Consider the following 72,089-nt stretch of genomic DNA (forward strand, 5'->3'; position numbering starts at 1 on the left):
ATTCAAGGTTATATGACATGAACCAGGCTTTACTTAAAGATTAAAGGGGTTATCCAGGAAAAAACTTTTTTATATCAACTGGCTCCAGAAAGTTAAACAGATTTGTAAATTACTTCTATTAAAAAAATCTTAATCCTTTCAGTACTTATGAGCTTCTGAAGTTAATGTTGTTCTTTTCTGTCTAAGTGCTCTCTGATGACACGTGTCTCGGGAAACGCACAGTTTAGAAGCAAATCCCCATAGCAAACCTCTTCTGAACTGGGTGTTTCTCGAGATGTGTGTCATCAGAGAGCACTTAGACAGAAAAGAACAACCTTAACTTCAGAAGCTCATAAGTACTGAAAGGATTAAGATTTTTTAATAGAAGCAATTTACAAATCTGTTTAACTTTCTGGAGCCAGTTGATATATAAAAAAAAGTTTTTTCCTGGATGACCCCTTTAACTGTTTTTAATTTTGTTGGTATTCGGGATCTTTAAATCATTGATGTATAAAGCAATTTCCTGAAGTGTGGTTGAACCAGTTCTCCCGGTCGGATCAGCAGTGCTCCACAATGGTGACCTTCTACTGCACTAGAGGATCAAGTTCTGAAAAAGTTAGTAATTAGAAGTCACTGACACTTTAGGAGAGAAAATGTCACCTATTGACATAGCAAACATAACAGCTCAGAGCTGGAATACTCCAGATTGTACTTATCCTGGTATAGGATAGGCATAGAGGCTTTCCAAAAAATAGGCATTAATGGGGTTATCCAGGAAAAAACTTTTTTTTTTTATATCAACTGGATCCAGAAAGTTAAACAGATTTGTATATTACTTCTATTAAAAAATCTTAATCCTTTCAATAATTATCACCTGCTGAAGTTGAGTTGTTCTTTTCTGTCTGGCAACAGTGCTCTCTGCTGACATCTCTGCTTGTCTCGAGAACTGCACAGAGTAGAAGAGGTTTGCTATGGGAATTTGCTTCTAAATGGGGGGCGTTTCCCGAGACCGGTGTCATCAGAGAGCACTTAGACAGAAAAGAACAACTCAACTTCGGCAGCTCATAAGTGCTGAAAGGATTAAGATTTATTAATAGAAGTAATTTACAAATCTGTTTAAAGGGGTTATTCAGGAAAAAAAACTTTTTATATATATATATCAACTGGCTCCAGAAAGTTAAACAGATTTGTAAATTACTTCTATTAAAAATCTTAATCCTTTCAGCACTTATGAGCTGCCGAAGTTGAGCTGTTCTTTTCTGTCTAAGTGCTCTCTGATGACATGTTTCTCAGGAACCGCCCAGTTTAGAAGCAAATCCCCATAGCAAACCTCTTCTAAACTGGGCGGTTCCCGAGACACGTATTATCAGAGAGCACTTAGACAGAAAAGAACAACCATAACTTCAGAAGCTCATAAGTACTGAAAGAATTAAGATTTTTTTAATAGAATTAATTTACAAATCTGTTTAACTTTCTGGAGCCAGTTGATATATATATATATATATATATATATATATATATATATATATATATATATTAAAGTTTTTTCCTGGATAACCCCTTTAATGTTGTGTACAATAATCAGCCATAATATTAAAGGGGTACTCCGCCCATAGACATCTTATCCCCTATCCAAAAGATAGGGGATAAGATGTCTGATCGCGGGGGTCCTCGTGAAATGCCCCCTCCATTCATGCCCCCTCCCATAGACATGAATGGAAGGGGCGTGATGTCACAAAGGGCAGGGGTGTGATGTCATGTCTTTAGTTCTGGGGGGGGGGGGGTGGTGGTGGAGGGGGGGTGTAGAAGATTATCACTGACATTTCTATAGATGTATTAGATGGAGAGTGAGAAGTCAGCTTTCTTGTTGATAAGTATAATGACATGTATAAGAAAATAGCAGGACTCGTGAGGTGTTCATGTTTGCTTAAAAATAAAATGGAAAATATGATTTTAAACATTTTTAAAACTATTTAAAAAAAAAAACCTGACAGGTGCCATGAATAACATTTATTATCTCACGACAATGGCGCCTGTCAAGCGGTGGAATATATTGATATATTGGCCAGTAAGTGAACAGTCAAACAGTAAAAATAGGCAAGTGTACGGAAAAAGCAGATCTTTTGGGGTTTCCCCACTATGTACCTGTGACAGAGGTATGGGTGCCTGAGGCTCAATGATGTGTATGGGAAATAAAGGCCGGCCTGTCTGCTCTGATCTCACTGAAGGAAATTGAAGTTGCTGAAAGAGTTCCTGCTGACAAGGATACAGATCCAAACCAATTTCCTCCAAAATAGGCAGAGTCAAAGAGGCGCTTGAAACCGAGGTGAGAGTAAAACTTCTACTTTATTCCCATAATGCAACGCGTTTCGCGGGGGTTCCGCTTCATCAGGCTTGCCTGATGAAGCGGAACCCCCGCGAAACGCGTTGCATTATCGGAATAAAGTAGAAGTTTTACTCTCACCTCGGTTTCAAGCGCCTCTTTGACTCTGCCTATTTTGGAGGAAATTGGTTTGGATCTGTATCTGTGAAAGGTGGAGCGGCTGCTGGAACTCTACACTGTATGCACTCTTATCCATGGTTGTACTTGGACGCAGTACAACCCGACTTGGTAAGTGCACATTCACATGCTGCGTCACCTGTACATCTTACGGTATCACACTAGGGAGCGCTTCCTGCTCTGTTTTTTTTTATTCCTGCTGACAATGATGGAAAGGAGTCAGATCACACGGGGCATCACAACTTGCTGTGTATAGTGCTGTGTAGATACAAACCAGTCCATGTTGACCCCTGTCCACTGCCAAAAGTTCCAACAATGTTGTCCAGTTAAAGGGGTATTTAAAAATGAACTGGTGCCAGAAAGTTAAACAGATTTGTAAATGCCTTCTATTAAAAAAATCTGTATCCTTCCAGTACTTGTTAGTAGCTGTATGCAACAGAGGAAATTCTTTGCTTTTTGAATTTCTTTTTTTTCTTGTCCACAGTGTTCTCTGCTGACACCTCTGTCCGTGTCAGGAACTGTCCAGAGCAGCATAGGTTTGCTATGAGGATTTTCTCCTGCTCTGGACAGTTCCTGATATGGGCATCAGGTGTCAGCAGAGAGCACTGTGGACAAGAAAAAAAAAAAAAAAAAAGAATTTCCTCTGTAGCATACAGCTGCTAAAAAAAGTACTGGAAAGTAATTTAACAGAAGCCATTTACAAATCTGTTTAACTTTCTGGCACCAGTTGATTTAAAAATAATAATGTTTTCCACCGGAGTACCCCTTTAAGGGAAAAAAAAACAGGCTATGTGGCACAATTCACTTATCAGGCAGTGATAATATCACAATGATCTTTTTATTGTAGAACAAAGCACTACGGGTTTCTGGGCATAGGAGCCCCTTCATCAGGTGTACTGGTGTTTATGATAATGGGAGCATGACCATCAGAACTGGACTATGGAAGGTGGCCTGGTCTGTCTGCATCGATTGGAGAAAGAAAAGGGTGAAAAAATATTATTGCTCTCAGAGAAAAAATATTGCAGTCTTGGCGTAATGATATGGTACCTTTTATTGGCTAACAGAAAGAATGCTTTGGGTTCTTCTTCTGGCATGGTACGACAGAATAAAAGAAACACACATTTATGTATGTACACAAGCAATCATAGGTTAATAAAAGTGTGTTTCTTTAGAAAATTTTTTAAAGGGGTACCCCACTGAAAACATTTTTTTTAAACATTTGGTGCCAGAAAGTTAAACAGATTTGTAAATGACTTCTAATTTAAAAATCTTAACCCTTTCAGTACTTATCAGCTGCTGTATGCTCCAGAGGAAGTTCTTTTCTTTTTGAATTTCCTTTCTGTCTGACCACAAGTGCTCTCTGCTGACACCTCTGTCCATTTCAGGAACTGTCCAGAGTAGGAGTAAATCCCCATAGCAAACCTATCTTGCTCTGGACAGTTCCTGACATGGGCAGTGGTGTCAGCAGAGAGCACTGTGGTCAGACAATTTAAAAGAAAAGAAAATAATTTCTTCTGTAGTATACAGCAGCTGATAAGTACTGGAAGGATTAAGATTTTTAAATTGAAATGATTTTACAAATCTGTTTACCTTTCTGGCACCAGTTGATTTAAAAAAAAAAAAAAATTATATAAATATATATATATATATATATATATATATATATATATATATATATATTTTTTTTTTTTTTTTTTTTTTTTTCTCCCCAGTGGAGTACCCCTTTAATGCATATACCTATTGGAGGAGATTCATCAATACTTGTGCAGAGGAAAAGTCGACAAGTTGCCCATAGCAACCAATCACATTATTTCTTTCATTTTTGAACAGGCCTGTGAAAAATGAAAGAAGCAATCTGATTGGTTGCTATGGGCAACTGGTCGACTTTTCCTTAGCACAGGATTTGATAAATCTCCTCAATTTTGCCCAAAATGAGTTAATCCAGAGGAAGGAAAAACCCCCTTATGGCTGATGCCAATTGCTCCATAACCAGGGGGGGGGAATTACTTTACAAATCCAAATATGGCATTAGAATCCATCCCTGGATCAGTGTTCTGTCCCTATAGATCCATAACATAACAACCAGATCAGCTGACAAACGAATGTCACTTGCCCTATTATACAAAGCAATGTCAACCTGGAGACGAATGTGTGGTGGCTGGGTGTGTGATGCAGGGCAGATGTTGTTACTCTAGGGGCAGATGGCATTAACCCCTTGTATTCGTGATGCCAGGGTGTGGTTTAGCAAAAAAATAAAACTGAAGGTATACCGCTGGATCATGGGCTGGGCACAGGGGCAATAAAGACTCTGATGCCAAGTTACAGACATTGGTAGCCTTACTGAGGGTAGACAGTTGGTAAAGTCTATACAGTTCAGCCAGGGCCCAATGAGGTTACCAGTGAAGCAGAGACCTTAAGGGCTTGCTGGGACTTGTAGTAGGACTGGACAATTGAATGCAGACCACGCTGACTTGACAGATGACAGGGACTGACTGGACTTGACTCATAAAGCTGTGACTTTATCTTACTTGACTTGATGGCGGCTGCAGGACTGGACTTTGAAGTCTCCAACACTCTGGACACACACACTAGACAAGACTGCACTGGACCTCAGCTTAGCAGAAGAGCAGAGCTCAAAGAGAGAGAGAGAAGATCCACCCAGGGGTTATATGGGGGAGACTAGCAGGGAGCCCATAGGTCACCCATAGGGATCACCTGGTCACTGGTACCTCCTGGGTAACAATCACATGACATATCACATGGAATAACTCTTAAAGCAACATTACATTTTATAACACTTTACATGGTAAAACATATTTACAATGGGGAAACAAGTGCAGGGGGCCTTGGGGACACTGAAGGAGGCTGCCTGACAGGACAGCAGGAGCACAGGGTAACAACTCCCATACTGGGCCACCACAAATGCAAGTGATGACAAGCTCTGTATAGCACTGTGGAATAAAAGAATTATAAATATATAACTAAAAAATATTATCTTTTAAGAGGAAACAAACTCTTTTAGCTCTATTTTTAATCCTATGCAGGTATCAGGTGGGAGCCGTTGGCATGCCACAACTTCAATCGGCTTGAACAGCCTTCAGGCAACATGAGCGGGTTGCAGAAAGTGCCCTTTTCACATAAAAATGCAGAATTTCTAGGTTTCTTAACCGGTTTTTATTTTTATACTGATTATACAATATTATTGCTTCTTTCTTTCCCTTACATCACATCAAAGACACAGGGGACTGATACCATAATTTTGGCAAATGGGGGATCCCTGAAACTTCCCATTTTGGCCATAGAGCTGTCCACCCTACTAGGAAATAAGCTCCTCCTGGTAGAGAATTATTTTCATACCCTTTTTCCTCATAGAATGGCCTATAAGGGTCTATTCACGTGGCAGAATTCTTCCTAAAATTAAAGCGCATAGACTTCTATGGGATAGCGGAATTCTGCAAGCGGAAATTCAGAAGTGTGAATGGGAGTGCGAAATCCCATAGAAGTCTATTGGGCTTTCATTTGAGGCGGAACTCCACAAGCATAAATTCTGCCGTGTGAATAGACCCTGAGTCTCCAGACAACTTTGGGTGCTCTCCTCACCAGCTCAGCCCCATAACAAAGACCAAGCCAAACAGCTCCCTGATGAGGGGCAACAATAGCTGTCTACAGGTCCACCTTTCCATACAGTTATAAAATGATGTATGTGAGAACATAACCACGGAGGGGATATTTAATAAATTATACAGATATGCCATGCTATTATATATGCCATGATTAAGGGAGCAATCAATCTGAAACATGTCAGATTGGGCTCCACAAATGTGCTAGTGTTTTGATACAATAAAAGTAGACCTTTTACTGCATCCAACATGTTGGATACCCCTCTTTTTCCGTATGATAAATTATTCAGATGTATACAATAAAATAGGCCAAGAGTAGAAATCTCATTTAGTAGGGTGGAGAACTTTAGGAAAGCAGCAAAAGATAAAATACAAAATCAGCTACTACTGGATGCATTAGTACTGCTTATCTCCTAGTACAATAGAAACCTCTATACAGTATGATTTCACCTGATGACATCATCAAGCATCCATACTGCACATTGTGGCAATGGGGAGTATGTGCCCCTTCTGAGTAGTGGTCCAGTTGTGATCGCACCCTATGCACAACTATGCCACTGCGCGTGCCCTTTGCGTGTGAACCTACATCACCAGAACCTACATCATCTAATAGGTGCATGTCATGACCGACTGGGGGACAGGGAAAGTGAGCCCTAAACTAACTCTAAAAACATTTTCCCTGCCCACTTGCCCATACACCCTAAGCGGTGAATCGACAACTTGGAGCCGGTCCCTCCCTGCGCTAAAGTGCAGTGGTGTAAAAACAAATGTGGTAGAAGGTGTGATGAGGGAAGATGGAATGGCCCTAGAGGCAGATGGCATTAACCCCTTGTGTTCGTAATGCCAGGGCGTGGTTTATCTTCAATACCACCCGAAGGTATACCACTGGATCCTGGGCTAGGCATGGGGCAATAATAACTCCGACGCCAAGTTACGGAACAACGGTAGCTTTACTGAGATAGACAGGTGGAATAGTCTATACAGCTTAGCCAGGAGGTGACCAGTGACTTCAGAGACCTTGGGGCTTGCTGGGACTTGCAGTGGACTGGGAAAACTTTGATGAAGGCTATGCTGACTGAAGACAGGTTGACTTTGACTGACTTGACTGAGACTGACTATACCACCTTTGGTGCTTACCAGGCACTGACTGGGACCTGGGGGTTGTGGACTTGTAGACTTGTGGCTGTGTGGTTGACTTGAGGCCTCCTCTGGACTCCAGACACACTCTTAGGACTTGACTGCACTGACCTTAGCAAATACTTAACTGGAAATCAAGAGAGCTAGTTAGCTCCTCCCAGGGCTTATATGGGAGAGACTAGGATACACCGACACCCGGTCATGGATAACTGTCTTTTACAGAGGCTGGTGTAGATGGTACAATACACGCAGTATTGAGCAGAGTGGAAAGGATGCAGTGTAACCCTTGGGAGCCCTGTTGCCTTGCTGCGACTTATGGTGCTTTTCAACCACTTATTATATAGACTTGAGACTTGTAGATTAAGAAATATCCCATGTGACTAAGGTCCAATTTCACTGACACCGCCAGGGTATGACTCGCCAACTCCTGGACAGGGAAAACTTGTAGAATGGCAGGGCTGACATGATTAAGAGCTTCCCTTTAGGCTTCCCTCTGGATCACCATACAATTCTTCTAACTCCTTTCCACACTGCACTGCACATAGACTCCGTTCTAGGCTGAACTGGGGCAACTCCTCCTCCCCTACACTACACATACACAACAATTTGGGGGTTCCCATTGGGAAACAGGGTTCACCTGATTACTCTGCATCTCCTTTTTAAAGGTACAGTACACACATAATACAAAAATACAGTGAAGACAGTAAATATAATAAAGTGCATGAACATAGTAAACAATATAACCGTGTGCTTAACACAGGAGCAGCAGGCATGCCCGAGGAGATCTGCAGCCCACAGCATTTGGTGCTGGGACACCACACACACAACTGGTGCTGCTTTTGCATGTCTATAGCATTAGTGCAAGAGATAAGCAGCTACCAGACTACTTTGGCGTCACTTATCTGTCTGGCTGGGCAGGTTCACATGGTGGGGAGGGATTTACTTACAGCAATCTCATGGTCATATTTGAATAGCTTTCCTGTAGAAGTGGTAGCTGCAAATAAAGTGAAGGAGTTTAAAGGGGTACTCCACCCCTAGACATCTTATCCCCTACCCAAAGGATAGGGGATACGATGTCTGATTGAGGGGGTCCCGCCGCTGGGGACCCCTACGATCTCCCTGCTGCACCTGGCGTTTGTTTAGAGTGTCGGGTGCAGCCCCGGAGGCTCATGACGTCACGGCCCGCTCAGGATGTCACGGCCATGCCCCCTCAATGTAGGTCCATGAGAGGGGGCGTGACAGCTGTCACGCTCCCCCCCCCCCCCCCATAGACTTACATTGAGGGGGCATGGCCGTAATGTCACAAGCGGGGCGTGGCTGTGACGTCAAGAGCCTCCACCCGCATCGTCAGTCATCCAGCACAGAGCAAAGTTTGCTCCGTCCACCGGATGTCTGGGGTGCCACAGCCGAGATGGCAGGGGTCCCCCGTGGCAGGACCATCGCGATCAGGCATCTTATCCCTTATCCATTGGGTAGAGGATAAGATGTCTAGGAATGGAGTACCCCTTTAAGCATGCATGGGATAGGCATAAGGCTATCCTTCATATAAGATAGGGATAGGCATAAGGCTTTCACATAAGATAAGACCATTGGGCAGACTAGATGGGCCAAATGGTTCTTATCTGCCGACACATTCTATGTTTCTTGAAGCTCAGAGTTTATCGGCCAACATATTGCCACCCGAGACATCCTGGAATGTTAGGTGTCACTCACTACCGTAGGGTTTCAAACCATAATAATTGGTATTGACAACAGTGATTTGTGTCACCGCATGAAACCGCAATGTCCTATATTTGTGGAGTGAAAGCAAGTTAAGTTCTTCCTGCATTGGTCATGTGTGATACAGTATCATTGTGTGCCACCCATAGCAGAGCAGCACCTGGGCTCACGTGTAGTGGGTGTGACGCCCTGACACAAACAGGAAGAGATACTGCACCGTGGAGCTGTCACTCTCTGCACTCAGGTCACTGACTAGAGAACCTTAGATCAGACCCTGGACTATACGCAGACTCTAGTCTTGGTTTCATTCTTACTCATCCTCATTGGGATCTATTTTCACTTTACTGTAATTCAACCCAAACTTCTGCTGCTGGTTCCTTTCGTTCCTTCACTTCCTCCTCCCTTGTCTTAACAACTTTGAGAGTATTAAGATCTTCATCGTCTCAAGACTCCTCGCAGTCCTATGCACTCCCTTCCTCGTTCTCTCTTCTTTATCTATAAGTCTTCTTCATCTTTGAGCTTCTTCTCCGACTTGTTCTGAACCTGGTCCCCATTCTTCTGCACCCTCTATACCCATGCATGCCTTACATGGAGGGCACAATGCCAGTCTGGACAAGAAGACGGTGGAGAGGCTCATACAGAAGCTGGACGGACTGTCGAAGCTCAGCGGGATCCCCCAATTGCAGAGGAGCCACCCTTACCTTCCGGACATTACTCGGGATACCAAGGAGCATTTGCGACAAATTCTAGACAAGACCTCTGACCTGAGTCACAACCAGTACCTGCAGGTGACGGTGCACAGTCTGCTCGGCAAGACGACGCAGTGCTCCGACATGGTCAACAGGCAAGGGGTGGCAGCCAGGTAAGTGCAACGGCGTGCTAGCAGAGCTGTATTCGTCATGTTTGTCATATATTAGGGTCTGCAGCATATGTACCTTATGGTTACTAAGTTAGGCTACGTGTGTGCCAAAAGAACCCAAAAAACGGAGCACACCAATGAACCCGATTGATTGGATTTGACCGTACAGAAAAAAAAATGATTTTATATACATATATATATATATATATATATATATATATATATGGGGTAAGTATTCTCCTTGCAGAGGAGCACAGCTTCCGGTGTAGAACGGATATTCAAAAAAGGCCGTTGGCACTCCGTGGGCTTTCTGGGTAAAGGAATATGCAAAGCAGCTCATCACACCACCTCCTCAGGTAGCATACCCTAAAATCAGTTCTGGCTCCAGTTACGAAGTCTCAGAAACTGACTGGGATTTATGCCAAATCATATATATATATATATATATATATATATATATATATATATATATATATACCGTATATATATATATATATATATATATATATATATATATTTATTATTTATTTAGTTTATTCAATTTTTATTTTGTGACAGATGCAGATGTAAACATAGCCTCGGGATAATGTTGCAGATACAAAATAAGAAAAAATAAATATACAGTATAAACTATCAAGACCAGTTTTTTTTTTTTTTTTTTCCAACCAGGGTGGCTCCAGCTGTTGCAAAACTACAACTCCCAAGCATGCCCGGACAGCCTTTGGCTGTCCGGGCATGCTGGGAGTTGTAGTTTTGCAACAGCTGGAGCCACCTTGGTTGGGAAACACTGGTCTAGGAAGTCATTGTAGATTGTTTTATTCATTGTTCACATACCGTCACGCTATAGTTTTACATTGTTGCACACGCTATCTTCTGTGTTGGGAGGTGTCACCATGGTTTAAGTGACATCTATTATGAAAGTAAGTTTTACTAAGTGTTTTCAGTAGGCCCCCATATTTCCCCAATATATAGTTGTAGGCCCCTATACTGCCCCATATATATAGTAGTAGGCCCCCATACTGTCTCCATATATAGTAGTAGGCCCCCATACTGTCTCCATATATAGTAGTAGGCCCCCATACTGTCTCCATATATAGTAGTAGGCCCCCATATTGTCTCCATATATAGTAGTAGGCCCCCATACTGTCTCCATATATAGTAGTAGGCCCCCATATTGTCTCCATATATAGTAGTAGGCCCCCATACTGTCTCCATATATAGTAGTAGGCCCCCATACTGTCTCCATATATAGTAGTAGGCCCCCATACTGTCTCCATATATAGTAGTAGGTCCCCATACTGTCTCCATATATTGTAGTAGGCCCCCATACTGCCTCCATATATAGTAGTAGGCCCCCATACTGTCTCCATATATAGTAGTAGGCCCCCATACTGTCTCCATATATAGTAGTAGGCCCCCATACTGTCTCCATATATTGTAGTAGGCCCCCATACTGCCTCCATATATAGTAGTAGGCCACCATATTTCCCCAATATATAGTTGTAGGCCCCATACTGCCTCATATACAGTTGCAGGCCACTATACTGCCCCCATATATGGTTGTAGGTCCCTTTAATAGCCCCATATATAGTTGTTGGCCCCATATGTAGTTATAGGCCCCCTCTGTGCCCCCATATAGTTATAGGCCCCTTTACTGTCCCCATATATACCTATAGACCCCCTCTGTGCTGCCATAAAATTATGGGCCTTATACTGTATCTATATATTCCTGTAGACCCCCTCTGTGCCCCCATATAGTTGTAGGCCTCTCTCCTCCATGCATCCAGATATAGAAGTAGGTAGACTGCCCCCACACACATACTGCCCCCAGTTACCCAGCCATACTGCCCGCTGCTTTGATGCTCCTCTGATCCGGGGCTGGGACCTAATGCTATGGCTAGGCCGTAGCAGTAGGTCCCCAGACGGCAGGAGCATCGTAGCGCTGAAGCTGACACAGGCGGCAGTTTAGTTACTGTCCCCTTGCCCACTCTAGGGTCCATGCCAGAGTCCAGGCTTGCGCTCTCCTGACGTCCCCTGACATCCCCCTGCTCCACTCCTCAGGGTACGTTGTCAGTCCATCTGGTCAGACTATGAATACCTAAGCTATACGGGACATGTAATGCTGACTCAGCACAGTCCAATATTGCTTTTAAAGGGGTACTCTGGTGGAAAACATTTTTTTTTATCAACTGATGGCAAAAAGTTAAACAGATTTGTAAATTACTTCTATTACAAAATCTTAATTCTTCCAGTACTTATCAGCTGCTGTATACTACAGAGGAAGTTCTTTTCTTTTTGGATTTCTTTTCTGTCACAACCACAGTGCTCTCTGCTGACACCTCTGTCCAGGAACAGTCAGGAACCAAAATAGGCAGAGATGTCAGCAGAGAGAACTGTGGTCATGACAAAAGAGAAATCCCAAAAGGAAAGAATTTCCTCTGTAGTATACAGCCCCTAATAAGTACTGAAAGGATTAAGCATTTTAATAGAAGTAAGAAATCTAATAGAAGTAACAAATTTAAGTTTACAAATCTATTTAGCTTTCTGGCATTAATTAATAAAATAAAAAAAGTTTTCCACCGGAGCACCCCTTTAAAGTAAAAGAAGGAGCAGAAAGATTCCACTGAGATAAACTACAGATGTAGCAGAGCTGACCTTGTCTTTTGTGCACCATGACATCTCAGTTGTGTTGCCGGCAATAGTATGCAAAACAGTAGGTTACTCAATGTGATATCATGATGAGGTGAGCAAAATGACGCGCTCCTCTCTGCTACACAGGTATCACTGTTTCTGTGCACATATGAATACTTTCATCACACTATTCAATTAAAGAAGCACTCCGGATTCTTTTTTGCCCATATCATGCACGCTCGCCATCACTAGTCATACAGCACCATTTGCTTTATTTCAGCATAGCTGGAATTACTCTAACTTGGTCATGTGATCGCCTTTCTCACCCTGGGTCAGCTGACTTTCTGTGAACTACAGGATGACATCATCACCTGTTAGATCCCTCCTGCTTACTCACAGACCCCTCCTTTCCCAGCTCTATCAGTATAGTGCTGCTCCTGCTGTTATCGGGATCAGGATATATATATATATATATATATATATATATATATATATATATATATTTTTTTTTTTTTTTTTATTATTATTTATATATATATATATATATATATATATATATATATATATACATATGAGCCACAAGGTGTGAAGGTGAGGTATATGGGGCAGATGTTATAGCCCAGGGGCAGATATTGTTAACCCCTACATGTTTGTGATGCCAGGGCGTGGTTTTCCCAGTAACCACCTGAACGATAGTACCGCTATCCCAAGGTTAGGCCGGGCAATAATAGTCTAAGACCAGGTTAGAGTTAAAGGGGTACTCCGGTGAAAACCTTTTTTCTTTTAAATCAACTGGCTCCGGAAAGTTAAACAGATTTTTATATTACTTCTGTTAAAAAATCTTAATCCTTCCTGTACTTATTAGCTGCTGAATACTACAGAGGAAATGATTTTCTTTTTGGAATGCTCTCTGATGACATCACGAGCACAGTGCTCTATGCTGACGTTATTATAATAATAAGTCTTTATTTATTTATTGTTGTCCTTAGTGGGATTTGAACCCAAGGCCCCAGCACTGCAAGGCAGCAGTGCTAACCACTAAGCCACCATGCTGCCCTTAGCATACATCTGCTATGCACGGTTGCTAAAATGGACAGAGATGTCAGCAGCGAGCACTGTGCACGTGATGTCATCAGTGTTCCAAAAAGAAAGGAATTTCCTCTGTAGCATTCAGCAGCTAATAAGTACTGGAAGGATTAAGATTTTTTTATAGAAGTAATTTACAAATATGTTTAACTTTCTGGCACCAGTTGATTTAAAAGAAAAAAGGTTTTCACCGGAGTACCCCTTTAACGGTTGCTTTTACTGAGGTAGACAGATGGAAATGGTCTTTGCAGCTAGGCCAGGATCCCAGAGAGGTGGCCAGTAACACAGAGGGACCTCGCAGCTTGCTGGGACTTGTAGTGACTTTGACAGACTTTAGGACAGCAACACTGACTATAATAGATTTGACTATAGACTTGGCTTGACTGTAGATAGTGAGAGCAGACATGGTTGACTTGACTTACTGACATGTGGCTCTAGGTAGGCTTGAGGCTGGTTAGCTGGTGCTCTCTGGGTAACAAACGCATCATGTGACTCAAAGGTCTTTTATACATAACACACATAACACTATATATAATATAGATTGCTATGGGGGAAACACTGCAGAAGGGCCCCTAGGACACAGAGGGACTCAACCTGACAGGGCTGTACGGGACTATATCCTGTACTGGGACATCACATATATGTCATAAACCTCGCAGCAAGTTACAGGAAAAACTTGTGTAAAATTCAGTAAAAATTCTACTTGCAAACACAGCCTAAAGACTTCACACGTTTGTAAAACATCTCAATTGTGATAATAGGTTATGCATCAAAACTGCACGTAGTGTGAACAAATATCAACCCATGTATACGTCTAATGCAGTGTTTTCCAACAAGGGTGCCTCCAGCTGTTGAAAAACTACAACTCCCAGCTTGTCCGGACAGCCTTTGGCTGTCCGGACATGCTGGGAGTTGTAGTTTCGCAACAGGTGGAAGAACCCTGGCTGGGAAACACTGGTATGAAGAGTTAATTATAAGACCAGGTGCAGTGATCAAATGCCACATCCAATCTCTCTGCACAGCCACCGGATTCATGGCAGCATTATCAAGTCATTTCAGGGATGGATTTGCATCCAATATGGCACGAATCTGATGCATGCCACATCAGCTAAAACAGGTGAGTACAAGGAATACACAAGAACCTCTACATTATTCTCTAATGATGACCTTTGCTGCACTATATAAGCTGGGAAAAAAAGAGTGCTTCTTAAAGTGATATTCTATGTAAAAAAAAAAATTCGATGAATATATTGTAATATTTAATATATATATATATATATATATATATATATATATATATATAAATATATATAAATATATATATAAAACCACAATATAATATAATATACCACACAACACCTATACTAGTTATCTGTTCATTGCACAGTGGTTAAAGGGGTACTCTGGTGGAAAACATTATTATTATTATTTTAAATCAACTGATGCCAAAAAGTTAAACAGATTTGTAAATTGCTTCTATTACAAAATCTTAATCCTTCCAGTACTCATTAGCTGCTGAATACTAGAGAGGAAATGATTTTCTTTTTGAATTTCCTTTCTGTCTGACCACAGTGCTCTCTGCTGACACCTTCTGTCCATTTTAGGAACTTTCCAGAGCAGCATATGTTTGCTATGGGGATTTTCTCCTGCTCTGGACAGTTCCTAACACGGACAGAGGTGTCAGCAGAGAGCAGAAAAGAAATAAAAAAAAATAAAAAATCCTCTGTAGTATACAGCAGCTGATAAGTACTGGAAGGATTAAGAATTTTGAATAGAAGTAATTTACAAATCTGTTTAACTTTTTGGCACCAGTTGATTAAAAAAATAAATAAAATGTTTTCCACCAGAGTACCCCTTTAAGTTTTGCATAATGTGCAATTTTTCCAGCCATGCAATTCGTAGAACAATGGGGGTTTTGCCAATTTTTTTTAAACACTTTTTTCCCCCGTTGACTTCAAAGCCTGAAATAGAGCAAATAGAGTGAATAGATTTTATGGCCTCTTGTTATTGCCTATAATAAACATAGGGTTAATGTACGTTATTTACATTGTAAACAACATTTACTACAATTAGTCACTGCGAATACAGTGTATATGAGGATGTATCCATTATAGGGCCCTTCATATATATAGGTGACTTTAGGATAGGCAGACAGTTTAGAAAATAAGGAAACATACCGGCTAAGGGAAACAATTTTACTTCCTTATACATTGTGCTGCGTATTACAATAGTAACATAGTAACAAGGTTTGTAAGGCTCTCGTTAGATCAGTGTTTTCCAAACAATGTGCCTCCAGCTGGTGCAAAACTACAACCCTCAGAATAATGTAGAGGTTCTTGTGTATGCCTTGTGCTCACCTGTTTTAGCTGATGCGGCAGGCTTCATATCGTATTCAAAGCCGTCACTAATGCTGCCTATATTCCCATGTATCCTCTTCCCATAAAGATAGATTTGGTGTGGTGTTTGATCACTGCACCTGATCTTAAAATAAGCTGCTGGTGCTTGAATGCAACCAGGAGAAAATATTAAACCAGCGTTTCCTTACCAGTATGCCAATAATTAGATTGGCGTATCCTCTTCCCATGAAGAGAGATTTGGTGTGGTGTTTGATCACTGCACCTGATCTTAAAATTATGAGTGTAACAAGAGGAAAATATTATACCAGGGGTTTTCTAACCAGTATGCCTCACGCTGTTGCAAAACTGCAACTCCCTGCATGCCCGGACAGCCTTTGGCTGTCCGGGCATGCTGGGAGTTGTAGTTTTGCAACAGCTGGAGGCACACTGGTTGGAAAGCACTGATCCATAAAGCCAGTGCAGGGAAGAAATTCCTTTTCGATTTCAAATCTGGCATCTGAATAAATCCCCTACTATTACTCTCCAGAAAAGACATCCAGGCCCTTTTTGATCTATTTTATTAAATTGATATTATTCCCACTACTATAGTCTCACTGCTCTTACAGTAAAGAACCCCCGTCTGTGCTGGTGTAGAAACCTTCTTTCCCCCCCAGATGTAGAGGATGCCCCCTTGTTATAGATACAGTCCTGGGTATAAATTGATCATGGGAGAGATCTCTGTACGGCCCCCTGTACATAGTTATTAGGTCACCCCCTAAGTCGTCCTTTTTCTTAAAGGGGTACTCCAGTGGACAAAAAACAATTTCAAATCAACTGGTGCAAGAAAGTTAAACAGATTTGTAAATTACTTCCAGTACTTATCAGCTGCTGTATACTACAGAGGAAGTTGTGTAGTTCTTTCCAGTCTGACCACAGTGTTGTCTGCTGCCATCTCTGTCCATGTCAGGAACTGTCCAGAGAAGAAGTAAATCCCCATAGCAAACCTCTCCTGCTCTCGACAATTCCTGACATGGACAGAGGTGTCAGTGGAAAGCCCTGTGGTCAGACTGGAAAGAACTACGCAACTTCCTCTGGAGCATACAGCAGCTGATAAGTACTGGAAGGATCAAGATTTTTGCATAGAAGTAATTTCCAAATCTGTATAATTTTCTAGCACCAGTTGATTTAAATTTTATTTCCCCCCCGGAGTACCCCTTTAAGGGAATAACCCTAATTCTGATAATCTTAATGGGTAGCAGAGGTAGCAGTCGCACTGGGGCCCTGGTACATAAGGGGGCCCCAAACAACATCTGCTCCATTAGAGATCAGTAATACAATTGGCATATGGGGCCCTGTTGCAGGATTTGCATCGGGGCCCAGAAGCTACAAGCTACGCCTCTGATGGTAGAAAAAAAAGGAGAGAGAAAAAAGGGGAAACAGATCGGCGCTTTAAAGGGGTACTCCCGAGGAAAACTTTTTTTTTAATCAACTGGTGCCAGAAAGTTAAACAGATTTGTAAATTAATTCTATTAAAAAATCTTTATCCTTCCAGTACTTATTAGCTGCTGAATACTACAGAGGAAATTATTTTCTTTTTGGAACACAGAGCTCTCTGCTTACATCATGACCACAGTGCTCTCTGCTGACACCTCTGTCCATTTTAAGAACTGTCCAGAGTAGGAGAAAATCCCCATAGAAAACATATGTCGCTCTGGACAGTTCCTAAAATGGACAGAGATGTCAGCAGAGAGCACTGTGCTCGTGATGTCAGCAGAGAGCACTGTGTTCCAAAAAGAAAATAATTTCCTCTGTAGTATTCAGGAGCTAATAAGTACTGGAAGGGTTAATATTTTTTAATAGAAGTAATTTACAAATCTGTCTAACTTCCTGCCACCAGTCGATTAAAAAAAAAAAAAAAAAAAAGCTCCCGGCGCCGGCTCCAGCATTCGGAACAGTTTATTCCAAACACTGAGCAGCGGAGTACCCCTTTAAGTGCTGTTACTAAAGTTAATTTAGCGAGTGGTAGGTGAAGTGGAAAATCACTCACCTGGTTGGGTTGCACTACAGGCGCAACACCTCCAGTCGCATATAGCAAATGTGAACTCTTGATCAGGGATACCCAAGGTGCGTCTGATGCTTAGGGTCCGCTGGCTGCCAGCCGGTTTTGTTAGATGAACCCCTCAGAATGGTGGCAAAATGATCTTTCTGCTGTTATTGAGCCCCTGAGAGCTTCAGCTATTTCTCAATATATCCATTTCAGGTGGCAGGACCAGAGCTTGGCTGTTTGCCAGTAGTACACACATAGTTACTTCCCCTCTTAGTTGCCAGTCCTATCACAGCACAAGACCTATTCCTCTCTGTTATGCCATGGCATAGCACTGGTGCAAGTGCACTGAACAGGATGCACTGTGCTGAAGAGAAACACAGTACACTACTTTAGATGGCATATGGGGGAGGCCGGGCTACTGATGCATTGGCTTGGCAAGGTTAGTAAAAGTTTATGCATGTAGGCTTGCTACATGTACAGGTCATATGTGGAATATTACAAATCTCTATACAAGTTAAATAAAAAAGTTAGTAAGACCCATTAACTTAGTGTGTTTGGACAATGACCGTCTATGGTGTATGGGAGCCAACTCTACCGGCTGCTGACGTAACCGGAAAATGTCTTCTGCAGTGCAGAGGGAAGGTCAACACGTTATCTGCGACCTGATCGGGGGGTGGCCACCATGTGGTGTCACGGTATTGGTCGCAGGATGGCAGGTGCCAGCTGTTCCTAATACAGTGAATGTTCAGTGTACATTATATAGAGCAGAATTTTTGGGGTTATTGGTGTAATCTGCTCCAAAACACCCAACAAAGAGACAGTTTTGTTTTTTTTTTTTGTTTTTTTTTACTTTAGTGGCTTCTAAAGACATTAAGAGCATTGTGTTTGTGTTTCTGCGCTCTGCATACTTTGTGGAGAGGTTTTGAAGAGCTTTCTATGTATACTCTATGACTAAGTGTCACTTGAGAGCAAACTCACACTTGAGTCCAAATTCCAATAAAACAGAAGAATTTGTGATTTAAAGGGGTACTCCGGTGGAAAACATATTTTTTTTTTAATCAACTGGTGCCAGAAAGTTAAACAGGTTTGTAAATTACTTCTATTACAAAATCTTTACCCTTCCAGTACGTTTGAACAATTGTATGCTACAGAGGAAATTCTTTTCTTTTTGAATTTTTTTGTCTTGTCCACAGTGCTCTCTGCTGACACCTAATGCCCATATCAGGAACTGTCCAGAGCAGGTGAGAATCCCCATAGGAAACCTATGCTGCTCTGGACAGTTCCTGACACGGACAGAGGTGTCAGCAGAGAGCACTGTGGACAAGACAAAAAAGAAATTCAAAAATAAATGAATTTCCTATGTAGCATACAGCTGCTAAAAAGTACTGGAAGGGTAAAGATTTTTTAATAGAAGTAATTTACAAATCTGTTTAAAGGGATTATCCAGGAAAAAACAATTTTTTATATATCAACTGGCTCCAAAAAGTTAAACAGATTTGTAAATTACTTCTATTAAAAAATCTTAATCCTTTCAGTACTTTCCTTTCAGTAGTTTCTGAAGTTAAGGTTGTTCTTTTTTATCTAAGTGCTCTCTGATGACACGTGTCTCGGGAACCGCCCAGTTTAGAAGAGGTTTGCTATGAGGATTTGCTTCTAAACTGGGCGGTTCCCGAGACACGTGTCATCAGAGAGCACTTAGACAGAAAAGAACAACCTTAACTTCAGAAGCTCATAAGTACTGAAAGGATTAAGATTTTTTAATAGAAGTAATTTACAAATCTGTTTAACTTTCTGGAGCCAGTTGATATATATAAAAAAGTTTTTCCCTGAAATACTCCTTTAACTTTCTGGCATCAATTCATAAAAAAAAAAAAAAAAGATTTCCACCAGAGTACCCCTTTAACTCTTTTGGGACTCCACAAAATGTGAACGGTCTGAAACCTTCTGAGGATCTAAGAGCAGTGACCTTGCATTGATGTATGTTAATATGTGGAGAAACTTTACATTCATTGGACAGAGATGAGCGGCGTTACATAGGCGCTGCTTATCTCTTCCTCTTGTTGCAGTCTGTCACCTTCGCCAGCCCGATTGATATTCAGTGCTCTTTCTTTAAAAAAGATGTTCTTCAGCAACTGCAGGTTACATTATACATTACTATACCCCAACCGGTGTGCCTCCAGCTGTTGCAAAACTCCATCTCCCAGCATGTCTGGACAGCCAAATGCTGTCCGGGCATGCTGGGAGTTGTAGTTTTGCAACAGCTGGAGGAACATTGGTCTGAAAACTCTGCTCTACATGACAGATGCTGCAGAGTCGCCATCATTCTCTAGGCAACAAATCTATTGGCGGTTTATTATTATATTTTCAGCAAATGTACTTCCATTTTGAATAAGCGGCGCCTGGAAGTTGCTTATACTTTTCGATAGGTCGACTTAGTACAAGGGTCAGTCATGTTAACATGAAAGTGAAAAAGCTGAAAAAATAAGGAAGTAAATGCTTTTCAAGTTTTGCATTGAATTTCACTTTAAAGAAGCACTCCGGTTATTTTTTTATTTTTTTTTAAGCTTTTATAGTGCAGCATAGACTATTATTGGAGAATAATGTAGAGGCTCTTGTGTATGCCTTGTGCTCACCTGTTTTAGCTGATGCAGCAGGCATTAGATTGGCTTCATATCGTATTCAAAGCCGTCACTAATGCTGCCTATATTCCCATGTATCCTCTTCCAATAAAAAGAGATTTGGTGTGGTGTTTGATCACTGCACCTGATCTTAAAATTAAGCTGCTGTTGCTGGAGTGTAGCCAGGGAAATTATTATACCAACGTTTCCGAAGGCTGTCCTGGCATGCTAGGAGTTGTAGTTTTGCAACAGCTGGAGGCATACTGGTTGGGAAACACTGATCTACATGAGCCTATTGCCTCTGAGGAGGATTAGGGATTTTCATATATGTCCTATCCCTTTTGAATACACTTCTGACTTTGGCTCAAAAACTGCAGTGGCAGTTTTTGAAAAACTGCCAGAAAAAAAAAATATATAAAACAAGTGGAAACTTAGCCTTATACTTCTCCTTCCAACTGGATCCACTTCTGACTTTGGCTCAAAAACTGCAGTGGCAGTTTTCCAAAAAAACACCAGAAAAAAACCTGTTTGGAAACATAGCCTTTTTTTTATTTATGTGGCACCTTCTCCTATCTGTGTTGTTTACTGCTTACTGTCCCTCACAGAGATCTTCACCTAACACATGCTATCTCTAAAAATTGATGCTGAAGCTATGTGCATAGGCTTTTATAGTGGCTTTGACATCACCTCTATACTGCCTCCTGATTGGCTAAAAAAAAAAAGCAATTTTAAGGGCATTACGGGCTACCCTGAGGTCATGTGATCCCTTCTCCTTTCTGCCATTTGGCTGATGTTATTTTAGCAGGTTCTGCCAAACCGAATTGTCCAAAGTTCTGACGGCCCTTGGGTTCCAGGGGTTCAGTTAGCTCTTCTTTAGAAACTGCAAATTAACCTATTAAATTGCAATAAAGGTTATTTTCCAGAAATATAAGGTATCGAGGATAGTTGAGGAGTGTCTGATCTCTTTTGGTCTCGCCAATGGGACCCCACTGAGTCCTTTGTCCCCCTATATGGTGCAGCGGTTGGGCGTACAGTATATACTGCACTCCATTCAAAGTCTATGGGACTAACAGAACTAGTTGAGCACTAAACTGGGCTATGTCCATCAGTCCCATAGACTTTGAATGGGGGGGGGATCCGAGACATCTTGTCTCTGTGGGAGTGCAGCCCCCAGCGATCAGACACTTATCAACTATCTTGTTGGGGACACCTGTTGTTTCTGGGAAAATCCTTTAAAGGACCATAAGCCCAGGGCACTCTATGTCCCACCGTATGGTGTCACAATATGGCTCTTTATCATGGAGATAGTCTTTCCAAGAAGTACAGCAATGATTGCAAAACGGCATTGGATCGCACATGGCAGTCTAACTTTACGAGCGCTAACCCGTCAAGATATCAATGTCCAGTAAAAGAATTTACAACTAGGATCAAGGAAAGGCACCAATAAAAAATTAAGTTTATGGCCGCCATTATGCTTAGTGCAGTGAGTCAAAACTTTCCCTGATTCCCTTGAATGGCAAACCTACCAGGAAAACTAGTCGTTTTACATAGGACTGCCGATAGATTTGTTTCCTAAAGACTGATAAAGGAAGGACTTATACTTCTCCTCCCTTATGGATCCACTTCTGACTTTGGCTCAAAAACTGCAGTGGCAGTTTTCCAAAAACTGCCAGAAAAAAAACAAGTGGAAACTTAGCCTAAGTCCTTCCTTTATATCTCCCATTCCTTCTGAATACACTTCTGGCTTTCGCTCAAAAACAGCAGTGGCAGTTTTTCAAAAAAAAATAAAACACCAGAAAAAAATAAAATAAAATCTGTGTGGAAACTTATCCTCATTGTAGTAATGCAGCAGAGAGCGTTCTGTATCTGTTTTGTGCAAAATCTGTATTAATTAGAAGTTAAGTGTGACAGATTATTTTATTTTAAGGTTCGCTCCCACACGGCGTATACGCAGCATATTTCACTCTGTGCAAAATTTAAGGCAAATTTTGAGTTTTGGAGGCGGAGCCGCGCGTCACAGTCACGCCGGCACACGGCCCCACCTCTAAAACTCACTACACGCATAGGGCTGCCGCCGGAAAGCCCTGTGTGTATAGTGAGCAAGGGATACGCAGCGTATTTCCCGCTTCTGCCGTAGATTTTGCGCAGCGTGAAATACGCTGCGTATACGCCGTGTGGGAACGCACCCTCATACTAAATGCGAAAAAGCCACATAGGGGGTTTTATGTCACTGCTATGCCCCAAACCGGGAAGCTTTTCTCAGAACTTGTAAGAAGTCACTGCTTCTTCACTTTCATGGCACAAGACATCTTATCCCCTATCCTTTGGACTAAGCTGCAATACCAGACACAGCCTGAAAACAAGGGTGGCACTGTTTTTAATTAACAAAACAGAGATGTTTTTCTGAACCCCTTTAAGGCTTCTGAATCAATTTCCACATCCGCATACATTAGTCCTTGATAGGTGAATCATCTTGACTTTCCAGCTTTTCCAGAGGCTGCTATAGTTGTCCGTACTACATTCCAAAAATTCCTCTTCAGTGCGATGACGTCGATCCTTCCCTATATGACTGTAGACATTATATATTATAATAGAAAAGCCTTAATCCAAGGGCTTCAAAGCATGTACAATGAGAAGCGGCCATGTCCCTGGGATGACGGAACGTACATTGACATACTGTGTGTGACCTCCCCTGAACTCTGACTAATGTAGGATACATGACATGACTAGTGTTGAGCGGCATAGGCCATATTCGAATTCGCGAATATTCGCGAATATATGGGCGAATATTCGTCATATTCGCGAATATTCGCATATTCGTAACATTCTCGTTTTATTTTCGCATATGCGAATATTCGCGTGCGCGAAAATTAACATATACGAAAATTTGCATATACAGAAATTAACACGAGCGAAAATGCGCATATGCGAATATTAGCATACCCGAATTTTCGCATATGCGAATTTTCGCCCGCCAGTCTCACACAGTAGTATTACAGCCTTCTTTACACCACACAAGCTGGAAGCAGAGAGGGATGATCACTGTGATGTGTACTGGGAAGAAAAAAAAACACGAATATTCGCAATTACGAATATATAGCGCTATATTTGCGAAATTCGCAAATTCGCGAATATGCGATATTCGCGAATAATATTCGAATTGCGAATATTCGCGAGCAACACTAGACATGACATAAAACAGGCAGGATACATTTATATTTAGACACTGAGGTATATGAATGGGTTATTCTGCATAGTATAGAAGGATATATGTGTCTACCTATTAGTACTTCGAATGTATATTGGCTCTTTAAAGGGGTACTCTGGAGGGGAAAAACATTTAGATCATCTGGTGCTAGAAAATCAGACAGATTTGTGAATTATTTTATTTAAATTCTTAATCCTTCCAGTACTTCATCAGCTGCTGTATGCTCCACAGGAAGTTGTGTAGTTCTTTCCAGTCTGACCACAGTGCTCTCTGCTGCCACTTTCTGTCCATGTCACGTATTGTCTAGAGCAGGAGAGGTTTGCGGCGGTGTTAGCGCGGACCCCGGGAACGGGTAATTATAAAACCGGGGATGGGGGAGGCAATGGGGCAGCGGCAGTGGTTAAACTCAGGACCGGCAGGGGAGAGAAGCGGGTGGTGGCGGCGGCGGTCTCTGGCCCCGAAAAAGCAGCTGCAGTTCATTGATTTAAAGCGCCCGCTTCTGTAGGGCTGGGGAGGGGGAAGAGTGGTGAAATAGCCGATAACTTATACCGGAATATCGTTATAAGTTATGGGCTATCGGCCGGAAAGTCCACAGCTTATCCGTATCGGCCCTAAAAAATCAATATTGGTCGATCCCTACTTGCTGCTACTATAAATGGTGCGGAAAATATGCAGCAAATCCTCCAAATGTGACCACGCGCATGGGTCAGCAGCAATTTTGTATTATGACACCTTTAGCTACTTTCTGATATATTTATGTTTCCGTCCTTCCCCACTTCAATATCTCTGAACGCAGTGAAAAACGAGTGAAAGAAGAAACATTTATTTATTTATTTATTTATATAATTCATGCACTGGAATTGTGCCCTAGCTTCATACAGCTGAAGTTTGGTACAATGTGTCGGTTCAGTTTAGGCTGGTGTCTTCCAACCAGGATGCTTCCAGCTGTTGCACAGCTACAACCCCCAGTATGCCCGGGCAGCCGAAGGCTGCCCGGGCATGCTGGGAGTTGTAGCTTTGCAACAGCTGGAGGCACCCTGGTTGGGAAACACTGGTCTCGGCTGTTGGATAAAAACTTTGCATGGCACTGTGTATGAAAATGGACCCCCCCTTAGTGCCCATTCACAGGCAGAATTCTCTGCTGCAGTAGACTTCTGTGAGTGTTATAGTACTGCTCCGTATAAAACTGTTTGCAGGCTATCGTCTTTAGAAGTGGCTTCCTTCTGGTATGACCAATTTTATGCAGTATGTGGCATATGGTTTGAGCACTGACAGACTAACCCCCACCCCTTCAACCTCTGCAGCAAGTCTGGCAGCACTCATAAGTCTATTTTCCAAAGACAACCTCTGAATATGACGTTGAGCACGTGCACTCAACTTCTTTGGTTGACCATGGCGAGGCCTGTTCTGAGTGGAACCTGTCCTGTGAAATCTCTGGATAGTCTTGCCTATTCCTCATAAGAGTAGCAGCTCACCCACTTAGCCTCCAATGTGACTCGGACAGGACCGGACCTTCGTCCCACGGAATCTACACCAAAGAAAGGAGATGTCCAGCGCAATCTTGACGCAATAGGGGCTTTATTTAACAATCAAGCAAACATGGACAGTGCACGGGTGACGCCTTTCGGCCACAGTTTGCCGGCTTAGTCATGACTAAGGCTGTAAAATGTGGCCGAAACGCGTCAACTGTGCACCTGACTGCCTGATTGTTAAATAAAGACACCAGTCTTGGCAATCTCCTTATAGCCTAGGCCATCTTGAGAAAGGCTTCGGTCCCGAAACGCAGTGTTGGGGTGGTGTCCCCTCAGGTCCCTGTGGAGCACTTCATAAGTATACTTTGATTTCTGTTTGATTTTTTGTCCTTGTAGTCCTTTTGGACACTATTTGACCTTCTGTGCATTTGTACTTTTTATTATGTTTATGCATATTTTGCTACATTAGCTCCCTAAGTGAACTGAGGGGTCACCCTTGCTTTTTTTGTCCCCCATCTTTGGGTGAGAGTCCTCAGCTTTTATGTATTTGTGTATTTTCTTTAATAACGTATATTTTGTATATAATTTTTCTTCAAATGGCTCCAATTTTTTCTTTCGTGCTTTACCATATGCTTATTGGAGCTTTCTAGCAATTTCTATTTGATAGGTGTCACTAGCCTTGAGGATTTTTTATTCCATCATTATCTTCTTTTGGTATTGGACTACACCTATTTTTGTTAATGTCTGTATTATTCTATATGACTAAGGCGGCAAACTGTGGCCGAAACGCGTCAACTGTGCACCTGACTGCCTGATTGTTAAAGGGGTATTCCAGAAATAATTATATATATATATATATATATATATATATATATATATATATATATATCAACTGGCTCCAGAAAGTTAAACAGATTTGTAATTTACTTCTATTAAAAAATCTTAATCCTTTCAGTACTTATGAGCTTCTGAAGTTAAGGTTGTTCTTTTCTGTCTAAGTCCTCTCTGATGACACCTGTCTCGGGAAACGCCCAGTTTAGAAGAAGTTTGCAATGGGGATTTGCTTCTAAACTGGGCGTTTCCCGAGACACGTGTCATCAGAGAGCACTTAGACAGAAAAGAACAACCTTAACTTCAGAAGCTCATAAGTACTGAAAGGATTAAGATTTTTTAATAGAAGTAATTTACAAATCTGTGTAACTTTCTGGAGCCAGTTGATGTATGAAAAGAAAGTTTTTTTTCCTGGATAACCCCTTTAGATAAAGACGCAGTCTTGGCAATCTCCTTATAGCCTAGGCCATCTTTATGTAGAGCAAAAATTTTGTTTTCAGATTCTCAGAGAGTTCTTTGTCCTCAGGTGCCATGTTTAACTTCCAGTGACCAGTATTAGAGAGAGCGACAATGCAGCTGCATTGTGTATTATACCGGTAGCTTGGTAGATATGTGGTAATATGTAACACCGAGAACTCCGGGTCATAAGGCTGTATACTGGGCACCCTAATGTGCAAACAAGGACAGGACTAGAGATGAGCGAATTTACAGTAAATTCGATTCGTCACGAACTTCTCGGCTTGGCGGTTGCTGACTTTTCCTGCGTAAATTAGTTCAGCTTTCAGGTGCTCCGGTGGGCTGGAAAAGGTAGATACAGTCCTAGGAAAGAGTCTCCTAGGACTGTATCCACCTTTTCCAGCCCACGGGAGCACCGGAAAGCTGAACTAATTTATGCAGGAAAAGTCATCAACTGCTGAGCCGAGAAGTTCGTGACAAATCGAATTTACTGTAAGTTCGCTCATCTCTAGACAGGACCTTCTTGATTTATGCTGAAAATTCTTAATTTTTTCTTTTTTAGGAGGAACCTCACTAAGTTGTCACTAATCTTCAGTCACATTCTCTGTGAGCTCCGAGCCTTGTTCCCTGGAGGACGCTTTCAAGGAAATTCCTACCGGATCACAAAGCTTGAGGCATCTAAATTCTGGGGACAAACATTTGGAACAAGGTAAACCATGTTATACAAAACCATTTAAAAAAAACCTTTGCAAACCTTGAGGGCTATGTTTACATACAATTTAATTGGTCGTCTATTTTTTTAGTCGTTCAAAAGTGAAAATGACCTACACAAATTGGTTAAAAATTCGGATGATTTTTTTAATGTTTTACTGCCGATTCCTTTTATATATTTCTTTTCTTTTGCTTTCTGGATAAAAAAAAAAGTCCTAAAATAAAGAACATGCGAAATACATTGACGGCCATTTAAATTACGGCTGCTATGTTACCAATGTGTGCACTAATGGCCTTTGGCTGTCCGGGCGTTCTGGGAGTTATATTTTTGCAACAGCTGAAGACGCTCTGGTTGGGAAGCACTGGCATAGATGAATACTGTAACATACAAAGTGACATTCACTATATAGCATACTATGTTGTGTTGAAAAATTATTTCTCACACATACAATATATATATATATATCTTTTACAGGTGTCTCGTGAGATGGGAGGAGTTTAGGGCGGGGCTTAATTCCGTGCACCCCATTGGAGACGGTCCACTGGAGTCAGCTCTTCGTAGTACGATGGACCTTACGTGCAACGATTACATTTCAGTGTTTGAGTTCGACATCTTCTCCCGTCTATTTCAGGTAAAGTACAACCAACACCCTACTCATTTCTGATTTTCTTTGTAGCCAGTTAGAAAGTGTAAATATGTTCAATCTGTCAAAATGGGATGCCAATGTATGTGTGTGTATATGTATATATATATATATATATATATATATATATATATATATACACACACACGTACTGCCATAAGCCTCATTGACTTTAGTGGCCTAAATGTAAATAACTAGTATAATATATCTGGGACTCTGGGACCTTTGAATAGTGGTTGCGCGCGGCCTGCGACTTTTTCACACTCGCTGCGCCGTCTCCCCTGCCCAGGGAGCGCGATCAGCTTACTGTTCTCTACTACTGTCTGTTTGTACTAATATGACACCTTGTGCGACTTTTCTATATATTAATGTGACACTTCGTGCAACTTTTTTGCGACTTTTTGTCTTATGTTACTATGACTACATGGGTCATGCTCGGCGTGCCAGGCACGGTGTTACATCATCAATGGGCGTCCTCTCATGCATATAGCTGACGCCTGCGTGCGGTCAGCTAGACAGCAGTGAAACGAGTCCTGTTTACACTTAGCATATGCAATAAATGACATTTGCACTCAATTCATGGCGAGTGCTGGGATCTTGACTTGTCTACCATGCTCTGGTCCGTCCACTTGCACCACCAACAATTTACGGGCCGACCCTCTACCTATATCCAGGATACTATACAGATCAGAATACACTGGTGCAGGATCACACAAGACTGAATACAGGCATACACCAGGCATAGGGAGAAAGCAAGAGAAGCAATGGATCAAGACCAATACCGAGGTGGAACACAAACCACTAATAGGTCTAAATACAATTCAAGATTCTATACAGATCAGGATATACAAATACTGGATTACACAGGACTGAACATAATAAAACACTTGGAAAAGGAGCAAAGCAAAAGAAGCAATGGATCAGGACCCAAACTATGGCAGAGCACGAAATAATAGGACAAACAGGATTGAGCCAAATGCTAAACAAATGGGTTAAAACTACAAAGCCAAAGTAACAAGTCTGAATTGGCACAGACAGGACTTAAAGGGGTTATCCAGAAATAGAAAAAACAGAGCTGCTTTATATCAAAAGCAGCTTCCCGTCTGTCTCTAGGTTGGGTGTGGTTCTGCAGTTCAGTTCCATTGAAGTGAATGGAGCCAAGTTGTAATACCACACCCAACCTGGAGACAGACGTGGAGCTGTTTTTTCAAAGAAATTAGCTGTGGTATTCTATTCCTGGATAACCTCTTTAAAACCAAACAGAACTGAATCAGGACAAAACTGAAATCAAAAGCCAGAGCAAGAAGGCCAAGGAGAAATCAAGTACCCCTCCTCAGCTGCTGCTTGGCCCGGGCCCGTAACTCCGCACTGATCAGAGCACAGAATGTGAAGGCTGGCCAGGTAATATCGTTACATTAATGTTTTGCCAAGATGTACAACAAATTCTGATAGTGCCCACTGTTAGTGGCATTTTACGAGATCTCCGGTGAAGATTAATGTATCCCATATCCACAGGATAGGATGTAAGTAGCTGATCACAGGGAGCCCAGGACAGGACCCCGGCTCTCTCTGTGAGCAGTGCGTGTTGTCTACCGCTAGATGGCACGCGCTCCATTCATTTTTACAGGATCGCCGATGATGTCCGAGTGCCTTTACTGGGGTCTTTTCGGCGCTCCCATATAAATGAATGGAGCATATGCTCCGCACTGAGCGCCGGGTCCTGTCCGGAAGATCACAGGGGTCCCAGTGTTTGGACCCCCTTGCGAACAGCTGCTTATCCCCTATCCTGTAGATAGAGGATAAGTACATTTTTACCAGAGTTCTCCATTAAAATCATTGGAGCATGTGCCAATACACACATGTATACAGCAGCATCCTATTTTGACAAGTTGCCAACGTATAAGTAGAACGTACTGCAGAATTGTCATGTGAACAAATCCTAATAATAACTGAAATCCGCTGATTGTTTTATCTATATGTCTTTTTTTTGGCTTTGGTCTACTTTTTGGCTTTGTTATTTTCGTGGCCCAAATATGCTCCCCGACCATGCCTCTAAACTTAGCTTCCTTTTTTTTCCATTGTCCCCTAGCCATGGGAATCCTTACTCCAGAACTGGATGCTGCTGGCAGTCACTCACCCTGGGTACATGGCATTCCTAACTTACGATGAAGTCAAGGACCTTCTACGGGGTCACATTCACAGGCCGGGCAGGTGAGGCGCTCTTGGCTCCTGAGAGTTTTCATTGTTGCTGCAAAAATTGCGAAACATCAAAGACTGAGACGCTTTAGATTTTATTTAGAATTTAAAGGGGTACTCCCCTGGAAAACATTTTTTTTTTTAAATCAACTGGTGCCAGAAAGTAGAACAGGTTTGTAAATTACTTCTATTTAAAAATCTTAATCCTTCTAGTACTTATCAGCTTCTATTTGCTCCACAGGAAGTTCTTTTCTTTTTGAATTTCCTTTCTGTCTGACCACAGTGTTCTCTGCTGACATCTCTGTTCATTTTAGGAACTGTCCCGAGTATGAGCAAATCCCCATAGCAAACCTCTCCTGCTCCAGACAGTTCCTAAAATGGACAGAGGTGTCAGCAGAGAGCACTGTGGTCAGACTGAAAAGGAAATTCAAAAAAGAAAAGAACTTCCTGTGGAGCAAATAGAAGCTGATAAGTACTAGAAGGATTAAGATTTTTAGATAGAAGTAATTTACAAACCTGTTTAACTTTCTGGCACCATTTGATTTAAAAAAAAATAAAAAAATTTCCAGGGGGGTACCCCTTTAATAGATATTTTTGAGGAGATACACCATTTGCATTTTTTGCACATACATTTTGCGCACAAAAATTCACACTTTACCTTTGGGTTTTAGAGTGTAAAAACTGTGCCTGGTCAGAGGAGTGTACAGATACAAATCATTTTGTGCCATTTATAAAAACAAATTGCATAAAATAAATCATTCGAAAAACCCATGCCCCTAAGAGGTTAAAATAATTCTCAGAACAGAGCGCAAAAATAACATGAGCTAATACATATGATAAATTCTGCGCAAACTGTTTAGACTTTCATTTAGATGATTTTCCGCTAAATATTCATACTTTTCCCGTGATAGATCTCTACCAATGTGCCTGTTTTCTGTAGAATTTTGCGCTATTTTTTTCTGTCTTTGAAGCTGTTTCCACAGTTTTTTTTTAAAAGTTTTTTTTCACCTGGTGACCAGAAATGGCACAAAAACCTGCCCTGTTATTTTATATTCCGAAGATGCAGTTGTCATGGTGTTTTTTCAAAAATTGTGGGTTTTAGTTTTGGCATTTTTTTCTTTGGCATTTTTTTCCAAGTGACTCATTACTATTTAAGAAATGGGGTAAAAAAAAAAAAAAAAAAAGGAAACGCCAAAAAATGCCACAAATGCAGAACTATGTTTTAATGGTTAAAAAAAAAGGGGTACTCCACTGCTCAGCGTTTGGAACAAACTGTTCCGAACGCTGGAGTCGGCATCGGGAGCTAGTGACGTCATAGCCCCGCCCCCTCATGATGTCACTCCCCGCCCCCTCAATGCAAGTCTATGGGAGGGGGCGTGATACGCCCCCTCCCATAGACTTGCATTGAGGGGGTGAGGCGTGGCGTCATGAGGGGGCGGGGCTATGATATAATGAGCTCCTGGCGCCGTCTCCAGGGTTCGGAACAATTTGTTCCAAACGCAGAGCAGTGGAGTACTCCTTTAAAGTTAATAGGGATTTATAAAATGCCAAACCCACCGGGTGTTTTTTCACTCAGCTTTGGTGTTTTTCTGTGTTTTTTTGGGCTCATTGCAGCATGCTGAGACTAGGGTTTTTTTTCCGTGTTTTTTTCCACCGGAGTACTACTTTAAAATCTGTCATCAGTGTCACCTGTACTGACCTGTCGGTACAGATAGGTAGGGCAGGTGACACTGATGATAATCATACTTACCTGGTCCAGTTCCGTGCTGCGGTTTTCCCGCTATCTTCCTCCATATTTTTCGTTCTGGGGCTGACTTGGAGCATGGGTCCCACGCAGAGAAGTTGCAGCAGCGACGTCAGGAAGCTCCGCCCATGCTCCAAGTCGGCCACAGAACGAAAACAACGGAGGAAGATAGCGGGAAAACCGGAGCACGGAACTGGACCAGGTAAGTATGATTATCATCAGTGTCACCTGCCCTACCTATCTGTACCGACAGGTCAGTGCAGGTGACACTGATGACAGATTTAAAAGGGGTTCTCCGGTGCCAGAAAGTTAAACAGATCTGTAAATCAATTCTATTAAATCTTAATCCTTGCAGTACTTATTAGCTGCTGAATACTACAGAGGAAATTATTTTCTTTTTGGAACGCAGAACGCAGAGCTCTCTGCTGACATCACAAGCACAGTGCTCTCTGCTGACATCCCCACAATACCCATCATTATATTGTATTTCACTGACCAGCCTGATCAGCAATTATCAATTATTATTATTTATTTTATCTTTTTTTAAATCAACTGGTGCTGGAAAGTTAAACAAATTTGTAAATGACTTCTATTTAAAAATCTTAATCCTTCCAGTACTTATCAGTTGATGTATGGTCCACAGGAAGTTCTTTTCATTTTGAATTTTCCTTCTGCCTGACCACAGTGCTCTCTGCTGACACCTCTGTCCATTTTTGGAACTGTCCAGAGTAGGAAAAAAATCCCCTGCTGTTCTGGACAGTTCCTAAAATGGACAGAGATGTCAGCAGAGAGCACTGTGCTCGTGATGTTAGCAGTGATCTCTGTCTTCCAAAAAAAAAAAAAAAAAAAAAATAAGTTCTTCAGCAGCTAATAAGTACTGGAAGGATTAAGATTTTTTAATAGTAAAAGTAATTTACAAATCTGTTTAACTTTCTTGCACCAGTTGATTTAAAAAAAATTTTAAAAAGTTTTCCGCTGGAGTACCCCTTTATATATTCCTTTTTTATTTTTTTTTATCATATTACAAAAGGTCTTTCATTTTCATCAGTAACAAAATATAAAATGTTTTTGGATCTGACAGTCCCCATTGAAAGCTTAAACACGTGAGCAGCCTTCATAGTAGGTCATGAGATTGTTGCACAACAGTTTCGCAACTCAAGTCTCAGGTAAACTTCCGAGCTCTGAATACCATCCAAGTCATGCAAAATAGTTTGGAAATATTTCCATAGGAAGTAATATCATGTGCTACATGTAAATCACCCTATAAATAACCAACTAAAAAGTTCCCCCAATACGTGACAGATCCACGCAAATTCAGATTAGACATAACAAAAAAAAAAAAAGCAAAGAGAAAGCGTAAAAGAGTACAACTGATGGAAACTGATAACATGGAGACTGGCAGTAATAAGTAACCACAATGTAAGGTGCCTATATCAGGAATAGTGTTGAGCGGCATAGGCCATATTCGAATTCGCGAATATTCGCGAATATATGGACGAATATTCGTCATATATTCGCGAATATTTGCATATTCGTAATATTCTCGTTTTGTTTTCGCATATGCGAAACTTCGCGTATGCGAAAGTTAACATACAAAATTAGCATACGCGAAAATTCGCATATGTGAAAATTCGCATATGCTAATTTTCGCATATGCTAATTTTCGCACGCCAGTCTCACACAGTAGTATTAGAGCCTTCTTTACACCACACAAGCTGGAAGCAGAGAGGGGTGATCACTGTCATGTGTACTGTGAAAAAAAAAAACAAAAAAAAAAAGAATATTCGTAATTACGAATATATAGCGCTATGTTCGCGAAATTCGCGAATTCGCGAATATGCGATATTCGCGAATAATATTCGAATTGCGAATATTCATGAGCAACACTAAGATTCAGGAATACGTTACCTTCCCGTCATTATCATCAATAGGTATAAAGTGCATAGTGAAAGGAATAACAAATGATATACAAAACAAGGGAACGAAAATATCACCCAAATAGCAGCAAGATATAAAAATACAATAGTCATTACCTAGTGGACTCTAAGGATAGGCCAGCCTCCACCACCCGACGTTTCGCACACAGGCTTCTTCCGGGGCGTGACGCCCCGGAAGAAGCCTGTGAGCGAAACGTCGGGTGTTGAAGGCTGGCCTATCCTTAGAATCCGCATTGTGATGAGGACTTTAATAATTTTCTCATTTCCGGTCTCTATAAGAAGTACTTCATGGACACTTTTTTTTAAAGTTATTTCCATTGTTGGTCTCTCGGTTTCAAAAAAATTCTATATACTGTATAATGACATGGCTATAAGTCAAAAAAAAAATTCTCCTGACCTCCCTTCCAGTTCCCCTGGTAAACTTTTTTTTTTTTTAAATCAACTGGTGCAAGAAAGTTAAACAGACTTCTATTTAAAAATCTTAATCCTTCCAGTACTTATCAGCTGTTGTATGTTCCACAGCTGTCCGGGCGTGCTGGGAGTTGTAGTTTTGCAACAGCTGGAGGCACCCTAATTGGAAAACACTGGGTTATATATTAAAGGGATGCATGCAGAATGATCATTCACGCATGGTTGCATTCAGTATTACAGCTCACCTCCATAGACGCAGCCTGATGAAGAAATATATATTAATAATTTTCTAAAGCCGTAGCTGTTGTACATGGTCATAACCAATGGCCTATTTTCTCACTAAATTATAAACATCCCGAACCACAGATTTAATTACTTGCCAGTGACCGCACTTAAGGTCACGTTTCACGGGTATAAAGGAAGCATTGTACCTCCCCACTCTATATTAGGGTAGTGATACTCATACAAAACTAAGGGTTGTGGTAAAATGACGACATAAAGGGAAGCCGTCCACCGCATGACATGTGCCGCCCTGGGTGAGGCTTTCGTGGCTTTGGCTGGACCGGCTGTGATGTAATACTGAAACCAAAAAAAAAAAGAAAAAATGATTGTCCTGAAAAACATGGCCGCCTTCTTCCAGAAACAGAACACATGTCCACAGGTTATGTGTGATATTGTTATTTAAAGGGGTACTCCACTGGAAAACATTTATTTATTTATTCAAATCAACTGGTGCCAGAACACATTTGTAAATTACTTCTATGTAAAAATCCCAAAAGTCGGACCCCTACTGATCATACACCGAAGGCCGTTACTATGTAAGGTTAAAGGGGTACTAGGGTTAAAACAGTTTTTTTTTTTTTTTTAAATAGTTAACTGGTACTAGAAAGTTAAATTGATTTTTAATTACTTCTATTAAAAAAAAAAAAAATCTTAACCCTTCCGGTACTTATCAGCTGCTGTATGCTCCAGAGGAAGTTCTTCTCTTTTTGAATTTCTTTACAGTCTGTCCACAGTGCTCTCTGCTGCTGACACCTCTGTCCATGTCAGGTCCGGTGAAAACGTTTTTATTTTTTATTTTTTTTATTTTTTATAATTAACTGGTACCAGAAAGTTAAACCGATTTTTAAATGACTTCTATGTAAAAATCGTAATCCTTCCAGTACTTATCAGCTGCCGTATGATCCACGGAAAGTACTTTTCTTTTTTAATTTCCTTTGTGTCTGGCCACAGTGCTCTCTGCTGACACCTCTGTCCATTTTAGGAACTGTCCAGAGTAGGAAGCAAATCCCCATAGCAAACCTTTCCTGTTCTGGACAGTTCCTGACACGGACAGAGGTGTCAGCAGAGAGCACTGTGGTCAGACAGAAAAGAAATTCAAAAAGAAAAGAACTTCCTGTGGAGCATACAGCAACTGATGAGTACTGAAAGGATTAAGATTTTTTTTAATAGAAGTCATTTACAAATCTGTTTAACTTTCTGGCACCAGTTGATTTAAATAAATAGAAAAATGTTTTCCAGTGGAGTACCCCTTTAAAGGACAACTGCAACGGTATGACACTTATCCCCCGCGATCTCCCTAATGGGGTGCCGCCATTAGCGCTCATGGTGAGCGCTAAGGCGCGTAGCGTCGACCTAGATGTCGACGGTGATGCCCCATCTCCTCCCCGTCCCAATACAGTTCTATGGGGGAGGCACGAACGCTGCCTCCCCGCCTCTCCCATAGAGATGTATGGAGGAGGCGTACCGGCCACAACCTCATGCTGCGGCCTGCACGCACCCCTGCACGGGACAGCCGCGGCCCCGTACAGGAGATCACAGGGGGTCCCAGTGGTTGGACCCCCCGCGATCAAACACTTATCCCCTATCCTGTGGATAGGGGATGAGTGTTAATCACGCTGCAGATGTCCTTTAACCCCATTTAAGTCAATGGATTTTTGCTGCTCTTCCACACACAACTTCGGTGTGGCGCATTGAGAAGACGTCCGCCATGTTTCTGTAGTCCTGTACAGCCGCTTCATTTCAGGAAGTAAAGGGTGGCCATTTATAGGTAATAAAGCAGCTGCTACCTTTTCCTTTTGCTGTCGTGTTATCATTATAATAAACCTATTGTCGCGTCCTGGCTGACCCCCATCTCTGCGCAATAAATCAATCACCAAGTAGCAAAGTTCAGGATGTAATTCCCAGACGCTTGGACTTTATACTGCTATATCTTTTATTTTCTGTTTAACCTTATTTTTAAGGTTGCGTTTAGTCAGACGACTATTATTAGCAAAGATGGGAACGTGACACTGCAGATATTTTGCAGATGCACCTTAATAACACTGCCAGCGAAGATCCGTCATGATAGCGCCAGTCACATTGTCCCCATAAGGCCATGTTCGCATGACGGAATTTCCAAGCAGAATCAGGTGGGAAAAGTCAGCTTGAAAATTCACTGATTTCACTGGGATTCTGCTGCACATGGCGAAACATCTGCCGCGGAAATTCAGATTCCGACCTCTGAGGACATTCTGAAAATATTCCACCATATGAACATAACCCAACATTATTGATTAAAGTGCTGTTATAACAATTTCAGCCACAGATGCCAACTAATGGTGCCAACTACAATGCTACTATACCAGTGCCAGCTATCTTGCCCTCATAACAGTGCCAGTCACAGTAACCCTGTAATAGCATCAGCCACATGGCTACTAACAGCATCTGCCAGCAAGAGTGCCACTAAAACAGCGGCAGCCTCAGTGTTCTTATAACAGTATCAGTGTACCAGCCACAGTGCCCTATAACAATGGTCAGCCATAATGTCCCTATAAGAGTACCAACCCCAGTTGTCCTTGTAGCTATGCCTATTTCTCTGTATAAGTACCAGCCACCCAGTCCCTGTAAAAGTGCTAGCTAGTTTTTCCCTATAAGGCCTTGTTCACCCGACAGAATTTTCGAGCGGAATCTGGTGGACAAATTCCGGGTCCTTTGTAGCAGAGTTCCACCGTCTTCAATAGGATTCTGCTGCACCGTACACACAGCAGAATTTCCACGGCGGAAACGTCTGCTGCAGAAATTCTGACTCCGGTGTCTGTGTGCGGATCCCTGATGATCCCGTAGTCACCTGACGGGTGAAATGCGTCGGAACTAACTATAGGAACCGACATATTGTTTTTAATATCACTGTGTGTGGTGTGTTTATTGTGTTTTGTCACAGATATCCGGAGTGTCTCCTGGTATATTTATACCTTCTATTTCTTTCTCTTTGTTGTTTTTTTTTTTGTCCCTCACTTTTATTGTAGTTAAATGGGCACTCCCATTGAAACTCATTTTTGCAATTGCACTCCTTATGGTAAATAAAACATCTTTCTAATGTACCAAGTTTTAAAAGAAAATGAAGTTTTCTATGTTTTATTTGTGTTTAAATAAGCTGCCACTAGGTGTCTCCATACTTGTCCAGAGCACATTTTCCCCCATCTTTTGAACAGACTTTGGACTCCTGCTGGCCTGGCAGAAGTCCAAAATCAGGAAATGCTGAGAGGGGTTTGTGCAGCTTTAGCCAATCATAGCTCATCTCACACAGAACTGCTCTGGGCTGTGTGTAGCAGAGTGAGGGAGGAAGTTCTCCCCTGTATGGCCTCAGATGATGTCACGCCTGCTGGGGAACGCCCCTTCCCAGTCTGTGAATCTGACTGAGCAGAAAATACAGAGCAATATCAAGGTAGAAAATTAGAAAATAATAAAAATAAAGGCAGGAGGTGGTTTATCATGATGGGGGCAGTGAACTGGAAGGATTATAACATTTAACAAGATCATGAGAGTACCTCCTTTGTAATTTAACTTTTTTTTCACACTTCGGGATTGTCATTTGTCTACTGAGTATTTTATTGCATTCTAATAAAGGTTATGTTTTATGGCATTGTTGTGATTGGAGGTGCACCGTTGGTGATTTGCGAAAGAATTGACATGTCAATTTTTTGGGCAGAATCTGCTAAGAAATGCATTGCCATCTATAGAGATGGCACATTTCCGAGTAGGGTTGCCACCTTTCTTGCAAAAAAAATAAAATACCGGACAAGCTAATTTGCATAGTTAATTATATATGCATGACATCACAATTTGCCCTATTCTGACCCCTATAACTTTTTTATTTCTCCTTATACGTGGCCTGTATGAGGGTCATTTTTTGCACCCCGAGCTGTAGTTTATAACTGTACCATTTTTGTTTTGATGTGACTATTTGTTTGCTTTTTTTTTTTTAAATTAAATTCGGGAGTTGCAACAACTCCCAGCATGCCCTGGTATAGCCTGTGGCTCAGCAGCTTCCCTAAATGAAAACTACAACTCCCAGCATGTTGGACTATATAGTAGTATATAGTATAGGTCGGTGTTTCCCAACCAGGGGTGCCTCCAGCTGTTGCAAAACTACAACTCCCAGCATGTTGGATTATATAGTAGTATATAGTATAGGTCAGTGTTTTCCTACCAGGGGTGCCTCCAGCTGTTGCAAAACTACAACTCCCATCATGTTGGATTGTATAGTAGTATATAGTTTAGGTCAGTGTTTTCCAACCAGGGGTGCCTCCAGCTGTTTCAAAACTACAACTCCCATCATGTTGGACTATACAGCAGTATATAGTTTAGGTCAGTGTTTTCCAACCAGGGGTGCCTCCAGCTGTTTCAAAACTACAACTCCCAGCATGTTGGACTATATAGTAGTATACAGTATAGGTCAGTGTTTTCCAACCAGGGGTGCCTCCAGCTGTTTCAAAACTACAACTCCCATCATGTTGGATTATATAGTAGTATATAGTTTAGGTCAGTGTTTTCCAACCAGGGGTGCCTCCAGATGTTTCAAAACTACAACTCCCAGCATGTTGGACTATATAGTAGTATATAGTATAGGCCAGTGTTTCCCAAACAGGGGTGCCTCCAGCTGTTGCAAAACTACAACTCCCAGCATGGTGAATTATATAGTAGTATATAGTATAGGTCAGTGTTTTCCTACCAGGGGTGCCTCCAGCTGTTGCAAAACTACAACTCCCATCATGTTGGATTATATAGTAGTATATAGTTTAGGTCAGTGTTTTCCAACCAGGGGTGCCTCCAGCTGTTTCAAAACTACAACTCCCAGCATGTTGGATTATATAGTAGTATATAGTATAGGTCAGTGCTTTCCAACCAGGGGTGCCTCCAGCTGTTTCAAAACTACAACTCCCAGCATGCCCGGACAGCCGTTGGCTGTCCCGGCATGCTGGGAGTTGTAGTTTTCCAACAGCAGGAGGCGCTCTGGTTTGGAAACACTGGTATAGGTTATGGTGCAACATTTTGGAAGTTGAAGGATTGGTTGGATAAATACCGGCCATTGCATTACTGATATTTTTCATGTAAAAATACTGGCCGTGCTGTTAAAATACCAGCCAGGTGGCAACCCTATTTCCGAGTGGTACTAGCGCCAGTATGTTCTGCGAGCGTCCAATATTTGCGAAATGTCCGGGTGTGTTTTCTGGGTGGACATTCCGCAAATATTCCCGCCATATGAACATAGCCTACTGGTGCCGTCCGTCTTGCTGGTTGTAACTAAAGTTGTCCAATAACAAATCCAGAAATGAATGCGGCCTTCAAAGCAAGAATCACTGTTTCCAATGACTGTCTTTAGGGACTTTTCAGTGGGTACATATAGTTTGGGATTGTCCTATATGTAAGCTTGAGCACAATGATCCACGGCTTAGGCCATTTAAGTCCTGAATTGTCTCTTCTCTCCCCACAGCTATATCTTCCGGTTGAGCTGCACACATCTCGGACAGTGGGCCATTGGCTATGTGACCTCCGCAGGCAACATCCTACAGACCATCCCCCATAACAAGTCTTTATATGAAGCTCTGAAGGATGGAGAGAGAGAAAACCTGTGAGTGAGGCAAAGGGACTGTGGATGAACTGTGGTCCTGTAGGACAAAATCGGGCTGGGGCTGTGAATAGAAACCTTGGTTACAGGGGTTGTACAGGATTAGAAAAACATGGCCCCATCCCAGAAACAGCACCATATCAGTCCATGGGTTGTGTCTGGTATCGCAGCTCAGCCCCTACCCAAAGGACCTAATGCTGGGACCCCTTGTAATTTTGTGAACGGTAGTCCAAAAGTTCCTGTGTTAATGGAGCAGACTGAACCATTGCTCCATGCATTGCCTATGGGAGTGCGGAAGATAGAGTACAGCACTGAGTTGCAATACCACCCAAGTGTGGCACTGTTGATTTGATAAGAGATTTTCTTCAGGCTTCCCTCTGAATCACCTCACACTTCTTCCACCTCCTTTCCACACTGCAGCTCACATAGAGCTCTGCACACACAGCAACAACACTTACTTAGAGTGAGCACTGACTGAATAGCTCCTCTCCCCCTACACTATACACAGGGCAATTTGGGGGTTCCATTGGGCAATCAGAGTCACATGGGTACTCTGCATCATACCTCCTTACAGATATCCAGAACACAACAGAATATTAATTAACAGAACAAATATTACAAGGAATATCACAGCACCACCTGAGCAGCAGGACCTATCACAGGTACCTAAAGCAATGTTTACCTGACAGGACGCAGTCCGGTACTGGGATACCACACTATCAGTTCAGGCCTGGAGGTCTAATGACCCGAAGCAAGAAGGAATTCATATTATGCCTGTTTAAAATAAGTTTGGCGAGAGCTACTTGGCAACTTTGCTGCACTGATTTAATCGCTTTGCATCACAAGACATGAGGGCTATGGCTGCATGACCAGTGTTGCAGTCAAAGTTGCCATAGCCCGAGCCTAAAATATGGGTTCAGAGGTTATTCTCAAAAAATGAACAAATAGATAAGCTATTTGATCCTGAGGGAAGACAAGATATAGTGAACTAGTATACTGTAAGATTTCAAAGATGATGGAATGCTGATCAGCTGGTTGGATTAGAGACAAATATTCTCATCTATCAAGTTTAAAGGGGTACTCCACTGAAAAACAACTTTTTTTTATTTTTATCAATTGGGACCAGAAAGTCAAACAGATTTGTAAATTACTTCTATTTAAAAGAAGTTAGAAAAGAAGACAGAAAGGAAATTCAAATAGAAAAGAACTTCCTGTCGAGCATACAGCATCTGATAAGTACTGGAAGGATTGAGATTTTTAAATAGAAATCATTTACAAATCTGTTTATCTTTTTGGCACCAGTTGATTTAAAAAAAATGTTTTCCACCGGAGTACCCCTTTAAAGGAATAGTACAAAATTACAAGAACATGGCTGTTGGGGGGGAAAAAAAAACACACCTGTACATGCGTTCTATTAAGTCTTGCAGCTTAGCTCTGTTGAAGTGAATTGAGTTGAGGTGTAATACCATGCACAACCTGTAGATGGGTGTGGCGCTGTTTTTGGTAGCACACAGACATGGTTTTATTCCTTGGAAGCTATGTTTATTGCCAATCAACTCAATATGCCATAAAAGTCTAAGGGAGACTATTGTACATGATTTGAACCTTTTGGGCCCCAATAAAACATCTGTACAAAATTTGTCTTCTTCTGTAGTGTGGCTCTCGGGCACCAGTACTTCTGTAACCCTTATACTTGTGTATTCCAAACAGTGTATCTCCAGCTGTTGCAAAACTACAACCCCCAGCATGCCCAGACAGCCCCACGCTGTCTGGGCATGCTGAGAGTTGTAGTTTTGCAACAGCTGGAGACACACTGTGTGGAAAACACTGCCCTAATGCTTGTTTGTAAATATTTAACCCATTATGTGCTGTGACTACAGGTATCTCTATCCAAATGGCCTGAGCACGAACCCGGATTTATCTGAGCTCACTAATCCAACATCAAACACGGTCATTCAGGTGACTCAGGTAAGTCACACGTGCACTGGATATAGCAGTATTATGTACATATAGTATATATAAAAATATAAATAAATATATATATATATATATATATATATATATATATGAGCCACTTAATCAACAAGAACTTTTGGGTCCTATCTAAAATTCAGAAACAGATAGATAAATAACTAAATAAATAAATAAAACATGTTGATGAACGTCTGGTAGACAAATTGATAATGCAGTATTATGTACATATAGTATATATAAAAATGTATATAAATAAATATAAAAAAAAATATATATATATATACTTAATCAACAAGAACTTTTGTTATAAAAATATAAATACTATATATAGACAAATGAATATAGCAGTATAATGGACATATAGTATATATATAAAAATATAAATAAATAAATATAGAAATATAAATAAATATATATATATATATATATATATATATATATATATATATATACAGACAAATGGATATAGCAGTATTATGGACATATATTATATATAAAAATATATATAAATAAATATAAAAAATATATATACTTAATCAACAAGAACTTTTGTTATAAAAACATAAATATATATATATATATATATATATATATATATATATAGACAAATGGATATAGCAGTATTATGGACGTATAGTATAAATGAAAATATAAATAAATATAGAAATATAAATATATATATATATATATATATATATATATATATATATATATATAGACAAATGGATATAGCAGTATTATGGACATATAGGGGGAGATTTATAAAAATTTGTGGAAAAGCAAAGTTACCCAGTTGCCCATAGCAACCAATCAGATGGCTTCTTTCATTTTTCACAGGCCTTGTTAAGAATAAAAGAAGCGATCTGATTGGTTGCTATGGGCAACTGGGCAACTTTGCCTCTCCACAGGTTTTGATAAATCTCCCCCATAGTGTATATATAAAAATATAAATAAATATAGAAATATAAATAAATAAATATATATAAATACATCCGATCCACTTAATCAACAGGAACTTTTGGGTCCCATTTAAAATTGAGACAAAAATAAATAAATACAACATGTCAATGAACGCCTGGTAGACAAATGGCGGATGTTTATTTACACCCATAGGTTATGTTTACACGGCGGAAATTAGGCTGAATGTCTGGGCAGAAAATTTCCGCTTGGAAACGCACCGTCTATACAAACCGCAATGCAAACCTGGATGGACTTACAATGTTAGTCTATGGGCAGCCCGGGTCTATTAAACACGCGCTTCTGTCCCGCTCGTTCCCGTCACTGGTCGGGGTCCATAGAACATATCAATAGTTTATTTTATTTATTTTATTTTATTTTTTTACAGTTATGCTTTAATCTACATGAGATAAAATATAAATATTTCTTGTTCTGTCCAGGAACAATGGGAATTGTACTCGGATATGGATTCCACATTTGAATTGTGCAAAATCTGCGCGGACAATGAGAAGAATACGCGGATACAGCCTTGTGGCCACTTACTGTGCGACTCTTGCCTAACTGCATGGCAGGTAATAAACATGGGGTGGACTTATTGTCGTGTGCTGCACTAATGCTCGTCCAGGTAGACTTTCTGCCTGTTCAGGATACTTCGATTAAAACCAATGTAAACCAATGTAAAAACAATGTGTCTGTGTGTGTTGTTCCTAGCAGAATATACTATATATGCCGGACGTATCACTAAAGGAGTACTCCGGCGAAAATGTATTTATCCCCTATCCACAGGATAGGGTTTACTGTATATACTCGAGTATAAGCCGAGTTTTTCTGCACGATTTTTCGTGCTGAAAATGCCCCCCTTGGCTTATACTCGAGTGAACTCTCCGCCTGTCAATCCCTTCTCAGTGGTCTTCAACCTGCAGACCTCCAGATGTTGCAAAACTACAACTCCCAGGATGCCCGGACAGCCGATGGCTGTCCGGGCATGCTGGGAGTTGTAGTTTTGCAACATCTGGAGGACCGCAGGTTGAAGACCACTGATGAAGGGATTGACAGGCAGTGATGATGAAAGGGGGGGGGGGGGAATGATGATGACGGGGGTCTGGATGATGACAGGGGGGGATGATGTATTTCCCACCCTAGGCTTATAGTCGAGTCAATAACTTTTCCTGGGTTTTTGGGGTGAAATTAGGGGCCTCTACTTATATTCGGGTCGGCTTATACTCGAGTATATACGGTAAGTAGATGATCGCGAGGGGTCTGAGCACTGGGGCCCCTCCCCCCGTGATCTCTAGGACAGGACCCTGGCGCTCTCAGTAAGGAGCATGTGTGATCTACCTGTAGATGGCGTAGGCTCCAATGGAGCGCCAATGATGACTGAGAGCTGTACTCAGGTCTTTTTGGCGCTTACATAAAAATGAATGGAGCGAGTGCCGGCTGCAGAACGCGCTCCTCACTGAGCGCCGGGGCCCGTCCCTGTGATCGCAGGGGGGCCCCAAGCAGTCGGACCCCCCCCCCTCCCAACAATCAGCCACTAGGGAACAAGTTATTTTTCACCGGAGATCTCCTTTAACAACCAGTGACACATGGTCTAAAAAAAAGTGGAAGTCAGTCACATATCTTCACTTAAAAGGGTACTCTGGTGGAAATGTTTTTATTATTGTTTTTGTTCTTTTTATCAACTGGTGCCAGAAAGTTAAACAGATTTGTAAATGACTTCTATTAAAAAAGTTTTTACCCTTCCAGTACTTTTTAGCGGCTGTATGCTACAGAGGAAATTCTTTTCTTTTTGAATTTCTTTTTTGTCTTGTCCACAGTGCTCTTTGCTGACACCTCTTTCCGTGTCAGGAACTGTCCAGAGCAGCATAGGTTGGCTATGGGGATTTTCTCCTGCTCTGAACAGTTCCTGATACGGGCATCAGGTGTCAGCAGAGAGCACTGTGGACAAGACAAAAAGAGAAATTCAAAAAGAAAAGAATTTCCTCTGTAGCATACAGCTGCTAAAAAGTACTGGAAGGGTAAAGATTTTTTTAATAGAAGTAATTTACAAATCTGTTTAACTTTCTGGCACCAGTTGATTAAAAAAAAAAAAAAATAATGTTTTCCACCGGAGTACCCCTTTAAAGAGGATATGTCTATTTTAGGAAATACATGAAATAACAAACGTGATTCCAAACTTGCTCTATTGATTCTCCATGGAAGCTGCCGATAACCATGCGTTGTTCTCATCTATCTTTAGCATGCCCTATAGACAATGAATAATATAGAACTCTATATTACAGGACACCAGGGGAGTCTTATCTTAGCGGTGGGAGAAAAAAAATATTTAAAACATAAAATATTCTCCTGGAAATTCACTTTAAAGGGGTACTCCACTGGAAACATTTTTTCTTTAAATCAACTGGTGCCAGAAAGTTAAACAGATTTATAAATTACTTTTATTAAAAAATCTTAATCCTTCCAGTACTTATCAGCTGCTGTATGCTCCAGAGGAAATTCTTTTCTTTTTGAATTTCCTTTCTCTCTGACCACATTGCTCTCTGTCCATTTTAGGAACTGTCCGGAGCAGGATAGGTTTTCTATGGGGATTTTCTTCTGCTCTGGACAGTTCCTGATACAGACAGAGGTGTCAGCAGAGAGCACTGTGGTCAGACAGAAAGGAAATTCAAAAAGAAAAGAACTTCCTGTGGAGCATACATCAGCTGATAAGTACTGGAAGGATTAAGATTTTTAAATAAAAGTAATTTACAAATCTGTTTAACTTTCTGGCACCAGTTGATTTAAAAAATAAATTAATAATAATAATTGATAATTGCTGATAATTGACTTTAGGTTGGTCAGTGAAATACAATATAATGATGGGCATTGTGGGGATCTTGGTAAAGTGTATGTGAGCATTGTACGTGACCGGTCTGATGACACTTTGTTCTCTGTAGAAATCTGACAGCACGTGTCCATTTTGCCGCACGAAAATTACAGGCAGAGAGGAGGTTCACATTGCGGTACCCCCAGAAAAGGAACAGGTGGGTATAAGATATAAAAAAAAATGGGAAAAATCTTTCTGCACATACTGGGGATCATGGGTGGGCACAGACTGCAGAGGACCCCCATACAAAGAATGTGCCTGATTCCCCCCATAACATAACCATGCTTCCACCCTCCTCCCCACCAGGGAACATATGAAACTATACAAATCTATATTGTACATTATATTACTAGTTTAGAACACAAGTAACAAACACATAATGCAAATAAAGACCACCTAAACTAATACAGACCCACTGGATCCCACCGCCTTCAGGTGGAGGAGAAGGTCGGCAATAGAACAGTACAATGAAGTTCTGGTCTTGAAGCCAGTACAGTGGTCCCTCAACATACGATGGTAATCCATTCCAAATGGACCATCGTTTGTTGAAACCATCGTATGTTGAGGGATCCGTGCAATGTAAAGTATAGGACAGTGGTCTACAACCTGCAGACCTCCAGATGTTGCAAAACTACAACACCCAGCATGCCCGGACAGCCAACGGCTGTCCGGGCATGCTGGGAGTTGTAGTTTTGCAACATCTGGAGGTCCGCAGGTTGAAGACCACTGGTATTGGAGGTTATACTCACGTGTCCCTGCCGCTCCGGACCGTCACCGCTCGTCACCGCTGCCCTGGATGTCACCTTCCATCACTGTCGCCGTGTCCCCGGGGTGTCCCCGACGCTCCGGCAAGGCCTCTGCTTCCCCGGCATCCTCGCTTTCCATCACCGCCATCACGTCGCTACGCACGCCGCTCCTATTGGATGATGGGACGACGTGCGCGGCGACGTGATGACGACGATGGAGAGCGCCGACAATGCAGGGGATCCCGAAGAGGACGCGCCGGAGCCCCGAGGACAGGTAAGTGATCGTCAGCGGACCACACGGGGCACCGTAAACGGCTATCCGGGGGCAGCTGAAGCAGTCCCACTGGGAACCCCTATTTATAACATTATCGTGCCAAATTGTATCCATAAACATTGTGGTGAAAGCTGATTACACCCTGTACATTGTAATCAGGGGTCAAGTCCTGGAAAAAAAAGTGAAGGAACTTAACCATGATAGCCACTCAAGGGCTGGTCCTGTTAATAGGAATGGTGTTCCTGCTGTGGAAAAAGTGCAGGAACTCAGTTCCCACATGTACCTGCAGGACTTGACCCCTGATTGTAATGCCAGCAGTGGCCATCCCCCCCCCCCCCCAAAAAAAAAAAGAAAAAAAAATGAAAAAAATAACTGGTCTAACTTTACGTTACAGGCCTTTCATTGTCTACAGTTTTGTCTACTTTCTCCTATTTATACTTTTATTCCTTTTTTGGCTTCCTCACAGTTGGGGTTGCCACCTGGCCGGTATTTTACTGGCAAAGCCGGTAATTTGGCCACGGTGCCGCAATTTTTATATTAAAAAATACCGGTGCATTGCCATAGAATGAGATGCTCCGCCTCCATCACATCCTATTGGCTCACACTTGTCACGTGACATATTTAACCGTCACGCATCGACGTGCACGGCAGTCTCAGTTTGGCTATCACAGGGAGAGGATCTCCTCTCCCTGTGATAGCTGAAGCTGCACGGAGCTGCACCGAGCTCTCAGCATGCCTGGGTAGCCTTAAGCTGTCTGGGCATGCTGGGAGTTGTGGTGCCTAACTTCCTTTCACTATTAATACTAAACTATGCTAACTTACAACCTACACTAATCTACGGCTACGCTACCTACCTACTTCCCTACGCTATTTGCGTAGTGCTGTGCATGCGCATTACTGCTGTAGCTGCACGCGCATGCGCAGTACTACTTTACCTGCACCCGATGCTCTACTTTCTGTTCCCCGCTCCCTGAGCGTTAACGGGGGACAGGGAGTAGAGCTGCGGGCGTGGGGTGTAGTTAGCACTGGCGGGAGGCACGCTGACAGCGCTATCGGGCATAGGGATCCCGATAGCGCTGTAGATCTATAAAACAGTAAATGTAATAAAAGAGTAAATGTATGAGCTTCTGTGGCCCGATTCCGCTCTCGGAATCGGGCCACAGAGCCCATGTGAGCTCCGTGCAGCATCAGCTATCACAGGGAGAGGAGATCCTCTCCCTGTGATAGCCAAGCTGAGACTGCTGTGCGTGTCGATGCGTGACGGTTAAATATGTCACGTGACAAGTGTGAGCCAATAGGATGTGATGGAGGCGGAGCATCTCATTCTATGGCAAATCTCATTCTATGGCAATGCATCGGCCAGTATTTATCCAACCAATCCTCCTGGAATGTTGCACCATATACTACTATTCCAGTGTTTCCCAACCAAAGCGCCTCCAGCTGTTGCAAAACTGCAACTCCCAGCATGCCCGGACAGCCAACGGCTGTCCGGGCATGATGGGAGTTGTAGTTTTGAAACAGCTGGAGGCACCCTCTGTTGGGAAACACTGACCTATACTATATACTACTATATAGTCCAACATGCTGGGAGTTGTAGTTTTGAAACAGCTGGAGGCACCCTCTGTTGCAAAACACTGACCTATACTATATAAAACAATATTGCCCAACATGCTGGGAGTTGTAGTTCTGCAGCAGCTGGAGGCACCCCTGGTTGGTAAACACTGACCTATATATATACTACTATAAAGTCCAACATGCTGGGAGTTGTAGTTTTCATTTGGGGCAGCTGCTGAGCCACAGGCTGTATCAGGGCATGCTGGGAGTTGTAGTTTTGCAACAGCTGGAGGCACCCCTGGTTGGAAAACACTGACCTATACTATATACTGCTATATAGTCCAACATGCTGGGAGTTGTAGTTTTCATTTCGGGCAGCTGCTAAGCCACAGGCTGTATCAGGGCATGCTGGGAGTTGTAGTTAGTAACTAACTGCAACTCCCGAATTTAATTAAAAAAAAAGCGATCAAAAAGTCACATCTTGGTACAATGGTACAGTTAAAAACTACAGATCGGGGCGCAAAAAATGACCTTCATACAGGCCAATATAAGGAGAAATAAAAAAAAGTTATAGGGGTCAGTATAGGACATAATTTCCCCCACATATGTGTATCCTGTGATGTCACGCATATATAATTAATTATGCAAATCAGCTTGTCCGGTAATTTTTGGGCAAGAAAAGTGGCAGTTGGTCACAATGTAGCCTCAGTTTTGATCCTTGAATTTTCTTGTATTGTAGACGCCAAGTCCATCGGACCCCACAGACCAGCCAGACAATGATGTGAGTAATGAACGGTGTGCCTCCAGTCGGTTGTATGGCCTTCTCTGTCTGTCTTGTCGTCTCTGCAGTGCTGTCTCGTGTTGTCTCACCTCGTAGAAGACTTCCCTTGTTTATCTGTTCCAACGTGACGTCTGAACGTCTTTGTAACCATGACGTTATCTTGTGCCAGCAGAACTCCAACACATGTGGTGCATTCACTCAAAATGTCATTGATGACAAGGAGGTAGACTGGATTAGAAAGCGGCCTTTACCACCGCCACCACCACGTCCAGATACCTCAAGCACTTCAGCTCGTCAGCCGTCCACACGGGTTTTGCCTAGTGCACCCGCTCTCGATTCTTCTCCTACCACATCCAGTACATCATCAGCCCCCTGGATTTCTGGGTCCTCCGTAGCCTCTCAGAGAGTAAGATTGCAGGCCCAAGATGTCATCAATAGAGGCCAAAGTCCATGTCGACCAACAACAACAAGAGGTACATAGGTGGAGATGGGACGTTAGGAAAGAATGGATGACGGATGGACCGACCATTTATCGATGACACGTGTGGTATTGCCATTTCACAGACTCAAAAACTTTCAGGACTTTTAGGGCTACCGTTCCACCCATGTAATGATGGCGCCTTGTAATCTATTATGTGTTTTTGTAAAGTTTATGTTAAAATTTCATTAAAAAAAATTTTTGTTAGAAAATAGGAAAGCTACAAATGATTGTGTCAAATATATGTTGTGGTTCATGGAAAAAGCAAAAAAAAAAAAAAAAAAAACAATCTTGGGTTGAGTCCAGACCTGCTGGGATGTCCAAGGGGAATATGGAGACTGGAAGGAGGCAAAATTAGACATGTCTCATTTGTAGGCACGATGAATGGATCCAATCATAAAGTGCCATCACACTTGTGACTAGTCCTGTGAACGTACCCTTAAGAAGGGTTGTCTAGTCCAGTCCAACCATCAACCTATAGGTTGATGGTTGGACTGGACTAGACAACCCTTCTTAAGGGTACGTTCACACGAGCAGACCCACAGTGTTTTTTAAGCTGCGGATCCACCGCTAAAGGACCGCTGCATGGTGGCTTTACATGTGCCTGCTCAGAGCGGCATTACGCCGTTACAAGCGGACATACTGAAGCAATGTTTGAGTTGCCGCGCATGCACGGTGTACTCGCACACATCACGGTCGCTCCCCCTGCTCCACGAGCTAAACCGAGAGCTGCCGCAATGTTGCGAGTATACTGCGCATGTGTGCTGCGACTCACACATCGCATTGTGTCTGCTGGTAGCGGCATATTGCAGCTCCGAGCAGGCACATGTAAAGGCACCATGCAGGGGTCCATGCAGGGGTACTCCGGTGGAAAACTTTATTTATTTATTTATTTTTAAATCAACTGGTGCCAGAAAGTTAAACAGATTTGTAAATTACTTCTATTAAAAAAAATCTTAATCCTTCCAGTACTTATTAGCTGCTGAATACTACAGAGGAAATTCTTTACTCTTTGGAACACAGTGCTCTCTGCTGACATCATGACCACAGTGCTCTCTGCTGACACCTCTGTCCATTTTAGGAACTGTCCAGAGCAGCATATGTTTTCTATGGGGATTTTCTCCTACTCTGGACAGTTCTTAAAATGGACAGAGATGTCAGCAGAGAGCACTGTGCTTGTGATGTCAGCAGAGAGCTCTGTGTTACAAAAAGAAAATAATTTCTTCTGTAGTATTCAGCAGCTAATAAGTACTGGAAGGATTAAGATTTTTTTTAATTGAAGTAATTTGCAAATCTGTTTAACTTTCTGCCACCAGTTGATTTAAAAAGTTTTCCACTGGAGTACCCCTTTAAGCGGCTTATCTGAACTGCATAAAATACGCTGTGGGTCCGCTCATGTGAACGTACCCTTACATTTTAAAGTATTTTCAGGAGTTATCTGAAGGGGACCATACTGCTAAAATGAAACACCACCCATTAAAATGAATGGGAGCCAGTTGATGGAGCATGCCAATGTGCCCTCCTGAAAACCTTTCTGTCTTTTATTCCCATTCTCTAATGCCTTGAAATACCCTCCTGGTTAATATAAAGAAGACTGCTTTTTTAAAATAATTTTACATTGTTATAATTGTTATAATCTTCAGTAACCACTAGAGGGGAGAAAGCTCTTGGAATAGGAAAGGTTCTGGAAAAAATGTACAGGGATTGATCACAATTCATTAATATTCAATAACATCGAGAATATTAAGTATTTTCATTAAATGGACACTGTCAATAACACCAATTGTTGCTATTGAACTCCTTATGGTAAATAAAAAAATCTTTCTACTGTACTTTGTTTAAAAAAAATGAAGTTTCTCGTTTGATTTGTGTTTAAAAAAGCCACCACTAGGTGTCTCCTTACTTGTCCAGAGCACATTTCCCCCCATCTCTTGCACAGACTTTGGACTCCTGCTGGCAGAAGTCAAAAATCAGGAAATGCAGTCTGAAGTGCTGGGGGGGGGTGCAGTCTTAGTCAATCATAGCTCATCTCACACTGAGCTGCTCCGGGCTGTGTGTAGCAGAGTAAGGGAGGAAGTTCTCCCCTGTATGGCTTCAGATGATGTCACGCCTGCTGGGGAACGCCCCTTCCCAGTCTGTGAATCTGACTGAGCAGAAAATACAGAGCAATATCAAGGTAGAAAACTAAAAAAAAAATAAACTAAAAAAAAATAATAAAAATAAAGGCAGGGGGTGGTTTCATTGGCTCCAGCTGATTTGCTTTTTTAGCAGAGATGGAGTCTGACTTTTACCGCTGAGATGGAGTCATTTTTTTTTGCACTTCCTAAAACAGTATCAGGCAGCGAATGTCGATGTGAGTTTTATCATGACAATGTATATTATTGCTTGACCTGAGGTTTTTACAATTAAAGTCGGTCATCATTCATGTCTAGTCCGGATTTTAGTACAGTAAATCATAGTTTGACTATATACACATTGTACTCTGGTTATATAAGTTGGATACAGCCATAATACAGCTCTCATGGATCTCTTCTGCTCCTCCATGTTACCTCCATATAAAACCAACATAAAGCCCTTTTAGAAGTACTTGTTTTAGGGAAGAATAGAGAGCCCCATACTGTGTCAAAGGGAGTGTATACACCTCTATATGCATGAGAAAAATATAGAGCTGCATAGAAATAAAATTACATGATAAAATTCTGTCTGTCTGCAGCCACCACCAGGGGGAGCTTGGAAGCTTACTGCATACTATGACTGAATTGACATCAATTTGTGTGATTTCATTTAGTGTAACTGTGAGGGACTTTTCACACGGCAGAATTTCCGCTTGTGGAATTTCGCCTTGATTAATGCCCATAGACTTCTATGGGATTCCACACTCCCATTCAAACTTCCGCAAGCAGAAATTCAGAAGTGTGAATGGGAGTGCGGAATCCCATAGAAGTCTATGGACTTTAATTCGAGGCGGAATTCTGCCGTGTGACTAGACCTTTTAACCCCTTAAGGACCGGGCGTTTTTCGTTTTTTGCACTTTCGTTTTTTCCTTCTTACCTTTAAAAAATCATAACTCTTTCAATTTTGCACCTAAAAATCTGTATTATGGCTTATTTTTTGCACCACCAATTCTACTTTGTAATGACATCAGTCATTTTACCCAAAAGTCTATGGCGAAACGGAAATAAAAATCATTGTGCGACAAAATTGAAAAAAAATTCCATTTTGTAACTTTTGGGGGCTTCCGTTTCTACGTAGTACATTTTTCGTTAAAAATTAGATGTTTTCTTTATTCTGTAGGTCCATACGGTTAAAATGATCCCCTACTTGTATAGGTTTGATTTTGTATTACTACTGAAAAAAAATAATAACTACATGCAGGAAAATGTATACGTTTAAAATTGTCATTTTCTGAGCCCTATAACTTTTTTATTTTTCTATGTTCAGGGCGCTATGAGAACTCATTTTTTGCGCCGTGATCTGAAGTTTTTGTCGGTACCATTTTTGCATTGATCAGACTTTTTGATCGCTTTTTATTCATCTTTTCATGATATAAAAAGTGACCAAAAATACGCTATTTTTGGACTTTGGAATTTTTTTGCGCGTACACCATTGAATGTGCGGTTTAAAAAGCAGTATATTTTTATAATTCGGACATTTACGCACACAGCGATACCACATATGTTTATTTTTATTTACACAGTTTTTTTTTTATTCTTGGAAATGCCGGGTGATTCAAACTTTTATTAGGGGAAGGGATCATTGAAAGGGTTAATGATTTGTTTTACACTTTTCTTATGCAATATTATAGCCCCCAGGGGGAGCTATAACATTGCATGTACTGATCTTTTACACTGATTGATGCATCTCCCTAGGAAAGCATCAATCAGTGTTTTCGGCGATTGAATGCTCAAGCCTGGATCTCAGGCTTGAAGCATTCACTCGGCGATCGGACAGCACAGGAGAAGGTAAGAAGACCTCCTCCTGTGCTACAGCTGTTCGGGATGCCGCGATTATACTGCGGCGATCCCGAACAGCTCCCTGAGCTAGCCGGCACATTTTACTTTCACAAGGGTTAATAGCGCGCGGCTAAAGGGTTAATAGCGATCAGTGCCACATGCTATTAGCAGCGGGTCCCGGCTTCACTATGATGCCGGGCCCGCCGTGATATGATGCGGGGGTCACCGTGTAACCCCACGTTATATCACGGGAGCGGGACTAGGGGAGTAAGTTTACGCCCTTGGTCCTTAACAGGTTAAAGGGGTACTCCGGTCAAAAACTTTTTTTTTTTTTTTTTATCAACTGGTGCCAGAAAGTTAAACAGATTTGTAAATTACTTCTATTAAAAAATCTTAATCATTCCAGTACTTATTAGCTGCTGAATACTACAGAGGAAATAATTTTCTTTTTGGAACACAAAGGGAGGAAAATGGAATGGTGCGATTTGTAGTCAAAAAAAGAAAAGTCAAACAGGAAATACCAGTTCACAAAAAGCTAGCCACAGTGTTATGGTAATCTCACAACATAGCCATTTAGCCCCAAGACAAGCGCAGATCCTTCCTAAGCCTGTCCATTACTGTCTGCCAGGTACGTACTAAAATCACCTCATGGTGGAGAACCCCTTTAAAATATCACTTCATAAAGATTCAACAATTTCCTCCATAGTTTTGTGGTACTTTGTTCTCCTGGAATATCATTGTTTCCTCACACAAGTTCCTCAGCTGGAGATGTGATGATGAGTGATTCTCTTTCGCGGGTGACGTAGTCATGTGACCAGGAAACATTCCAGATAACTCCGCTATGACTTTCCTTCCAGGCGGTCATGGTTCACTGCACAACTCATTGCTTTCCTGTTCCTACTATTTCCACAAACATGAAATAGCTCAGTTGCGCTCACCCATAGATACCCGTGTGACTATCCCACTCCTAGTAAGAGACGATCTGTAATTTCGTAAGAGTCAGGTCCGTATTGATTGTTCTTCCTCGTTACATCTTAGGCCCCTTTCACATTATACATTCTTCCCTTTTTAAAGATCCGTTATATGTTCCGTTATGAAAACCCTAAGAATCGGCCGTTACAAAATCCCATTATAGTCTATGGGATTTTTATATTATCCATTTTAACCCGCCATAGCCCGTTATTAATACCGGATGTTATTTTGTGATGGGAGAAGGTCACGGAAGAAATTGTGCATGCACTATTTCTTCCGTTCTTTCTCCTGTCACAAAATAACATCCGGTATTAATAACGGGCTATGGCGGGTTAAAATGGATAATATAAAAATCTCATAGACTATAATGGGATTTTGTAACGGCCGATTCTTAGGCTTTTCATAACGGAACATAAAACGGATCTTTAAAGGGGTTATCCAGGAAAAAACTTTTTTTTTTACATATCAACTGGCTCCAGAAAGTTAAACAGATTTGTAAATTACTTCTATTAAAAAATCTTAATCCTTTCAGTACTTATGAGCTTCGGAAGTTTAGGTTGTTCTTTTCTGTCTAAGTGCTCTCTGATGACACGTGTCTCGGGAACCGCCCAGTTTAGAAGAGGTTTGCTATGGGAATTTGCTTCTAAACTGGGCGTTTCCCGAGACACGTGTCATCAGAGATTACTTAGACAGAAAAGAACAACCTTAACTTCAGAAGCTCATAAGTACTGAAAGGATTAAGATTTTTTAATAGAAGTCATTTACAAATCTGTTTAACTTTCTGGAACCAGTTCATATATAAAAAAATTTTTTTTCCTGGAATACCCCTTTAAAAACGGAAGAATGTATAGTGTGAAAGGGGCCTTAGTACATTAGTCTCCCACCCAGATAAAGTATAAGGAAAAATGTATGCCTATCTTTTACTAAACTCAAAGGGGTACTCCAAAGGAATTATTATTATTATTATTATTTTTTTTTTTTTTTTTTAATCTGTTGCTGCCAGAAAGATATACAGATTTAAAAACCTTAAAGGGGTACTCCTGAGCGCTGGTACTTAAAAAAAAGTTTACCTAATCTGATAGCTCTTTCAAAGACCTTTCCAACGATACCTCATTTGTCAAATTTGGCCCAGCCATTCTCTTGTAATTGCCACCTGTAGCAGTAAGCAGCCATGTCCTAAAGACTACATTTCCCATGACTCCCTGCGCCAGCTTCCTGTTAGCTGCTGCTCTAGAATGTTATATAACTTTGCCTCATGCTCCAATTCCCCCATCAAAGGTTAGCTCCGGAGTACTCCTTTAATCCTTCCAGTACTTATGAGCTGCTGTATGAACCAGATGAAGTTGTGTAGTTCTTTCCAGTCTGACCACAGTGCTCTCTGCTGACACCTCTGTCCATGTCAGGAACTGTCCAGAGTAGGAGCAAATCCCCATATCCTTTTATTTATTTATAATCTTGTATTTAATATTTATTTTATATTATGTGTTTCTCTGTGTGGTCTGTTACTGTAGTTACTGATGGTTTATTATTTTTTGCTGTGCTGCAATGAATGTATTGAAACGTTTACCTTGTGTGCCCAATATGACCACAAGGGGGCAGAATCGTATTACACGTACAGTGGTCCCTCAAGTTACAATATTAATTGGTTCCAGGACGACCATTGTATGTTGAAACCATTGTATGTTGGGGCCAGAACTCTATGAAAACCTGGTAATTGGTTCTAAAGGCACCAAAATGTCATCCAAAAATAGGAAAAAGTGAGAATTAAAGAAAAAAATAAGTAGATAACTAATATAGATAAATCAAATCCTTACATATAAAATAAAGATCTGCTGGGGGCTGTAAATCACTGTCTATGTCAGTGTTTCCCAAGCAGGGAGCCTCCAGCTGTTGCAAAACTACAACTCCCAGCATGCCCGGACAGCCAAAGGCTGTCCGGGCATGCTGGGAGTTGTAGTTTTGCAACAGCTGGGGGCACCCTGCTTGGGAAACACTGGTCTATGTAGAGGACAGGAGCTTCTTTGGGGTCCTGTACAGTACACAATATCCTAAAAAAGTTACATGGAGTTGCCCTTACCTGGTGTCTTAAGGGGCAGCTAACCATGGTACAGGTAAAGAGTACAGAACTAATACCTCCCTGTACTGTAGGGGGCGCTACCAGACACCAGTCAGTGCATGCACTTCAGTAATACAGGGGTTTTACCAGTAAAATGTCCATTCTGATTGGTTAGTTCTTCAGGCCATTGACACGTTTCACAGATCTGGACTGTCTGTACATTGTATGTTGAGTCTTGTTTCAACTTACAATGATCCAGAAAAGACCATTGTATGTTGAAACTATTGTATGTTGAGGCCATTGTAAGTTGAGGGATCACTGTATATATGTATCTGGATCAAGGACGTTTTTTGGGCTATGACCACACAGTTCACAAAATGTTAATACAACTTAGCCGATGTGTCCATAGGTCAGTTATTCCAAACCAGGATGCCTTGAGCTTTTGCAAAACTACAACTCCCAGCATGCCCAGACAGCTGGTTGAAAAACAATGCCATAGGTACTACATACTAGATGTTAAAGGGGTTCTCCACCATAAGGTGATTTTAGTACGTACCTGGCAGGCAGTAATGGACATGCTTAGGAAGGATCTGCGCTTGTCTTGGGGCTAAATGGCTATGTTGTGAGATTATCATAACACTGTGGCTAGCTTTTTCAGCTTTGAGCTGAGTTAGACTGTAGAGCAGTGGTCTTCAACCTGCGGACCTCCAGATGTTGGAAAACTACAACTCCCAGCATGCCCGGACAGCCGCTGGCTGTCCAGGCATGCTGGGAGTTGTAGTTTTGCAACATCTGGAGGTCCACAGGTTGAAGACCACTGCTGTAGAGTATGCATTCAGAGCATAGTGCTAAATAAAGTGCTAAATATTGTGCTGAATATTTCTGCTCCCTTTTGCAGCTGCTGGGCAGAACTGACAAACTGTAGAGTTCAGTGCTGAAAGCAATGTGTGTGCAATCTCAGCCAATCACAGTCCATCTCACACTGAACTGCTCTGGGCTTTGTGTAGCAGAGCGAGGGCAAAAGTTTTCCTCTGTATGGCTTCAGATGATGTCACACTTGCTGGGTAACACCCCTTCCCAGTCTGTGGAACTCACTGAGACTGAGCAGAAAATACAGAGCAACATCAAGGTAGAAAACTTTAAAATAAAATAAAGGCCGGAGGGGGGAACTTATTATGATGGGGGAGTGAACTGAGAGGATTACAAAATGTATTAAACTCATAAAAGGTACTCTTTAAAGAAAATACTAATATATGTTAAAGGGGTTATCCAGGAAAAAACTTTTTTTCATATATCAACTGGATCCAGAAAGTTAAACAGATTTGTAAATTACTTCTATTGAAAAAAAATCTTAATCCTTTCAGTACTTATGATCTGCTGAAGTTGAGTTGTTCTTTTCTGTCTAAGTGCTCTCTGATAACACGTGTCTCGGGAACCGCCCAGTTTAGAAGAGGTTTGCTATGGGGATTTTCTTCTAAACTGGGCGGTTCCCGAGACACGTGTCATCAGAGAGCACTTAGACAGAAAAGAACAACCTTAACTTCAGAAGCTCATAAGTACTGAAAGGATTAAGATTTTTTAATAGAAGTAATTTACAAATCTGTTTAACTTTCTGGATCCAGTTGATATATATATATATATATATATATATATATATATATATATATATATGAAAGTTTTTTCCTGGATATCTCCTTTAACTCATTTCCTTGAAAGGTGAATTTATACTTTGCTGCATTACATTTCTCAGCTCTGCCTGGGCCCCTCGTGTATAAACAATAGGATTCTCTCGGAGATGGCGCCATAGGTTGCGCAGTAAAGATCATATGTAAGTCTGCCCCTCCCCCCCACTATATTAGGAGGTGCGCGGTGACTGAAATGCGTAGTGTTGGCCTCATTCCAAACATTGGAGGGACTGAGTTTGTTTAGTGATATCTGTGTGAAGCGCAGGTCGTGGTTTAGCAATGGTCTGTGAAGAGCTGAACATCTCGGTGCAGATCTAGACTTGTCTTCCGTGCACATTTATCTTTCCGACCCTTCTGTTTGCAGAACAAGACTTTTATTTCTTGCAGATAACAAATCCCTTTTCCCCTTTTCTCTCCATGAATAAATAGAGTAAGAAATGTCACTTAATGTTCATTTACTTTCTGAAGGGAACATCAACACACGGCGAGGAAGATTTATGTACGACAACATATCTCTAATATACTTTTATTATAATTTTTTTTAATTAAAATGGCTTAATTTACATTTGAAAACCGGCCACTAGGGGTCTTTCTCCTAATGGCCGGCTGCAGCCTGGCGTGACGTCAAGCATGAAAAAGGACTGATGCGGCCGGGCATCGGTCCTTTTTCATTCAGCCTGCGCTCGCTCCCTGCCTGTCAATCAGACAGGCAGGCAGCGAGCGCATTGGCTCCCCACCCACTGGCTGGGAGGCCACTCCTCCGGGACATCGCCGCCGCCGATGTCCCTGCACGCCCGCTGCCGGACTCTTCAGTAAGTGTAATGAGGGAACGGGGTATGTGGGGGGGTTGTGATGGAGGTAACGGGGTATGGCGCGGGGGGAGGGAGACGGAGGGGACGGGCTAGCGCCGCAGCGCCGCATGTAACTAACTAATAGTTTATCTACACAGGGTGCCTCCAGCTGTTTCAATACTACAACTCCCAGCATGCCCTGACAGCCAATAGATGTCAGGGCAAGCTGGGAGTTGTAGTGGTGAAACAGCTGGAGGCCCCCTGTGTAGATGAACTAAGGGCGGAAGTCCCCCCCAGCAGGCATCAGTGACGTGGTGCCTGCTGGGGAAGTCTGCCTGGTAGTGAGCACACTGCCAGGCAGACAAAAGGCATTTTAATATAGTAAAAATAAAAATTAAAAGCAGGGAGGGGGTTAGGGATAGATTGGCAATAGGCAGGGACAGAAAAAAAATATAGGATGGTGGGAGCGACCCTTTAACAAAGAAGCAAAGACTTAGCCCCCTGTCACACTGCCGGTATGCCCCGTCAAATACGGCCGCCAAAATACTTTTTTTTTTTGCTGTTTGACTGCCGTAATTTTGACGGGTCATAACGGCCAATAACGGGTTCCGATGGACCCCATTATAGTTCAAGGGGTCCGTCGGGCGCCGTTATTTTCGGAGAGAATAGCCACAGAAAAAGACGGAACAAGCACTATTTTTTCTCCGGCTATTCTCAATCCTAAAATATTGGGCTTCATAACCTCCAGTGTGAATGTAGCCTTACTGAAATTAACTGCAATGAGCAATTTTACCAGCAGGTGGCGATATGACACTTCGTGCTTCTCCTCTATGTGAAGTTTACTGTTTATAATTAATATATATATGTATATATATATATATATATATATATATATATATATACCATAAAGAAATTCTGCAGCACTCCGAGATACGTGAACTCAGGTGAAGTTTTATTAGCCTGACGGCTATGCCGTCAGGCTAATAAAACATCACCTGCATTCACGTATCTCGGAGTGCTGCAGAATTTCTGTATGGATATCGGAGATTGACCCGTAACCTGGGACAACGGTCTGCTGGCACCCACCACCATTTCTCTTAAATGGGTACTCTTTTTTTTTTTTTGATATGTTGTAGTACTGATGTACTACAACATATCTCTAATATACTTTTATTTATTTTTTTTCCATTAAAATTGTTTAATTTACATTTAAAAAACGGCCACTAGGGGTCTCCCTCCTAGTGGCCGGCTGCAGCCTGGCATGACGTCACACTTGATTTCTGACCGATGCCGGCCGGGCATCGGTCCGAATTCAGTCAGGCTGCGCTCGCTCCCTGTCTGTCAATCAGACAGGCGGGAGCGAGTGCTTTGAAGGAAGAGGATGCACGCAGGCTTCCAGGCCTCGCACGCCGGCCCCGGCTCCCGGGGACAGGTAAAATATTATGCCGGGGGGGGGGGGGGTTGCGTGTTCACCTTTACAGTATGCCTCCAGTTTCCCCACTACATCTCCCAGCATGCCCTGACAGCCAATAGATGTCAGGGCAGGCTGTGCGTTGTAGAGGGGAAACAACTGGAGGCACTCTGTATAAGTGAACTAAGGGGGCTGGGGAGGGGGAGTGGGTTGAGCGGAGTGGCGGGGTCGGGGGGGTTGCGGGCTGCGCGGCGGGGAGCGGGATGTGCAGCCATCACAGATACGGTGTTCACCTATACAGTATGCCGCCAGTTGTTTCCCCACTACAACTCCCAGCATGCCCTGACAGCCAATAGATGTCAGGGCAAGCTGGGAGTTGCAGTGGGGAAATAGCTAGAGGCACCCTGTATAGGTGAACTAAGGGCGGAAGTGTGCCCCCCCAGCAGGCATCAGTGATATGGTGCCTGCTGGGGAAGTCTGCCTGGTAGTGAGCACACTACCAGGCAGACAAAAAGGCATTTTTAATATGTAAATATGCAATAGGCAGGGAAAGAAAAAAAAAAAAGGGATGGTGGGAGCTACACTTTAACTGGTTGTGCTGCTTCTTCTCTTCTACATATATATATAATCCAGCGATAACGCAGCACTCCAAAAAATAGTGAAAAACATCGTGGATTTATTTCTGTCACATCAATGCAAGCAACCTTTCTGCTCCTATGGAGCCATTTTCAAGGTTCAAGAGCTTGAAAATGGCTCCATAGGAGCAGAATTGTTGCTTGTATTCATGTGACAGAAATAAATCCACAATATTTTTCACTATTTTTTCGAGTCCTCGAGGACTCCTCGGGGCTCCGGCGCGTCCTCTTCGGGATCCCCTGCATCGTCTGCACTCTCCATCGTCATCATCACACCGTCCCGTCATCCAATAGGAGCGGCGTGCGTAGCGACGTGATGGCGGCAACAGAGAGCGAGTATGCCGGGGAAGCAGAGGCCTTGCCGGAGCAGCGGGGACACCCCGGGGACGCGGCGACAGCGATGGAAGGCGACATCCAGGGCAGCAGTGACGGTCCGGAGCGGCGGGGACAGGTGAGTATAACCTCCAATACCAGTGGTCTTCAACCTGCGGACCTCCAGATGTTGCAAAACTACAACTCCCAGCATGCCCGGACAGCCGTTGGCTGTCCGGGCATGCTGGGTGTTGTAGTTTTGCAACATCTAGAGGTCCGCAGGTTGTAGACCACTGTCCTATACTTTACATTGCACGGATCCCTCAACATACGATGGTTTCAACAAACGATGGTCCATTTGGAACGGATTACCATCGTATGTTGAGGGACCACTGTATATATTATTTTTTTCTTTTTTTTTTCTTTTCCATGTCACTTTTTTATATTAAATAATCCTTTCATGTTGAACTACTCTTTAAAAAAAATATATATATATTTTTTATTTTTCACGTTGCTTTGGGTCTTTCCCCCTGTTGTGATTGTTTTGTTTTTGCATTTACCTGTTGAAGACCCAGGAGAAGTATCCTCATCCCAGGACCTTTATGTCATGTCAATAGCACCTTCGGAAATACATTTAGTGAGAAATATGGTGACGTGTTCAATACTTATTTCACCCGCTGTACTCTTCAACATCCTCCTAAAAATACTTCCTTTATTGACAAGTGTCCTTCCAACATAAATGACATCCCCATGACATGGCCCGGACAGAGGAGCCGTCCGACACTGCAGATTACCTAATATGGGTGGAATGGAATCAATGTAATAGAAGACTTGCTGATCCCGTCCCTCTGGGATATTGTTTATGTCATGTAAACATTCATTTACTTCTTTGCAATCGATGTTTTCTCTTAAGCCCGGCACAAAGATTTCCTCCATTCTGAGTTAGAGAGATGCCAACCGTCCATTATCTCAAGGGCTGTATTACTATTTACATACACCGTACTTAAAGGGGTACTCCGGCCCTAAGACATCTTATCCCCTATCCAAAGGATAGGGGATAAGATGTCTGACCGCGGGGGGTCTTGCATTCGGCACCCACCTCTTTGAGCTGCACGCCGCGCTGCCAGCTCACAAACTGCCGGGTGCCGATCACGGGGCTGGAGTATCGGGACGTCACGACTCCACCCCCGTGTGACATCACCCCCTCGCTATGCAAGTCTATGGGAGGGGGTGTGACGGCTACGTACTAACCATCACGCCCCCCCTCCCATAGATATGAGACATCCAGCTGCCGGCCTGGAGATCAGCCCCGGGACCCCCGTGATCAGACATCTTCTATTCTTTGGATTTGCCTATGGGCAGCGCCGGCGCTGTCTGTACAAGTTACTTTTCCTATAGCTAATCCCCAGATTAGAAGGTGGATATTGATAATCTAACCTCTTCTTTGGGGGCTTTCAAACCTTGGGTTTCTATCCCGTCCAAGCAGAAACCAACTTTTGAGCAATTTGACTCCTACAATTTTTTTTCTCCCCGTAGTAAATGGAAACGTTTTTGACTCTTCTTGTGTTATCCGATGTGACGGTGAAGTATAAACTCTCCTTTAGGATTCTTTGTAGCGGGATTTCAATGCCATGTGAAGTCATGGTGAAGGTTGGTATTGTCTTCTTCCTATTGGTGACCATTAGGTAATAATTCAACTGCATTAGTTACACATTCCAGCCCGTCCATTTACAAGGCCATGGTTAATCTTTTTTCCCCCCTTTTCCAGCCCCTTAGGTCTTTGCATAGAGATGATTTTCTTTTGCCAAGAAAACCTATAGCCTGACCCCGGCGAGATTAATAACCCCTCCGCCTGCCATTGTGAAGACCAAACTCTACGGCTTTTCTAGTTAAATCGGTGAATTATGGAGATGGTGTGAAAGGAGTTTTCCTCTGCTTAGTATGGGCCATCACTGTATGACCGGTGGGGGGTTCCGGTCCATTCAAGAAGATGGGGCAAATCATGTACAATGTTCCCCTAGTATTCTAAAGTCCATTCATTCATTAAATATTCAATGCAGATCTTAGTTACATCTATTTCTGTGGGATCTGACAGGCAACATGGCTGCCCTCATAACACCCAACTTTCTAATAGGCCTAAAGAGAACATTTGACTAGTTACGTAGTGATGTACAGTAGAGCAAGGCTTATCACTGCAAAACTAAATCGTTCAGAATGCTGGGAAAGTTGTGTGACATCCCCCTTTGAAGCTGTCATGGCAATCACATTTGTTGTTACCCAGCTTTCTTAAATGGTTAGTCCAGTGGTTAAAAACGTATCCCCTATGCTAAGGATAGGGGATACGTTTCAGATTGCGGAGGGTCCGACCGCTGGGGCCCCCTGCAATCTCTCTGTACGGGGGCCAGGCTCGCTGGCCAGATAGTGGGTGTCGACCACCGCACAAAGCAGGGGCCGACATGTCCCCTCAATACATCGCTATGGCAGAGCCGGAGATTGCAGAAGGCAGCGCTCTGGTTCTGCCATAGAGTTGTATTGAGGGGGCGTGTCAGCCGCCGCTTCGTGCTGTGGTCAACACGCCCCTTTCCCGCGGGCTGTCGGGGCCCCGTACAGGAGATCCAGCAGTCGGACCCCCGCAATCTGAAACTTATCCCCTATCCTTAGAGATAGGGGATAAGTTTTTCCCCACTGGATATCTCCTATAAAGACTGATATTATTTTTATAGTTTGGCAGAAGATGGCAGCTCATGGACTATTTTCTAGGGATTTTTTCACCAGTTTTTGTCTTTTACATTGACTTTCTATAGAATGTTGAATCATTTTGTAAATGCATTTCATTGCTTAGGAGTTACAGCCTACATTATATTCCAGAGCTGCGTTCACAATTTTACAGGATTTAGCTCTAAAATCTCCCAGCATTCCTTACAAATTGATCTTTGGCACCGAGCTTGTTCGGATGATTTGTGTTCTGGATGGTATTCTTGTTTTTTTGCACTGTAAGCTGTTGTAGGAAGAACTGTGTCCCACTTCACTATAGGTCAAGTTTAAAAAGTGTCCCCGCCGGCCGTAAGTAGTCTCCTGGGCGGGGAGCCATCCGCTGTTAGTCCCGTCTGCTCGGGCTGTAATCATGTCCACTTCACAAGCAGAATAGTGAGTACACCCATTAAAGGGTACTCCGCCCCTAGACATATTATCCTCTACCCAAAGAATAGGGGGATAAGATGTCTGATTGCGGCGGTCCGGCAGCTGGGACCCCCCGCGATCTCCATGCAGGCACCCAGTATTCTGAGCATTATGTTTGGAGCGCTGGATTCGGGCAGCCGAGGTCATGATGTCCCCTCGTCACATTCAGAACGCCAGGTGCCTGTATGGAGATCTCCAGAGGGTCAAAGCAGCCATACCCCCGCTATCAGACATATTATCCCCTATCCTCTGGATGGGGGATAAGATGTTTATGGGTGGAGTGCCCTTTTAAGTATAATACAGGATGTAACTCAATACAGTTTAAAGGAGTAGTTCAGTATCAGAAAACTTATCCCCTATCCTAAGGATAGGGGATAAGTTTCAGATTGCGGGGGGTCTGACCGCTGGGACCCCCGCAATCTCCCATATGGGGCCCCGGCTCTCAGATAGCATGTGTTGACCACTGCATGAAGCTGCAGCCGACATGCCCCCTCAATATAGCGCTATGGCAAAGCCGGCAATTGCCAAATGCAGCGCTCCGGCTCTCCCATAGAGTTTTATTGAGGGGGCGTTTCAGCCACCACTTCATGGAGTGGTGGACGTGCCCCTTTGACTGCCGAGGCCCCGTACAGGAGATCACGAGGGGTCCCAGCAGTCGGACTCTGCTCAATCTGAAACTTATCCCTTATCCATAGGATAGGGGATATACGTTTTCCAGTCCTGGAGAACTCCTTTAAAGTGGTACTTTGGCAAATTTTTTTTATTAACCCATTAAGAGCTGCAGTGTGACATGTCGGGACCCAAAAGCAAGAAGAAGACCACACCGGAGGACGGTAGGTGGATACCAGTGGCATCGAGCGAACAAGTAAACGTTCATTATTTTAATTGCGGCAGCTCAGGCATAATGGGCAAATAAGACATTAAGCTGGAGTACCCCTGTAAGCCATATGCAATTTATTAACAAGGTTACTAAGTTTTTAATGTAGTTTATACGTTGATATAAATGTGGTTTTCAGATGTTGAAATACAAGTGCACATTCTCCCTCCATCATAACATCCTATCTGTACAGGCAGAAGTGACATCACTGACCGATGTAGATTAACGATGGGAAATCATCATTTATAACAAAACAGGTTTTTCTCCAATATTTATAGCTAGTTTTAGTTGTAGCCCAGTGGTCTCATACTGTGGCCCTCCCAGCATGCCCGGACAGCCAACGGTTCTGGGTGCAGAAAGCTAGATGCAGGCTGCGGGGGTCGTGACGTCACGGCCACACACCCTCGTGCCAGCCGTCACCACCCACTTCCATAAACTTGAAGAGGCGTGGCCGTGACGTCCCAACCCCCCGCAACCCACACCCAGCGTTCGGAACAAAATGTTCAGAATGCTGGGGTAGCGGAGTACCCCTTTAAAGGAGTTTTATACTTATCATATCCCCCCAAAAATGTTAGGCTTCTCTATGTTACTCACTAGGTCATGCAGATGCTTAACATATAATTTTTTATGTGTATAACTTCTGTACTATTTGGCTTACAAATCCCTCTGTTCTGCTGCTCACTCATTCTGACATCCACTGCTCAGGAAGGGGCATTTCCGAGCCCGCCCTCACTCCTCCCTGAGTCTGCTGTGCAGTGCTAGATCACTTCATCCAATCGCTGCAGGCTGCTCTTTAACCCCCTCCTCTCTGTTTTTAGGCTTTTCTCGTCCTCACTTCCAGTTCCTGCACTTTGCCCCAGCCTGTGCTTCAGCTGGGACAAAGATGATACTGCAACCAGACAGAATTACGTTCTGGATGGTATGGCGACCCCTGGTGGTCTCTATGATTTCTAGAAAAAGGAGATAACATTTTTTTTATAAAGTATGTTAGAAAGTTTAATGTTTTGCCAAGATGTAGAACCTATAAAAAGGTTGTTATTCTTATAGTGCCAATTTGAAGGGTATCTGTCATCACTTTCATGCTGCCTGAAACATAAGTTAACAAGGTGGTCCCCACTGGCTTCTCTGTGCCCCTCCATTCTTAAAGGGGTACTCCAGTGGAAAACTTATTATTTTTTTTTTTTAATCTACTGGTGCCAGAAAGCAAAACAGATTTGTAAATTACTTCTATTAAAAAATCTTAATCCTTCCAGTACTTATTAGCTTCTGAATACTACAGAGGAAATTATTTTCTTTTTGTCACACAGATCTCTCTGCTGACACAATTTTAAGAACTGTCCAGAGTAGTAGAAAATCCTCATAGCAAACATATGCTTCTCTGGACAGTTCCTAAAATGGACAGAGATGCCAACAGAGAGCACTGTGCTCGTAATATCAGCAGAGACCACTGTGCTCCAAAAAGAAAATAATTTCCTCTGTAGTATTCAGCAGCTAATAAGTCCTGGAAGGATTAAGATTTTTTTTAATAAAAGTAATTTACAAATCTGTTTAACTTTCTGGCACCAGTTGATTTAAAATAAAAAAAAGTTTTCCACCGGAGTATCCCTTTAATTGATTTACCTCTGTTTGAGTAAAGAAATTGATCTATCAATTAAGACTAGAGGGGAGGGAAGAAGCCCCCCCCAATGACTCATGGTCCAGGCAGCATGAAAGTGGGGAAAATCTCCTGTCTGGGTTGAGGGGAATTGGAAGAGTAAAGGGATCGGTCAATACAAAAATCAAAATTTAATAAATGAATTAACCCTTTGTCCTCCATGTTGCCCTTGCATACAAACGCCACTTATTAAATCATTATACTATAAATTGCACTTTAACCATTGTCCCGTAATCACAATGACTGTAATATCTGCCTTTATGACCTGGTTCTAATCACCAGCGTGTAATGAATAATGTAAAGGTTTCACCGTATTTAGATGAAGGTCTCCGGCAGTCTTAGCCGCGGTTATTTCTCCTCGGAGGGCTGTTCGGGGTTATTAAAAAGAAGAAACAGTATGACTGCACACACAGCAGTGACCGGGATGAGATCCTCCATAGACAATTTGTGAATTCATAGTTTTCCTCTTTATTGTTTATTTTTATTTCTTATTATACTTTATAATGGATTTATGTTTAATTCCAAGTAAAGTAAAAAAAATGAAACATTACAGTGCTCTTAGGCCAAGTTCACCGTCCCGTTTTGGGTCAGTTCGGCTCTTTTTTTGCGCCGAACAGCCTCTAAAAAGGGTCGGAGCACAACTGACTCCACCGGATCTCGACGGATCCCATTGAATTGAATGGAGTCAGTTTGGGATCTGGTGGTTTCTGGGAGTTTATTGGTGAGAAAAAACAATTTCTCTGCTGAACGTCGTTTTTACAGAATTACAAATGGAGCACCATATAGCAGAGCCCGACGGCAAGAAAGAGGCCTAAGATCCTTGTTTTAAGAAGTTCCAGGCCACTCATTTGTGCAAGAGATCAGTTCTTCTTTCCAGTTCCTTCACAAGAAATGATCATTGCCCATTATGTTTCAGGGTAACACAGTAAGAGAAGTTGAACTTGAACAAGAAAGGAGAAGTTGAACAAGGGCCTATCTGTGATCAACATGGTCCCTTTTTTTCTACAAGCCTGTAAACTTACATTACATCTGACACTCCTCCTAGGTGTGGCTGGTACACTGAAACGAAAGCATCCATGACTGGCATACTCTTTTGGGTGTGTGGCTGGTGCTGTTATGGGGAAATAGGTGAAAAACCAAAGCGCTTAGTATGTGTTAACACATCAAATTTTTAAAGCATTTTGGCTGCAATTTTTTGTAAAAGGGACAGTATGATTTGCACTATTAGGAAAATTGCGAAATTTGCGCAAATCATGCCAAAAACAGAAGAAAAAAAAATACAGGGGAGGTATATAAGTACTATATATCCTAATCCCAAAAAGCAGTGGTCTCCAAACTGTAGTTCTCCAGATGTTGTAAAACTACAACGCCCAGCATGCCCGGACAGCCGTTGGCTGTCCAGGCATGCTGGGAGTTGTAGTTTTGCTAAATCTGAAGGTCCACGGTTTCAAGACCTCTGGAATAGAGATACCAGCAGTAGCAGTATACAGATAGAGCTGGGAAGGGAAGAGGTCTGGGAGCTAGCAGGAGATATCTGATAGGAATGTCATCCTGTAGTTCACAGGAAGTCAGCTGACCCAAGACTGACAACTACCTCTGACACATTAAGCAGTGTGATTTTCTGTGGGTCAGGCTGGTGATCACATGACTGAATGGCAATAATAAAATGTATAGATCTAGCGGTGTGAGTGATCTAGTGATGGTGAGTGATATGGGTAAAAAAAAGAATTGGAATGCTTCTTCAAAGAACATCTGAGATTGGTGCACTGCCCGCGGATACCTAGCCTAGAAAATAGCAATGCATACCCCATTGCCTCTCCCTTCTTTAACTGGGTACAGGAGTGTTTTACGTATTTTTCATACAGTGGTTCTGTATGGACCTGGCACCTCCTCTTTCTCTTTATTATCTTCTTCCTCTTCAGTCTCAACTTCTTCCTCCTCTTCTTCTTTCTCTTCCTCTTCTTCTTTCTCTTCCTCCTCTTCTTCCCTCCCCTCCTCCTCTTCTTCTCCATCCTCCTCCTCTTCTTCTTTCTCTTACACATTCTCCTTGCTTTTCCTCCTTTTCCTCCTTTTCTTTTTCCTTTCCCTCTTATTCTTCTACCTCTTCTGCTTCCTCTTCCTCCTCTTGTTCTTTCTCTTCCTCCTCTTCTTTCTCTTCCTCCTCTTCTTCCCTCCCATCCTCCTCTTTTTCTTTGTCCTCCTCTTCTTCTTTCTCTTACATATTCTCCTTGCTTTTCCTCCTCTTCTTCTTCTTCCTCTTCCTCCTCTTCTTCCTCTTCCTCCTCTTCTTCCCTCCCCTCCCCCTCTTCTTCTTCCCCCTCCTCTTCTTTCTCTTACATATTCTCCTTGCTTTTCCTCCTCTTCTTTTTCCTTTTCCTCTTCTTCCTCTTCTGCTTCCTCTTCCTCCTCTTCGTCCTCCTCCTCCTCATCTTCTTCCTCCTCCTCCTCTTCTGCTTCTTTCTTCTTCTCCTCTTCTCCTTCCTCCTCCTCTTATCCCTCATCTTCCTCCCCTTCTTCCTCCTCCTCATCTTCCTCTTCTCCTTCTTTCTCCTCCTCCTCTTCTTCTTCCTCCTCCTTTTATTCCTTCTCTTCCTCCTCTACTTCTTCCTCCTCCTCTTATTCCTCCTCTTCTTCCCTCCCCTCCCCCTCTTCTTCTTCCTCCTCCTCTTCTTTCTCTTACATATTCTCCTTGCTTTTCCTCCTCTTCTTTTTCCTTTTCCTCTTCTTCCTCTTCTGCTTCCTCTTCCTCCTCTTCGTCCTCCTCCTCCTCATCGTCCTCCTCCTCCTCTTCTTTCTTCTCCTCCTCTTCTCCTTCCTCCTCCTCTTATCCCTCCTCTTCCTCCCCTTCTTCCTCCTCCTCATCTTCCTCTTCTCCTTCTTTCTCCTCCTCCTCTTCTACTTCCTCCTCCTTTTATTCCTTCTCTTCCTCCTCTACTTCTTCCTCCTCCTCTTATTCCTCTACTTCTTCCTCCTCCTCTTATTCCTCCTCTTCTTCCTACTCCTCTTCCTCCTCCTCTTATTCCTCCTTTTCTTCCCTCCCCTCCCCCTCTTCTTCTTCCTCCTCCTCTTCTTTCTCTTACATATTCTCCTTGCTTTTCCTCCTCTTCTTTTTCCTTTTCCTCTTCTTCCTCTTCTGCTTCCTCTTCCTCCTCTTCGTCCTCCTCCTCCTCATCGTCCTCCTCCTCCTCTTCTTTCTTCTCCTCCTCTTCTCCTTCCTCCTCCTCTTATCCCTCCTCTTCCTCCCCTTCTTCCTCCTCCTCATCTTCCTCTTCTCCTTCTTTCTCCTCCTCCTCTTCTACTTCCTCCTCCTTTTATTCCTTCTCTTCCTCCTCTACTTCTTCCTCCTCCTCTTATTCCTCTACTTCTTCCTCCTCCTCTTATTCCTCCTCTTCTTCCTACTCCTCTTCCTCCTCCTCTTATTCCTCCTCTTCTTCCTACTCCTCTTCCTCCTCCTCTTCTTCCTCCTCCTCTTCTTCCTCCTCTTCCTCCTCCTCTTCTTCCTCCTCTTCTTCCTCCTCTTCCTCCTCCTCTTCTTCCTCCTCTTCCTCCTCCTCTTCTTCCTCCTCCTCCATGGTTCTTAGCTTACTTTTATCAGGCTTACAACATTTGACAGCACCTGATACACAAAAAACAGGCACACCAGGCTGCTTTATTAAAGAAAATTTAATCAAAGATACTATAAAGAAGAAGTCCCATGCCGAGAAGTACAGAGAAATGTATCAGGGGTGGCCTGAGCGCTGTGGCCTCCCACAATCTCCTGTACGAAACCCCAGCTCTCCCCCAGAGCGGCACGTCACGACCCCCACCCAAATGGGGGCTGTCATGCCCCCTCCATATATCTCTATGGGAGAGCTGAAGATAGCCGAACAACTCTCCCATAGTGATATATGGAGGGGGCGTGGTGGTCCCTGTTTCGGGCGGGGGTCATGATGCGCCACTCTGTGGGAGAGCTGGGGCTCCGTACAGGAGATCGCGGGGGGGCCACAGTGCTCGGACCCCCCCTGCGGATAGGGGATACATTTTTCTGTACTTCTCATCATGGGACTTCTCCTTTAAAATAAAAGCTATACAAAGCATTAGAGTTATAAAAATATTAAATATTTTAGGCAAAAGTTACCTTATTAAAGATATTGTATCTTGTGCTGAAGTACCAGAAGTGGGCACTAGAGGTCACTCTTCCTCCTCCAGCCAAAGACTATTAGGATCTATTACCATAGACATTAGTAGGAATGTCAGATATTCCCGTCCAGCAAAGCAAGAATCATCAGCATGAGCAACTGTGTATATAAATATCTGCACTATGTGCGGATGAGAGGGCATGTGCTCATACGTTTCCTGTCCGATCCTGACGGGGTTACATATTTGCCATTATAGGTTTGGATAACACTCGGATAGTTTATAGAAATTGCTGTTTTTAGGAAATGATAAACTTTCGAAGTAAAAAAAATGACATTTCTGTTAACAGAATAAGTGACTCTCTATGACTTAGATGACATGTGCCGAAATTCTTATTAGCTTTTATGGACTCCCCCTTTGGTTGCCGTGAACTGTACGTATAACAATTGACAGATCCTCTTGCAGATATAATGATGCATGTTAAAGGGGTACTCCAGTAGAAAACATTTTTTTTAAATGAACTGGTGGCAGAAAGTTAAACAGATTTGTAAATGACTTCTATTAAAAAAATCTTTACCCTTCCAGTACTTATTAGCAGCTGTATACTACAGAGGAAATTATTTTCTTTTTGAATTTCTTTTTTGTCTTGTCCACAGTGCTCTCTGCTGACACCTCTGTCCATGTCAGGAACTGTCCAGAGTAGCATAGGTTTGCAATGGGGATTTTCTCCTGCTCTGGACAGTTCCTGATACGGGCATCAGGTGTCAGCAGAGAGCACTGTGGAC

At 42.3% G+C, this 72,089-nt stretch overlaps 1 protein-coding gene across 1 annotated transcript; it reads left to right on the plus strand.

Annotated features, from left to right (window-relative positions):
• Positions 1-9,162: 9,162 nt before the first annotated feature.
• Positions 9,163-50,060, plus strand: CBLC (Cbl proto-oncogene C). The gene is made up of 10 exons (XM_056542867.1): positions 9,163-9,817; positions 27,062-27,208; positions 27,686-27,842; positions 29,944-30,065; positions 39,898-40,035; positions 41,913-42,000; positions 43,404-43,535; positions 45,900-45,986; positions 49,143-49,184; positions 49,357-50,060. The coding sequence occupies exons 1-10, from the start codon at positions 9,531-9,533 to the stop codon at positions 49,663-49,665; spliced, it is 1,509 nt and encodes a 502-aa protein (XP_056398842.1). The 5' UTR covers positions 9,163-9,530; the 3' UTR covers positions 49,666-50,060.
• Positions 50,061-72,089: the final 22,029 nt, after the last annotated feature.

This window comes from Hyla sarda, chromosome 10 (genome assembly GCF_029499605.1).
Source record: "Hyla sarda isolate aHylSar1 chromosome 10, aHylSar1.hap1, whole genome shotgun sequence".
Classification (NCBI taxonomy): domain Eukaryota; kingdom Metazoa; phylum Chordata; class Amphibia; order Anura; family Hylidae; genus Hyla; species Hyla sarda.

Coding starts and splice junctions, on each gene's coding strand:
- CBLC (XM_056542867.1), top strand. CDS start 9,531: ATGCATGCCTTACATGGAGGGCACAATGCCAGTCTGGACAAGAAGACG. Junction 30,066..39,897: donor CACATTCACAGGCCGGGCAG/GTGAGGCGCTCT, acceptor CTCTCCCCACAG/CTATATCTTCCGGTTGAGCT. Junction 40,036..41,912: donor GATGGAGAGAGAGAAAACCT/GTGAGTGAGGCA, acceptor CTGTGACTACAG/GTATCTCTATCCAAATGGCC.